This window comes from Cajanus cajan, chromosome 11, assembly GCF_000230855.2.
Source record: "Cajanus cajan strain Asha chromosome 11, NIPB_CcT2T_4, whole genome shotgun sequence".
Classification (NCBI taxonomy): domain Eukaryota; kingdom Viridiplantae; phylum Streptophyta; class Magnoliopsida; order Fabales; family Fabaceae; genus Cajanus; species Cajanus cajan.
This window is the reverse complement of record NC_138527.1, coordinates 38,113,423-38,174,370: the sequence shown is the minus strand read 5'-3', so window position 1 is coordinate 38,174,370 and position 60,948 is coordinate 38,113,423. Positions and strand designations below refer to the sequence as shown.

General features: G+C 31.6%; 8 protein-coding genes and 1 non-coding gene across 10 annotated transcripts; 8 read left to right on the top strand and 1 right to left on the bottom strand.

Moving 5' to 3' along the window:
• The first annotated feature begins 1,832 nt into the window (after nt 1-1,832).
• LOC109800497 (uncharacterized) lies at nt 1,833-6,354 on the top strand. The gene is made up of 11 exons (XM_083067087.1): nt 1,833-3,075; nt 3,569-3,679; nt 3,753-3,785; nt 3,915-4,092; nt 4,186-4,367; nt 4,601-4,737; nt 4,822-4,917; nt 5,143-5,212; nt 5,291-5,365; nt 5,705-5,750; nt 6,030-6,354. The coding sequence occupies exons 1-11, from the start codon at nt 1,897-1,899 to the stop codon at nt 6,089-6,091; spliced, it is 2,169 nt and encodes a 722-aa protein (XP_082923213.1). The 5' UTR covers nt 1,833-1,896; the 3' UTR covers nt 6,092-6,354.
• Nucleotides 6,355-12,212: 5,858 nt separating this feature from the next.
• Nucleotides 12,213-15,290, top strand: LOC109800262 (soluble inorganic pyrophosphatase 1). 2 transcript variants are annotated; one of them, XM_020361036.3, is made up of 10 exons: nt 12,286-12,359; nt 12,555-12,598; nt 12,672-12,808; nt 13,054-13,082; nt 13,264-13,329; nt 13,515-13,622; nt 13,738-13,803; nt 14,353-14,473; nt 14,827-14,908; nt 15,017-15,290. In XM_020361036.3, the coding sequence occupies exons 3-10, from the start codon at nt 12,682-12,684 to the stop codon at nt 15,057-15,059; spliced, it is 642 nt and encodes a 213-aa protein (XP_020216625.1). In that variant the 5' UTR covers nt 12,286-12,359; nt 12,555-12,598; nt 12,672-12,681; the 3' UTR covers nt 15,060-15,290. The 2 variants fall into 2 exon arrangements, with proteins under 2 accessions (XP_020216624.1, XP_020216625.1); XM_020361035.3 differs by lacking the exon at nt 12,555-12,598 and having other exon boundaries at nt 12,213-12,359.
• A 1,574-nt stretch (nt 15,291-16,864) lies between these two features.
• LOC109800498 (protein FAR1-RELATED SEQUENCE 5) lies at nt 16,865-19,057 on the top strand. Its single transcript, XM_020361278.2, has 4 exons — nt 16,865-18,635; nt 18,701-18,732; nt 18,824-18,895; nt 18,983-19,057. The coding sequence occupies exons 1-4, from the start codon at nt 16,865-16,867 to the stop codon at nt 19,055-19,057; spliced, it is 1,950 nt and encodes a 649-aa protein (XP_020216867.2).
• Nucleotides 19,058-22,576: 3,519 nt separating this feature from the next.
• Nucleotides 22,577-25,711, top strand: LOC109801586 (gamma carbonic anhydrase 1, mitochondrial). Its single transcript, XM_020362697.3, has 5 exons — nt 22,577-22,838; nt 22,923-23,066; nt 24,487-24,612; nt 24,699-24,850; nt 25,114-25,711. Exons 1-5 carry the CDS (start codon nt 22,724-22,726, stop codon nt 25,384-25,386), a joined length of 810 nt encoding a protein of 269 aa, XP_020218286.1. The 5' UTR covers nt 22,577-22,723; the 3' UTR covers nt 25,387-25,711.
• An 899-nt stretch (nt 25,712-26,610) lies between these two features.
• Nucleotides 26,611-26,682, bottom strand: TRNAE-UUC (transfer RNA glutamic acid (anticodon UUC)). The gene has a single exon. It is a non-coding gene; the product is annotated as a tRNA-Glu (tRNA).
• Nucleotides 26,683-33,362: 6,680 nt separating this feature from the next.
• On the top strand, nt 33,363-39,753 carry LOC109800215 (uncharacterized). The gene is made up of 8 exons (XM_083066192.1): nt 33,363-33,878; nt 34,331-37,517; nt 37,593-37,665; nt 37,774-37,868; nt 37,949-38,014; nt 38,107-38,196; nt 38,514-38,690; nt 39,355-39,753. Exons 1-8 carry the CDS (start codon nt 33,376-33,378, stop codon nt 39,388-39,390), a joined length of 4,227 nt encoding a protein of 1,408 aa, XP_082922318.1. The 5' UTR covers nt 33,363-33,375; the 3' UTR covers nt 39,391-39,753.
• A 2,817-nt stretch (nt 39,754-42,570) lies between these two features.
• LOC109800499 (uncharacterized) lies at nt 42,571-42,912 on the top strand. The gene has a single exon (XM_020361279.1). It carries the CDS (start codon nt 42,571-42,573, stop codon nt 42,910-42,912), a length of 342 nt encoding a protein of 113 aa, XP_020216868.1.
• A 4,010-nt stretch (nt 42,913-46,922) lies between these two features.
• Nucleotides 46,923-51,347, top strand: LOC109801199 (uncharacterized). Its single transcript, XM_020362211.3, has 4 exons — nt 46,923-47,280; nt 47,793-48,494; nt 48,676-49,110; nt 50,437-51,347. Exons 2-4 carry the CDS (start codon nt 47,795-47,797, stop codon nt 50,613-50,615), a joined length of 1,314 nt encoding a protein of 437 aa, XP_020217800.1. The 5' UTR covers nt 46,923-47,280; nt 47,793-47,794; the 3' UTR covers nt 50,616-51,347.
• Nucleotides 51,348-55,685: 4,338 nt separating this feature from the next.
• Nucleotides 55,686-58,397, top strand: LOC109800867 (mannan endo-1,4-beta-mannosidase 7). The gene is made up of 5 exons (XM_020361777.3): nt 55,686-56,213; nt 56,299-56,493; nt 56,787-56,909; nt 57,376-57,578; nt 57,659-58,397. Exons 1-5 carry the CDS (start codon nt 55,887-55,889, stop codon nt 58,062-58,064), a joined length of 1,254 nt encoding a protein of 417 aa, XP_020217366.1. The 5' UTR covers nt 55,686-55,886; the 3' UTR covers nt 58,065-58,397.
• The last annotated feature ends 2,551 nt before the right edge of the window (nt 58,398-60,948 follow it).

The window sequence follows — 60,948 nt, the reverse complement described above, 5'->3', positions numbered from 1 at the left end:
GCAGATGACCAAAGAAACTTGAACAAATTTCCGTTACTGGAACCCCTGCCAATGTTTTGAGACTTAATTACTGTCACAGATTCAGCTTATATGTAACTTGAATCATTGTTATCTCAACTTTCCTAATGATGGTAAAAATTTTCATCCTTCCACTTCAACTTTGTTACATCATTTTAGTGAAATTAAGTATCTCTAATTTATAGATTGACTCTTCTTTGGGCTTGAAATACTCCACAATCAACTACTATTTGGATCAGTATCTGAAAGCTATGGAATGCTCGGTTATCAACAATTTAGAAACCATCAGCATCTCCACTCAAGTTAATAATAAAACAACCTCTGCCCTGTTGTCTGTAATTGGCTGAGACTTCGTTCTTCCTGTTAGCCACTTGCCTTCTGTTTTCCTCAAAGCAACCCCTCCCAAGTCCTAATCACCTTACTTACGTACTTGATAGCATGTAGTCCATGATGCTGTTTGCTAGGGTACATGTTGTGTTGGCCCTAAACAAAAATGAAATGTAAGAATAAATAAAAAAAATACAAAAAAAAACGAGAATATCCAACAAGAAATGTAAAATGCAGAATGCAACAGCACAAAAATAAATTAAGAGAAGAACACAACACATGGTTCAGCCAATATGACCTGTATCTAAGAAGAGAGCATATTCCAGTTCCACTATTGAAGAAACATGATCAAGTCTTTATAATAATGTAACATTTTGCTCTTCTCAAAAACTCATTAATCTTTTTAATTGGCTCCCATTTCCTCTTTGAGTGAAGATTTGTTGTTCACTTGAAAAAAATTAATTAACTGCAGACCCCAGGGCGGATAGACAGTCTATATAACGATATTTTGCTGTGCTTTATGAAAAAACATGTTCAAATTAACACTTTCTTTGCTTAAACTGACAGTATTGAACGAAATAACCTAACCGATATGTTATAGATTAAAGTAAATAACTTGACGATGCTGTTCTGCGTCCTGGAAGCTTAATTTACGTACTTTATTTCTCATACAAACTTAGGAGTTTCCGGTACCATGCCAGTAAAATATTCCATGGAAGATGAGATATACTGTGTGAAAAGAGACATTCATGCATCAAACAAGGACGAAAACACCATTTTGTTAATTTTACCGTTATTTTAAATATTTATTGAAACATAAAACGACAGAATAGTTTCACAGCATCATTGTAATTACTGGTAAAAACTCGAAAAGAAAATTGTATTGTCAAACCATGCTGCACATCACTTTCCAATAATATATTATTCTCCGTCTCCATGAATAATGGGAAAATGTGATAGCCTCCCACTGCATGGTGGTAGGAAACAAAGTCGAAGGCATAATTGATTATAACATAAACAAAAATATAAAGTTAAATGAAAGCATATTTAATCTAATATATGCTGGCAGTGAAGTTAACTAAGCTCATTTCTAGAAGGCTTGATCAGGATAGAACAACGTTGATAACCAAGTTGGATAATTTCGTCACCAAATGCTGGCACCTGACAACTAGAAATTCCTTTGTAATCAACAACATTCCAAATCCAGAGGGCTAAAAAAAACACGACATATACTCCAGCAGAAACTTCAACGAGCTACAAGACACATTTTTTTCATCTACCCACGCACAAGCATGTTGTCATTATCGTCACCAATGCGTCTCATTTCGAAACCATCGCGCTTCTAAACCCAATTCTTCTTTTGTCGGAAGATACCCCTTTTTGTTGCATTTCACAAAATAATAAACTCCTTTATTTCTTTCTTATTATATCATCACCAGTTACGAGATTCCACCCCATTCTTTCAGTTATTCTAAACTGAGAGCTCAAACACAAGTTTCATTACTTGCTGTTTGAGTGCAACAAGGTTAATAAAACCAACCTTATGCATAGATGGATCATTCACCACTTTATAGTAACCGATTCCCTCAGACCTCAAACTCAACCAAGAAGGGACGTAGTGGTTATGAGCCATCAGACACGGAAACAGAATGGCAAGAGATTCCACGGCACGAACGAGAAAGAAGGAACTTCACTTTAGGACTAGAAGAAACAAAAGCACTGAAAAGTCCCATGGCATTACACAGGAGGCATCCTTCAAGGTTTGAACACGAAGTTTCATCAGCTTCAACAGCTTCAGTACCACGAAGAAGACATCACAGCAAATCACCCTATAAGCTGCGCATACCAGGAGATGATGCTGCTGCTGCTTCATCATCATCAACAGGTTTGAACACACGCAGAAGCATTAGTCCCTTGCCGAGACCTGACCTTGGAAGAACCGTGTCTCCCTTCAGCAGAATTCAGGAGCAAAGAACTGAGAAGCCACTTTACAAGAGATCAGTGACTGCTCCGAGGTTGAGGGTGCAAGAGAATAACCTCGGAGGGAGAAACAAAGACATGGTCATGAGACAAAGGGAAGCTTCTATTTTCAAAGCGCCTTCGGTTGGAGAAATCAACGAAAGGATAGCAGAGGTGAAGCTGGCTAAAGATCCCACTAGTGATTATTCATCGGTGCTTGAGAGCACTGATTCCATTAACCCGGGTGACCTTTTCTTTTCTCATGAATGCAATGCCTTCCATGGGAAGAATTCTTCGCTGCCAAAACTCATCCAACAAAATGAGTATTTCAGTCCAAGGCCAACGGTTAACACTGTGAGAACTCCATCTGAAAGCAAAGGAAATGGTAACCTTAAGCTTAATATGAATATGAATGTCTTGTCTCGACCAACCACAGGTTTAAGTTCTGCTGTTACGAACAGAAAGGGCAGTGACACTGGGAAGCCAAGTAGTGTGACAAGCGAAGGTAGTGGGAAGACAACTGCAAGCATGAGGAAGTTCATATCCAACAGAAAAAATAACCAGAAAGATACGTGGTTTGCTTGTATGAGAACAGGTAACTGTAGAACCACGAGAAAATCTCCTAAACGTAGACCGATTGATGAATCTTCTTTCATTGAGAGGGCAGTGGTAGTGCAAAAACTCCCACAATTTTGGGCAGATAAACACCAACCGGCGTCACTTGATGGCTTCATTTGCAACAAACAAGAAGCTCAACTTCTCAAGGAATTGGTATGTTTCCAAATACTCGCCTATATATATTAATATATATGGTTGGATATAACTTACAAGCTGTATAAATAGTGGTTGATGGTGTTGTGCTCCGATTATAATTGAAGTTTTAGCTGTATAGTATAAGTAATAGTAGTAGAAGACTTGGATCATATTTGAATATAAGTTTAGAAACTTTTTTGAGAAAACGCTTCTAACTTTCAAACATGCTTTAAGAGTTTTCTTTTAAGAGTTTTAGTGTTGGTGTCCTAGAGTTTTTCTTTTTTGACAAAAACTTATATGCAGTATCTTAGGTACTTTGGTGGAATTCTTTGATTAAGTTTTACTTTGGTAACTCATGCTGATATTTAATGCAATGCAGCTTTTTAATACGTAAATTAGTCAGGTAAAACTCTAGGACACCAACACTAAAATCACCTAAGAAATTGCAACTATATTTTGTCTTCTTTTCATATTGTTACTAGTATTTGTGTAAGAACCCTTGCTTTTTCAGGTGTCTCACGGTCCTTGTCCTCATATTTTGCTCAAAGGACCCTCTGGTTCCGGGAAAAGAGAACTAGCAATGGCTCTTCTTCGTGAAATATATGGTGATGCAATTTGTAATGTATGTTTCTTCCCTTTAACTTTGCTTCTAATGTATTCTATTTCTAAACTGACTTTATCAGACCCTTTTGCAGCTGTCTCATGATTTAAGACATTTCCCTATTCAGGTAGATTTATCACTTTCTTACCTATAGTTTTAATATATGATGAGTAAAAGGCCATTTTAGTTATTTTGTCAAAGAGTCGCATCTCCTATCTATTGCTGGGGCTCATAGTATGTACTATGTACTACACAGGACCAAAGGCTTAAGAAAGTATCTTTTCCAATAACATCGAGTTCTCATCACATGGAGCTCAATGTAAATTCAGAACCAAATGCTAAATATGCTTTAATGGGATTAATCAAAGAAATTAACAATATATATGCGATTGCCCCTGAAGTCAGCAACATTAATTTCAAGTTAGATTATAAAGGTTAGTAGCTTAAATGCTTGTTTATTTAACTTCCTAAGAGATTGATCCTTTAATGTGAGCCTAGCTAATGTGGCTGGGTTCTCTTCATTTCAGTAATAGTTCTTTATGACGTCCACAAAGCAGTAGATAACATCCTGCACATTATCAAATGGATCATAGACCGCTATTCTGATATATGCAAACTTGTACTCTGCTGTGAAGATGATGCAAGCATTATTGAACCAGTGAAAAACCGGTTCAAAGTCATTCAAGTTGATGCTCCTCAAACTCACGAAGTAAGAATAAAACTTTTTTAGAAAATGTAAAAGTAAACATCAATCTGCAATATATCTTACCATGGAATTTTCTTTCCAAATCTTTATGTAAATATTTTGTTGTCTTAAATGCCAATTTTGGAAAAGCTCAAATTTTCTTTCCATTAATATCAAACCATCTTATAACTTATAAGAAGTAATTACTGATTAACTTACTGTCTGTTATTAACACACATGACCTATCAACTATGCAGATTATTGAGGTTCTTATTCAGGTAGCAAAGAATGAGGAAATTGATCTATCCATGAATTTTGCTGTAAAAATTGCTGCAAAATCTAAGCAGAACCTCAGAAAAGCAATCATGGCTCTTGAAGCATGCAAAGCACACAAGTAAGAACTTGTGACCGGAAACATTTATTTTAACATTTATAGATAATTGTCTACAAAGACTAACTGGGACACTATGATGGGCAGCTATCCATTTTCAGAAGAACAACCAATTCCGGTTGGATGGGAGGAGACTGTAATAGAAGTTGCCGCAGAGATCCTAGCAGATCCATCGTTTTCACGGCAAGAAATTTCTCCTTCTATCTTATGCTCTATAGGAGAAAATTAGCAGATTATGACATCTTATTATACGGGTTCTGAATTAAACTATGTTTTACTTGTATGCTTTTTTAAGACTGGCTTATTTGGAGGCAGAATCAATAAGTACAGCATCATGTAACTTGAAAATTTTCATTCAACTTGATTATCGCTCATGTTTTATTTTTAATTTTGTTATGGTTGTATCAGCTTACTCTCAATACGAGGGAAATTTCAAATACTTCTCTTGGATTTTGTCCACCCGAAATTGATTCTCCAGGTAATGAATAGGAGTCCATAAATAATTTTTTCACCTTACCAAATACTAATGCGTTAAGAATTCTGTTCAAACATGCAGAAACTGGTGGAACAGCTCCTAAAGAGAATTGAGTCCAGCTTAAAAAGGGAGCTTTACTACTGGCATGCTTATTATGTGAGTTTTTCCCTCCATAATTTGTGCTGAGGTGATGGTAAATTATAAAAGAGAACTTCATTTTCAACATACCAGATATGTGTTCCTTCCCCCCTTTTCACTATAATTCTAGGCAACCTCCTCCACCCCATATTTTATGGTGAAATGATATATGTACAATAATTTATACAATATTATTTATTGTGTCTATTTTTCTCTATCATTCATAAATGTAATAAATAATGTAATGGAGAGATAGGTAAAAAAAAATATTGTTGTATAAACTTTTGCAAATGTGTCATTACACTATTTTATGTTTTTTTTTCTGATAAATTATTTACAAAAGGCTATAATGAACAGGATAGAAGACTCCCACCAGGAATAACAGCTCTACTAAAGCTAGAAGGTAAGGCATAACAACCCTTCTAATCACATTTAAGCTAGCCATATAGATTACCTAGCAAACATATCACACAGTCCGTTTAGATACAGTTTAGAAAAACTTTTAAGAGTTTCTCTGCTGAAAATAATAAGTATTTTCTAGCAGAGAAACTCTTAGAAGCCCTATGTTCTTAAGAATTAAGGCATAATATATATGCATGACTTCCCTACGTAACCTGATGTGCTGAGACTCGCTGTCTGGGGTATAACAATGAGTCAATGACTGATGTGTTCTTTTCTGCAGAATTTGTGGCCAAGTTCATGAGCATGTGCAGAAAAAGCTCTGGCAGTCGGCAATATGTGTAGGTTAAAATGGATGTCACTGCAGGATGAACCCTCATTCAGACACAGTTAAGAATGTCAAATATCTTATGAGCAGAACTGATGAACGTTTTAGTAGAAGAACGTGATTCAGTATACCCTATTGAAAGAAAAATGTTTTAGTAGAGATGAGAACGGAAAGTAAACCAAATTCTGTTTCTTTTCTTCTACTGTGAAATGTGAACTAATTGTGTCCACATTTTTAACAACCACTTCATACAGGGATATTCATAACGTTGATCGATTAAGCTATTTGAGTTGGTAAAATGTTTAAGCAGAACATCTTCGTTTCTAAAAAAACAGAAAATCATCTAATTTTATTAATCATGTTATATTATTATTAGTGCGAATATAACTAATCTCACAAATAACTAATATCTGTTACAGGAATATGGCTGACTACAACCTCAGAATTTGTTTAAGAAAATCTAATATAATTTCACTTGAATCAATAATTGTTGTTATCTAAAATTAAATTTGGATTTGTTTAATATAACACATCATTTTTAAGTTATAAAATTAGACCATTTATAAATGCACTCCACAAATTGTTAAGCACATAGTTTTAAAAATCGGACCGGTCGAACCGGTTAAGGTACTGAGTCAGTGGATCAAAGGTTGAACCGGTGAGTCATTAGTTGAACTGCATGACTCGATTTTTATTTATTTTTATTAAAAAAATATTCATATTAAATATATTTTATATTTATAAATTTTAATAAATTCATCTTATTTTAAATTTTAAATTTTTTTATCTTATTTAAAATTATTTTTATTTTTATTTTGTAAAAATATATATAAAAAATTACATGTTAAACTGTATATTAATACAAATTAAAAATATAAATAATATGTACATATATAATATGTTTGCAATAGATATCAAAAAATAATATATGTAATATCTACATAGATATTATATTATTAAATATATAATTTAAAATTAATAATATACTATAAAAATTATTTAAGTTGTATATTATATAAACAAATACATTAGAACAAGTAGTTATTGTTATATTTAATAAAAATCTTTGTTCTTTCATTAAGAGATTCAATTTTCATTATTATTTTTGTGGTTTATGGTCCCTTAAAAAATTTTTAAAAAAAAATAAGAAAAGAAAGTGGTTGAACCGGTTTGACCCACCGGTTCACCAGTTGAACTGAAAAATTGACTGGTTCAATTCGGTTTGAAACGGATCGACTACATAACCGATCTAACTTAAGATTCGGACCGGCTGGACCACCGGTTCCCAATCCAACCGGTCCGACTAGCCGGTTCGATTCGGATTTTTAAACACCGGTTAAGCATACCCTTCTTATACATTTTTAATATATATTTTAAAAAATATTCCTTTCCAATAAATAATTTTCAAAATGCATTTTTAATGCGTCCAAATTCCAATTTTTTTAAAATGAGTTAAAATACAAACACCCGCAAATTAATTTCATAAAGTGAATCATGTTTATTATTCTAATTTGTGGTGTGAATGAGGGCCTTACTCATAAATTTGCTTCGAGGGACCAAGAAAATAAAACATAATTTAGTTTTAAAGATTAAGAGTTAATCAACTACATACTATTAGTGTAAAGTTTTTTTACACTGGTAACCAACCAATTATATCTTTTAATTGTGTCATGTCACCGTTAAAAGTAAAAGCGTTTATAGTGACATGACATAATTAAAAGATATAATTGATTGTCAGTGTAAAAAAACTTTACACTGACAATGTATACGTGATTAACTCAAAGATTAAACTTTTGCATACATATTATATATATATATATATAGTATTAGATATATGTTTATAAATTATAATTATATTAAGTATAAAATAATAGTACCTTTTTTGTGTGTTGAAAAAAATAAATAAATAAGACAAACGAAAAGAACTACATTAAAGAAAAAATATCCTCTTTCACCAAGCTATAGCTAAACATCGGAGGAATCCTCTATGCAATGTAAATAGCTGAATTTTTAGCCCCCAACTAACAACTTGTAAGAGTATGAGTTACTATATTGTTGATAATATCTCAATATTTGTGAAGAAAACCTTAATGATCCGATCCTTGAATCACCAACACCACCCCAACATAATCTAATTCTCAAATTATATATCGTTGATTTGAGTCTCAACACAACTCCAAATCTTCCACTTGTTGAGCTTGCAAAACCACTCTTCCAACATCTCATTGCATCCATCACAACACCTCCAAATCCCATAATTCTTTTGTTAACCAACTACCATCTATATTCAACTTTAACCACGAGTATTCAAAGGGGATCAACACACATTCTCTGCCATTTACACTCAATTTTTTTTATAAATTTTAAGGATCATAAATTATTTTTATAGTAATTTAAAGTCATTGTAAAAAAAAATGGAGGAGCAAAGAGCATGATTGACACTCAACATCATGTACATATCCTTTTTTTAATCAAAAAATTCTGATCATTTGATGGCATGTATGTATGGAATAATGTGTTTTCTAGTATATTCTATTTTTGTATGTGTTTGTGGAAGATTTCGTTCGTAGGTTCTTTTTATTCGAACTAACACGATTTTAATTTATGCGTGTTCGCGACATGATAGATTCGAAAACTTTTAGTGAAAAAATCGTACAAACAACAAATAGAATTAATTGATTAGGGTGTTGTTTTAGCATAACAGAAGATATATGCTTGTTGTTTTAGCATACCAGAAGATCTATGCTTGTTGTTTTAGCATAACAGAATACCTATGCTAATCATACAATCAATTTCATGCATATAAGTGTTAACGTGAATCGAACAAATGACATGTATATTGATTGCAGAAATCATATCCTTCATTAGATAATAACAGAATTACAATTCGTAAGGATAACGAAACAGATTCAGAAGACTACACTAGACTACGCTACTCTAAAAAGGAAAAAAGAAAGGTGGTCAAGAAACCGTACCCAACTGTTCTCGTATGCACGTGAGCCTTATGCGCAGGCGAGGAGTGCGTGTGAGGTGTTGTGGGTGTGTGATTTCTGACTCTTTTGCTACAAGCATGACTCGTCAATTTATAGAAATTTGGGAAAGATAACTGTATCTGACATGCTCCGCAAACGCATAACCGCTCTAAACTTCCACATCGTGGCTCATTTTCGGGCACGTCTTTTGATAACTCCTGGAATCGTTCATAACTTCCCCAAACCATTCTGAAGTCATTTATCCCATGATTTACTTCAACCGCTCTTAAATCGTGTCTCCTTTAAGTTCTTCATTCTGAGAGGTTGCGAAGTATGCTCGTGTATGTCCGGATCCTTGGGATTTTGAGTGACCAACGAAAAATATACTTGAATGTTTCCTGATTTTTCTTGTACTTTGAGAGGTTGCGAGGCTGTGAGCCTTTTTATGAGCAACATCTTTCCTGATTTAAGGATTTCGATAGTTTCACAAAAAATGTCTTCGCGTATCTCTTGATTTTTTTCAGAAACTTCTTTACCATTTTCCGATCACCTAAAATTTCGAGTACCCTGTATTTCGAGTATCACCAAATTCATTTCTTGATACTAAGAGTATGCCATGCAGTTTAAAACAGAATTATGTTTGTACCACTTCAACGCATGTTGTAGATCTATGATGTTGTTCGGTCTTAAAATAATTAATACAATACAAATAATGGACCTTTCATATGTGTTGCTTATCAAAGGAAAAAACCTTTCACGTGTGTGAATATGAGAAGGTGACCAATTTCATGCATCACCCTTAGCCAGAATCGCCAGCCACTCCAAATCATAATTTTACTAAGACTTTAGTGCTCCACAGCTTATCTGCATCAACGCCGTCGCCAAGTCTTTCGTTTGTTGTTGCAAAAGCGTCACCTAAAATCCATTCAAACTTTTCCGGCGGACATTAATTTTACCGTCACAATTTTAGAATTAATTGAATTTTAATATTTTAAACATTAATTTCAGAACTAATATTACAGTTCCAATTATTTTTTTTTTTCAAAATTTTTTTTTTCTAAAATTTGTACACATTATTTTTATTTTTTATAAAATATTTTGAACATTTGTAAAATGAGTAAATTTTAGTTTTGATCTTTATAAGATTTTTTTTTTTTAAATTACTATTTTTAGTTTTTAAAAATAATTTTAAGATATGTAAATAATTAAATGTGTCATAATTAAATATGTCATATACTAATATTGTATTGTTAATAATTGTCAATGACACTTAAAAGTTATCACTTAACCTTTTAATGAACAAAAAATGATTATATAATAATGGAACCTAAAAATAATAGATTTAAATTTTAGGTGGATGAATAATAAAAAAAAATTACATCAAGAGTTGTTCATTTTATAAGAATAAAAAATATATTTAAGTTTATAATTAATTATCTGTAGAAAAAAAAAGGCAATAAGTGTCTTCATAAAAAAAGAAAAAATAACAAATTTATCATGATAAGTTGTAGAATTATTAGAAGTTATATATAATTATTAAACGGAGCGTTGCGTAAAAAAACATGTTCTCTTTTCTTGGACAGGGAGTGAGTCACGTCACGTACATATATTCACAACAAAAAGCCAAAGAAAAGAAGTCCTTTTTCAATGGATCTATTATTTGATCATTGTCTGCCAATATATTTTTCATTCAATACTATATTATGACTTCTGCATAAATTATAAAGATGTTGAATTTCCTCACCATATTATGCATAATATACTATTATCCGATCATTTATTTAATTAAAAATGTCTTCAAACATGTATAATGGAAGTTCAAATTTATATATATATATATGCAGTTTTGTTATATTTAAGAAACAGTTAAAATTTATAGCAAAAAAATATTTTTAAATATATAAATTATATTATATTTAATATTCATAATATATAAATATTTTTAAAGATAAAATTATATTTTACATTTATAATAAGTAATTTATATTGTGATATAATATTATTTTAATTATTGATAAATTATTTTAAAAAATGTTAAATTTTAATTTAAAATGATAAAAAATTATTAAAAGATACACAAATTTAAAAAAAAAAATCTTTAAAATGCTATTGTTGAACATTCTCGTACAGTATTATAATTTATACTCCCTCCGATTCATTTTTATTAATGTTTAAAAAAAACCACATTGATTGGCGTTCTAAATTTTTAATGAAATATTAAACTTTTATTCGAACTTCTTCCCCTACTAAAAACTATTATCATAGAATATTTAATAATTTACTTTTTGTAAATATTATTATCTCAAAGTAATTATGTAATTATTTTTATTAATTTATATATAAAACTTTAAATATCAATTAGTAATTTAATTTATACTAATATATAAAAGAAATATTCTTTTTAATAACTATCTTAATTTTTACATTTTATTAATTATTATATCCTTTTATTTTAAAATTTTAAAAAATAATATTTTTTTAATCAAAATCATGACCTTAAAATTAATAAGTTAATCATAATACTAAATTAACATACATTTGTTATCTAATTTTTATTTTTATTTTATCCTTAATAAAAATATAAAGTGTTTCAATCTCACTGATATAAAATAAAATAAAGGGAATATCTAAAAAGAATGTTTGTAGATTATTTAAATCAATTTTGAGGCAGAAAAATGAATTCAATTCAATAATTAAAGTAAAAACCAATAGTTCGGTCCAAATTAATTTTCTAAAAGAATTTCTTTTTAAGTCTATGTTGCAAGTATCCTCTATTAGAAATATTTATGTTTGTATTGGATAATATTACTATGTGTAACAAATTTTTTACTAAACATTTAATGTAATTATATATATTTAAAGTCAAATTATTCATTTACGGTCCAAAAAGAATTCGATATAATCTAATATGATAATGTGTAGAAAAACCAATAGCAAAGGATAAAATTATTTGCCATCTATGTTATAGTACATGTTTGAACTCATATCTAAAATGAGGAGAGAAATTTGACATATAACAGACCATATATTTTAACAAATATTAATTTAAACGTGTATTTTAATTATATTTAACTGTTAAAAAATAAATAATTTTATTTGGCAGCCAGCAGTCAGCACAGAGTAACTTGGGAAATGGGATGTCCGAAATCCCAATATTCCGTTTACCCACTCGATCCATAGCCGTCTGATGCGAGGCCACTTTAATCAGACGGCACAGATGCACTCAACGACTTGCTGCTGAACTGAGCGATAAATTACCCGTTTCATTCTTCACTTGTTTCACTCACAACTTCTGAGTCTCTCTCATCTGAAAGTAAGTCCCTCAACTTTTTTTATTCTCTCTCGATTGTTATGCTCGTTTTTCTTTTCTTTTCTTTTGCTTCTCGATCTAATGCAACGTATCTGGACCTGAAACCAAAAAAGTAATCACCATTTTTCAAATATGCTATGTTTTAATTCACCAATTCTAACTGAATCATTTTTTGATGTCATTATATACCTCGTACAGACAGGTTCATAGGTCTTTTCGAATTAATCCTTTTAAGAACTGAGGTGGATTCTTCTGGCTGTTGTTTTAATTTCAACGAATCGTAATGATTTAGATTGATAGTGTCTTCTTTTGTAGGTAAGTCAATATGGCTCACCATGAAGACTCAAATGCTTGGAATTCGGGTTTACCTCACCCTAAGCTCAATGAAAGAATACTTTCTTCTCTGTCGCGGAGAACTGTTGCTGCTCACCCCTGGCACGACTTGGAGATCGGTACATTAATTTTTTGGGTTTTTAATTTTGACTACTTTTAATTATAATGAAACTATGTTTTTTTTTTTTTTTAAAGAAAAAACCTATTTAGTTTGTTTTATCTTCAATCATGGGGAATTTATTGTGCTTCAAGAGTTCCTCTTTAGTCTTTAGTTTCAATAAAGTAACTTTCCGCTGAAGTCTGTGACGATTAAACTGTAAGGATGTAGCAATATTTGACTGGAAACTTGTTTTTGTACATGCAGGGCCAGGAGCTCCATCTGTTTTCAACTGTGTAAGCTTTTACTATTTTGTAACTTATTCACAAACATTTAGAGAAAACCTTATCAGAAGGCTTCTTGCAACATCATGGCCATCTGAGTTTTTGGGGCTTATATTATTTCTTTCTTCTGGCAATCCTTCAAATATTTAATCTTTGTACTTGTAGTGAAATAAATTGTTGATTCCCCTGGCAGGTGGTTGAAATTGGCAAAGGCAGTAAGGTTAAGTATGAGCTGGACAAGACAAGTGGACTTATAAAGGTGAGGTTCCCATTTCCTTACATTCCCCCTTCCCCCATTCCACATGCTTTATGCATTTGCAAAATATGAAAGATTTTCTTTCAATGAAGTACTAGTATTTTCATGTACCATTTCCAAACTTATCATTGCTACTTGTCTGTTCTGAAGCATAACTAACTAACTAACGAATGAGCTGAACAACATAGGTTGATCGTATTCTTTACTCATCAGTTGTCTACCCACACAATTATGGTTTTATCCCTAGAACCATCTGTGAAGACAGTGATCCTATGGATGTGCTGGTTCTAATGCAGGTAACAATGCTTAAAATTTCTTGTTCTCGATAGTCGATACTGATACTATTCAGTGATGTCTGTTTCCATCAAAATTTTCAATTGTATTAATATTTGAAACTTTTGTTCTGTAAAGGAACCCGTGCTTCCTGGTTCCTTCCTTCGTGCTCGTGCTATTGGACTAATGCCCATGATTGACCAGGTAAAAGTTGCCTCCTCCTTTGCATTCCGCTTTTCATTTGGATTGAGGCAATTAAAAAGTTATAAGAATCTATCGAATCCTAGTTCTATTTTTGCTTGGAGAGTGTCATGATTTATTGGAAAAAATCCAAGTCCTATATTGACTAAAGATTAGACAATTAAATAGTATATAAGTAGAGAACAATCTTTAACTTACAAACCGATTTTGTAGGGTTGAGTTAAGCTTAAATCTACTAAAAATTAGGCAATTAAATAGTATATAAGTGAAGAATAATCCTCACCTTACAGGATTGAGTTAGACTCAAATTCACTATTCTAAAATGATTGAAATGGAGGTTCATTTCTTGGGAGCAACGAAATAAAGTAGAAGGTTGCTAGGAACATTGTTAAATGTATGTCAAGTTGTCAGCACCATAACAGGAATCTGACTGTAACTTCTGTTCACTTTATATTTCACTTTCCTTTCAACATCATAGGATTTGAATAATTTTTTCACCCACTGAAGTAGAATTTTGGAGAAAAATTATATTTATTATGAATTCTGGTACAGGGTGAGAGGGATGACAAGATCATAGCAGTTTGTGCTGATGACCCTGAGTTCCGTCACTACACGGACATCAAGGAGCTTCCTCCACATCGGCTAGCTGAAATCAGAAGATTCTTTGAGGACTGTATCCTGTTATTTGCACTTATACATAAAACACGTGCATTTCAGTGCGTAGTTATTGACAATTATACAAATTGATTATTAGTTTTTCGCTTGTCAATAGTTATGTGCATATTTGGTTTTCTGTTAAAATAGAGCCTAAAGAACATTTAGGGCAATATAAAAAGTAAAAACTTCTTACTTTCACATTTTCTACCCCGTAACTTGTGCAATGACTTTCTAATGGATTGGCAAACAAACGCCAAGTTTTTTTTTTCTCCAAGTCTTCCATCATTCCATAGGTTTTGATAAATAACTTTATTCTATCAATGCCACATCCCCTGGTTTTCTGCATGTATCCTTAGCTTGCCACACTAGACAAGAAGAATGAGAACAAAAAAGTTGCTGTTGAAGACTTTCTACCAGCTGAAGCTGCCATTGATGCCATCAAGTACTCCATGTGAGCTATTTTCCTTTACCGTGACTCATTTTGTTTCTATTTTTGGATTCTGGGCACAAATATTGAATGATTATTATATTTTTCTAACATTGATGTTTCCTTTTGCAGGGACTTATATGCTGCTTACATAGTTGAGAGCTTAAGGCACTGACATCTTTCGAAACTGAATAGCCAATTTCAGTGATCTCTAATCAATTATGTAAACGTGAATGAAACCCCATAACATTCTGATTTCCGTGCCGTTGTGTTGTGGCACTTGTGCTGCTTGGCTCTTGACACTAGACAAGGGTGTCTAAAACTTTTGCTTTGGAATGCGGTTGTACTGCCACCTAATAACGAGCTCATTTCTAGTAATACATGAATGAATTTTCAGTTAAGCAAATTCCTCCGGTATTAGTGCAAGTTTGGTTTTATGTGTAGAAGCTACAAATGAATAAATGATAGTTTCTGCAGTTTTTTTCTTCAAATATTTTACATGAAAAGATAGAGGCTTAAATTGAATACGTGCGTCCAAACGTATACTTACTAGTGGATCAAAATCCTGTTTCCAATTCCTTTCCCTTCAATCACAAAATGTCATCTCAACCACATTATTACTTTTAATTTTAATTTTAATTTTTAAAAGTGGAACCCAGCATCCGTTACAGAATTTATCAGTCCGTTATAGTTTTTTTGTATTCTCCTAACTTTTTCTTCACGTTTTTTTTTTTTACTTTTTCTATAACTGATTCGCTTATGTTTGTTTGTTTTTTTATTTTTTTTTTATTTTTGCTCCTATTCATAAAATCAATGTAGAAAAACCATGCACCTTCCCCGCTTGCATTTTCACTTCGTGCCGTTTGCAATTTTGGTAGCATTTGTGAATCCTCCTCTATCGCGGCCACCTTTCTTGTTTCAGTTTATTCAACATTGATAGACTGAAAAATATACCATACATAATAAAAATCTAAATTATCAAATTCATATATATTTAAGTTATAGTTATTTAATTTAATATATACTTAAGTTATAGTTATTTAATTTAACTCTAGTATTAAACAGATAAATTCAGGAAATTTAAAATTGTTTATCATAAAATATAAGAAATTTACAAAATTATAGAATTAAAAAGCATGTAATAGAGTAATGAAAAATTTAAATTTAGATGATAATAAGAACTGTTAAAAATTGATTTCACTAATTCTTTTCATATAAATTCTTTTTAATTTTTATTTAATATTAAAAATTATATATAGTTAATTCAATAGTTCCCAAATATATTTATACCTTAATTTCTTAATTTCAAGCTCTTTGACAGCACTTGTGCCTCTACTCATCACTCTTGTTGTTTTGTCTCTCTTTTGACGAACAGATCTGAAAATACGTTAAAGACTTTATTGACAGGGTCTCACGTAAGTCATTCTCATGTTTCTCATTACCTTTTGGTTTCTCCTACTCCTATTCTTTTTCTCGTTTCATATTACATAATTTGTGGTTTTCTTCTTGATTTAAGATTTATTTGATCTCTTTAAATATTTTGTTTGTTTCGTTTTGTTTGACTCTAATTTTGTTAGATTGTTACACAAGTTCGTTCTTTATTTCACACGTATCTGATTCTTTGTCACTTGTTTAGAGCATTGTGTTATGGTTGAAGAAGAACATCAAGAAATAGGCATTGATAATGTGGATGAAATTAAAGGAAAAAAAATTGATATGATACATGATACAATTCCTAGTCAATTTATACCAAAAGTTGGAATGGAGTTTGAGACTGAAGATGCAACATATAATTTTTACAATGATTATGCTTATAGAGTGGGTTTTAGTGTGAGGATTAGCAAATGACATAAAGATAAATATGGGAAGATAGTCAATAGAGTATTTTGTTGTTCATGCGAAGGATATCGTGGGAAAGATAAGTGAGAAGATAATGTCAAAAATCCTCGACCACAATCAAGATTTGGTTGTTTGGCAAAGATGAAAGTTAATAGTCGTTTAACGAGAAAGTATCGTGTAACTGAATTTATTGCCGAGCATGCACATGAGACTACAACTCCTAGTAAGAGTCATTTGCTTAGATCTCAAAGGAAAATGATTATTCCTCAAGTAGTCGAGGTTCATTTAGTTGATGATTCTGGAATTACTCCAAAAGCAAGTTGTGAGTTAATGGCTAGGCGAGCTGGTGGTCGTAAAAATCTTGGATTCATTCCTGAAGACTATAGAAATTATTTACGTTCCAAGAGAACAATGCAAATGAAGTCAGGAGATACAGGTGGTGTGCTAGACTACTTGCAAAAAATGCAATTAGAAGATTTTGATTTCTTTTATGCAATACAAGTCGATGAGGATGACTTAATTACTAATATCTTTTGGGCTGATGTGAAGATGATGATTGATTATTCATATTTTGGTGACGTTGTTTGTTTTGATACTACTTATAGAAAAAATAAAGAAGGTCGTCCATTTGCAATGTTTGTTGGAGTCAATCATCATAAACTTACCATTACTTTTGGACCAGCATTATTATATGATGAAACGACAGAAAGTTTTATTTGGTTGTTAAATACTTTTGCTAAAGCTATGTCAGAAAAGAAACCAAAGACTATTCTTACTGACCAAGATGCAGCAATGGCAAAAACATTAGCTTTGGTATGGCCAGAAACATGCCACCGCCTCTGTATTTGGCATTTGTATCAAAATGCATTAAAGAAACTGAGTATAGTGTTTGGGAAGTTTCAAGACTTCAGTAAGGATTTTAATAAATGCATATATGAATATGAAGAGGAAGAAGAGTTTATAATAGCTTGGAACAATATGCTTGAGAAATATGATCTTAAAGACAATATTTGGTTGAAACAGACTTTTGCTTTAAAGGAGAAATGGGCATTAGTTTATGGTCGAGAGAACTTTTGTGCAGACATGACTACCACACAACGAAATGAGAGTATGAATAATGTAATTAAAAAATATGTGAGTTATCAACATGATTTACTAAGATTTTTTCATCATTTTCAGAGAATGGTAGAGGATCGTCGATATGAGGAATCAAAGGCAGATTTTAAAGCAACCCAAAGAAGTTTAATTTTGTCATTTGATGTGGAAATTCTACGGCATGCGGAAACAATTTATACTCCTGCAATATTTAAGATGATCCAACACGAGGTATCAAGTGGTTATGATTGTAGTATGTATATTTCCTCTCAAAATGGGGAAGTTACTGAATATAAAGTTACCTCATATAAGAAGTTATTTCAACATATTGTCCATTATGACTCCTCTATTGGTTCAATGAAGTGTAGTTGTAAAAGGTATGAGTTTGCAGGAATTTTATGCTCACATGCTCTCAAAGTTCTCTCTTCAAGAAATGTTATGAAAATTCCTGCTATGTATGTATTAAAGAGATGGACAAAACATGCAAAAATGGGAAATGGTATACCAACTAACCATTCTATAATCCATGAGGACCCTAAAGCAAAAATAGGTATGCGTTATAAAGACATATGTAGGATGCAAGTTCAGTTAGCAACTAAAGGAGCGATAACTGAAGAAACATATAATATAGCTATTAGTTATTTGACCAAGGCCATGAATGATATAGATGTTTGTCTTGAAGGTAGAGACAAGGAAGCTAGTACTAGTGATGGTTCACTTATAAATATTGAAAAAGGTTGGTGTAGTGGGAATAAGGATAATGTGAAAGGAATAAAGACCAAAGAAAGATTTCGAGGATCATCTACTAGGCCAAAAGGTATTCTTGAAAGAAGAAAAAAAAGAAAACTATGCAACAAGATGAACCTTCCATGAATAACTTAGATAATGAATTGCCTTCATCTCAATTTAGTCAGGTATTCTCTAATTTATTTTACTTTTTGTTTTTCATGCTAATTTATAATCTATATGATAATTTGTAATTGTTATTAAAATTGTATTATTTAGTTTCCCACATATGTTGCCAACAATACATTCATGGAGTCAAGTAGTAACATGAGCATGACAGAGTTGTTACAGGTGATAAATTATAGTGCCTTCTATTTTTGTTAGTTTAATATTTCTTTTAAATTACGTTTGTAAAATGGGGTATATGTATATGTACAGGCACAACTATCTAGCATTGAACATGGAACAGATGATGTTACAAATTCTCAAAGCAAAGGACAAAATGATATGTGAAGCAATTTGGTCATATAGAGTTTTTATAAACATCAAGATGTTTCAATGATTTTACTTTAAAATTTTGGATTTATGTATTTTTCAAACTTTGCAAATACACTATTGCAATTTAGATATTTTTCTTAGCCTTGTATTGTAAAAATAAAATTTCTCACTTTATTAGATAATCTTATTATGATCAAACAAGAAATTCATTTGATGTTATTGTTAATGCAAAATAAAAGTTATAGCAATAAAATAACCTTTGATCTTTTTATTATTAATGAATTTATAATACATCAATACAATTTTACTAGCTCATATTTGACGTTTACAATTGAATAGTTCGCAATCTTTTCATATCAAAAGTCAAAATGTATTTTAGTCTTCAACAATCACATATAGTTGAAATTCAGAATCTAATGCATTCACTGATGCATCCTTGTGTGTTTGTAGTCTTGGTGAAGCTTTGTATTTGGTAGAAGAACCATTGGTGTGATCAATAAATTAAAAACCTGTTGGTTTTGGTATCACTAACCTCCACAATATTAGATCTTATAATCAGTGTGTAAGTTATTAGAATATCAATATAAAAAAGAATGCTAGGGAAAAAAATTATTATAAATAGGAAAATTATTTTTTATTTCTTGGAAATATGGCGATGAACAATATCTATTACATATTCTTTTAGGCCTTTTATTTTTATTTATTTTATTTTATTTATTTTGAATTTAAAAATATTTAAATATAATATTTTTGAAAAAAACTATATCTAAAAATAATTTTCCTATTTATAATATTTATGTAAATTGTATTCCTAAAATTACAAAATAAAAATAGACATTTTCTTAGAAATAAAATATATCTGAAAAAAATTATATAATTATTTAACAAAATAATAGTTTTTACCTGGTAGATACAATAAATTAGGAAAAAAAGTTAGGAGAATCAAAATATAAGAAAAAAACTTAATACAATCAGTTAAGTAAAAAAGTTAGGAGAATCAAAATATATAAAGAAAAAACAAACAAACAAACATAAGCGAATCGGTTATGGAAAAAGTTAAAAAAAAAAAATTTCATTACTCTATTACATGCTTTTTAATTCTATAATTTTGTAAATTTCTTATATTTTATGATAAACAATTTTAAATTTCCTGAATTTATCTGTTTAATACTAGAGTTAAATTAAATAACTATAACTTAAGTATATATTAAATTAAATAACTATAACTTAAGTATATATAAATTTGATAATTTAAATTTTTATTATATACGGTATATTTTTCAGTCTATCAATGTTGAATAAACTGAAACAAGAAAGGTGGCCACGACAGAGGAGAATTCACGAATGCTACCAAAATCACAAATGGCACGAAGTGAAAATGCAAGCGGGGAAGGTGCAGGGTTTTTCTACGTTGGTTTTATGAATAGGAGCAAAAACATATATAAAAAAAAACAAACAAACATAAGCGAATCAGTTATGAAAAAAGTTAAAAAAAAAAAACGTGAAGAAAAAGTTAGGAGAATAAAAAAAAAATTGTAACGGACTGATAGGTTCTGTAACGGATGATGGGTTCCACTTTTAAAAAATTAAAATTAGAGAAATTCTCCGGTACCCATATTATTTGGGAGGATACCGGTACAGTTATAATTATAATTTTATTTTATATTTTTAATAATTTATTTAAATAATATTTATGATATTTTATTTTTTTAAATTTTAAATTATTTAGTCATTTTATTTTTATTTTATATATTCTAATTTTATTTATAATAATATTATTATATATTTAAATAGTTTAATTTTAATAATTTTTTAAGTATATTTTTTGTCTTTTCACTTAAAACTTTTAAATTTCTATATTTTAATTTTAATAATTTTTTTAGTATATTTTTATCTTTTATCTCAAATTTTTTAATTTCTATATTGTAATTTTAATAATTTTTTATTTTTACTATTTATTAATTCTTTTCTTTTTTAATGTCTTATAACATTATTGAAATCTTATAAATTTAATCTCTATAATTTTATCTTACTTTTCATTTTATAAATATAATTCGGATTATTCATTTTATAATTAAATTAATTTTTTTTAATTTTTATAAGTTTACATAAAAGAATGTATTGAAACCTCTCGATCTTTGAGGGTACCGTAGCAACTCCCTTAAAATTAAAATTAAAAGTAATAATGTAGTTGAGATGACATTTTGTGATTAGAGGAATAGGAATTGGAGACAGAAAATTTTGATCCCTTACTAGTTTTAACTTAAAACTCAGTTTGGTTTAGATTTTGAGAAAACAAACTTCTAATGATTTAATTCATTTATTTTGGAAATATTATTTAAAGTAAAATTATTTTGAAATGTAACTATACTTACGTTTTTAGTGTGTAATGGAATTCATACGTAGAATTCCAAGTTTTTCATGATGGAAAAGTAATAAACTTTTACTTCCTTTCCAAATTAATGATATTTACCGCAATTAATTTTAAGAATCCAAGACTCCAATTATGTGACTCTATCATTTAAAAATAAAAAAATAATTATTTTACCAAATGAGATTACTTTGGAATACAGTTATTTTACCCGCAAAGGTTATTTGAGGCACTATGTGACTTTATTATTTAAAAATAAAAAATAAAATAATTATTTATAAATAAAATATAATATTGAAATAGGTGATTGGTTGAAAATTTACAAGTAGAATAATAGAATTTAAATAAAAAATAGTGAAAGAAAAATAATGAAATAATAATAATTTGAAAGTAGTTTTAAAGATAAAATTGTCCAAACATTTATGCACAAACATTATATTATTACATATAATAGTAACTTGAAATAACATGTCGGGGAATCGTTTTTTTTAACGAATTATTTTGAGAATTATTTCAGACAATCAATAAGGATAGACAAGCTTTTTTTTTTTTTTTTTTTAATAAGTTGAATTAAAAATATCAACCAATTAACAATGTTAATAAGTCAAGGATTTAATTATAAGAATTTTAAACTATAAGAGTCTTTTTTAAAGTGTTTATAATTATACAAATTTGGTTAAAAATTTGACAAAACTACATATACTATCATATTAATTTAACTTTAATTTTTATTAAATATAGAAACCTATTTAAAAGTACATATTAATATTAAGCATAAGGATTGATTTAATTGAACTATCTGTTAAATAGATCGTTATACACCACAACTTATGTTTTTTTTTAAGTTGTGAAATAGGTTCTATAATTTTTTTTTAAAAAAATAGTCTTGATTGAAATTAATTGGTAAGAAACTAAGAATCCGTTTTTTTTTAATATAAAAAGCCATTAAATACTTTAAAAATCAAATTTATGCAAATAATATATTTAAAATAAGCTAATTTAATGTATATTATCCGCACACAAGTTAATTCAACTAATGCATCTACAGTAAAAAAATGGTTAAAGGAAGTAAATATAATTTTTTAAATCTACGAAAATGAACTTTTCTGTTTTCTTGAATAATTACACACACTTTTATTTATGTAATTTAACGCAAAGCATAAAACGAATGTAGGAAATTGTAAAACATTTTCCCAAAATTCGCAGTGAGGTTGAAGAGGGAACACACGATTAGGTAGCGAGAGAGAAGAGAAGAGAGAAGATCGGTGTAAGAGCAAGGTAGCAGTAGCACTGTCACCACCATTAGCAGAATGGGAACCTTGGGCAGAGCATTCTACGCCGTCGGATTTTGGATCCGCGAGACCGGCCAAGCCATGGATCGCCTCGGTTCTCGCCTCCAAGGCAACTACCTCTTCCAAGAACAGCGTAAGTTACCTCCGCTTCTCCATTTCCGTCATATTAGGGTTTCGTTCATAACCGCTAATTGTTCTTCTGATTCGAATCTTTCAGTGTCCAGGCATCGACCTCTGATGAATCTCTTTGACAAAGGTCCCTCCGTCCATAGGGATGCATTTGTGGCCCCCAGTGCCTCCCTCCTCGGCGACGTTCACGTTGGCTCAGCCTCATCCATTTGGTATGGATGTGTTCTCAGAGGTAAATTCCGCTGACACCACCGCTACCTGTATTTCAAACTACCTAGGGTTTCGTTGGTTCGTCTGAGACTGGGATTATATTAGATTAGATTAGCCTCGCTGGAAATGTGAAGGTTTAGAAATTAATGTCTACTTTACACTTGTTTGGTACAATAGCGAAAAAATGTGGAACAATTTTTAGTGATTTTTGGCCTCTCCTTCCATTGCTTGAAAATTAGATGATTGCGTTTCCCAACAATTATACGTTTAGTAGTAAATCATAATGTTCCGAGACAAACTCTCACAGCCAACAAAAGTTGGTTCAGTTCGATTCTGCCGCCAATTTGAGGACCTTATTGGTGAACAATTTGAAAGTATCTTTATAAACGTCCATAAAGCCTTAATACATGCCCCAGCCCTGATGAGCTGCTAGGATCTAACTCACTTAAACTTGTTAATACCAAAAAAATAAAAACAGAGACAAAGTATCGTAGACACTATCTGTATTTGTATGTAATAAAAAAACAGAATAAGATTATGTTGTGATAAACTTCTTAATATATACTTCATAGGCACTTCTAGGAGAAGATTTTATTTGGGTAAATTTCTTCATAAGCTTTTCTAGGAGAATAATTAGGAAGAGAAAATTAAATGAACTTCTCCATGAGCTAAGCTAAAATTAGTTTATACACAAACTAATTTGTACAAGTTCTCTCATATTACCTTCTCCAAAAACTTATTTTTTATTTATACATAAACTAGTTTTAGCTTATAGAAAAACTTAATTTATTTTTCTTTCTTCTTTTCCTCTCTTTAACGTAGTTATGAAAAATTTTATTCAAACAAGCCCTTACAACAGAAGGAAATTTGAGGGTACAATGAAATAAGTTTCTCACATAAGTTAAAATTAATTTATGTTTACAACTTTAGAGAAGTTAAATGAGAGGTATTCTATAAATTAGCTTATGAATAAAGCTAATTTTAAATTATGAGAGAAACTTAGGGCATGTTTGTTTGATCATCAAGTTTCGTTGAACCAAAAAAACACACATTCCAAAGCACCAAGTCAAGAAGTATCATTTTTTATCTTTTCTGTTGAACGTGATTTTGTGAGTTTCCTATGAGAAACCAAAAACACACTTAATTTATTGTAGCTTCTTAATTTCTTCAGTTATAAATGCTTATGAAGTTTATTCAAATAGGACCACACCTTGTTACTTCCTTTACTTGCCAATTGCCATTGCTTCAACTTGCATTGAAATGGAACGATAAGGACCACTGTTTTACCTCTCGTATTGCTATGGATGCACTTATAATTATTTTATATGGATATTGCACACACAATATTACTGATATTTCATATTTCTCACCCTCCTTCTTCTGATATTTGTGCTTCTCTTGCTGTTTTCTACCTTTAACTAAACAATACTATTTGTATGAAGGTGATGCTAACAGCATTGTTATTGGATCTGGAACTAATATACAAGACAATTCTCTTGTTCATGTTGCCAAGTCTAACTTGAGTGGAAAAGTATTACCAACTATCATTGGAGATAATGTCACTGTAGGTGAGTGAAAGTGATGAATGATCATCTTGTCAGTGGCTGACACATTGTTATAGTATGAACTCTAAGGTTTTATACTGCAATTTTAGGTCATAGTGCTGTGTTACAAGGATGTACTGTTGAGGATGAGGCATTTATTGGCATGGGTGCAACCTTGCTTGATGGTGTATATGTTGAGAAACATGCCATGGTTGCTGCTGGAGCTCTTGTCAGGCAGAATACAAGGGTCCCCTATGGAGAGGTTTGTATGAACCTTTTGTTTTCCTTGGAAGAGAATGGGAATGTGCTTTGTCCTACTCTCTCTCTCTCTCTCCTCTTGAAAGTTGAAAATTAAATTAAGTTTCACATGTTATGATTTATTAGAGTTATCGATGGAAGTTGTTATAGCAATCAGGCCTAAATTAAAATGAATGGTTTAAGAGGGGTTCATCTTATTTATTTACATCAGGCATGGTATCATCATTGTATCTTTGACTTAAACTGAATTATTACTTTTAATTGCAGGTTTGGGGAGGTAATCCAGCAAGATTCTTGAGGAAGCTCACAGAAGATGAAATGACCTTCTTCTCACAATCTGCCTTAAATTATTCCAATTTGGCTCAAGCTCATGCTGCGGAAAATGCAAAAAAACTTGATGAGACTGAATTCGTGAAAGTTCTTAAGAAGAAATCTGCTCGTCATGGTGAGGAATATGCAGTGCTAGGTAGTGTTAAAGAAACACCTGCAGAGCTTAACCTTCCAGATAATGTTTTGCTAGACAAAGCTCCCAAGGCTTAGTTTTATTTTTCTTTTCTAGTATTTGTTTATGTGCGATTTTCTGGAGAATGACTGCCTTTGTTTCCTGTAAGTTTGGAGAGCTCAAACTGTTGTCTCAAATATCAACACATGTTGAACTTCTCGGCATGTGGATGTGGCTTTGCTCATCCCTGTGCTAAATAAGAAGCCCTAATTTTTGTTTCTTCATAATGACTACAATGGAACAGTTTGGTAATAGTTCAGGCTTCCAGAGACATATCTACAGTTTTCGGCACTGTAGTTGGGCATGTATTTCAAAATAAGAATATCAATTCATATGCGCCGGTTGAACCTGCATTTTCATGAATTAAGATTTTTTTTTTCTCTTCGTCACATGTCATAAATACCTCTGCTGTCTTGTGTGTTAATCACCGTTGTTTATCCCACTGTTACGTAGAGTGCATGATCTTGAAATGAATTGTGACGTTGCCCTGTGACTATTTCCTCACAACATAAAATAGTCTATACTTCCCAAGCCTGATGACCTCTTTTGAATAGTGTTGATCTTATTTTATAGTAAGAGTTTCAATCTCAATAAAATATTTTCATGGTTTTGATAATATTAGCTGTTAATTAAGGATGATTTTAAGCCATCAAAAGTAGATATTTTTTAATGGGAAAATGTTCATTATACTTTGATATTTTGTGTAATAAATATATTATTAACAAAAATTTTCAACCTTCAACAATTTAAAACTAGTATTGATTATTAATTAATGTTAAAAAAAAACTGATAATTTTTTATACATGATTTGATTACAAATAAAAATTATAATGCATGGTTTACTTGTAACATTTATTAAAAGTAAGAGAAAATACTAAACTACTGGAAAATAATCCAAGACTATCGTTAGAGAAACTAGAAGATAACAAGCACTGAAATATTTCGTTGATAGATTCACAGGCTAGGAAAAAGTATAACTTTATAACCTAATTAAACCCAACAAATATAATCATCTTAATTTAAAAATTAAAATAAAAACTAAATAACATTGTAATATTTTAAGCCTTTCCCGTCGTTGCATAATCAAGATTGCAGCATAATGCATCATAAACTATTTGGGCCTGTCTATCAAAAAGCCGTTTATGTCATTACATAATAGAAGAATTGCATCATAAACTATTTTGGCCTTTCATGTCATTACATAATAGAAGACTGCATCTTAACAAAATAATTTTTAACATAGGCTTAATTAGGAAAAAATGTTCCGTTGCCGGGAATCGAACCCGGGTCTCCTGGGTGAAAGCCAGATATCCTAACCGCTGGACGACAACGGAGATTTTGATAATGTTGATATTTAATTGTAGTAGTTCTTTCTATAATGAATTCAATGCCTTGATGATAATATTTAGTATGCTCAAGTATATGCCATAATATTGCGCAAAATAATATCAAAAATCATCTAATTCTAATTATTAGAAATAATTAGAAAATATTACTCATCAAAATATAAATAATATTTTTTTGGTTAGCTTAAAACACCAAAATTAGAATAATTTTATTGGAAAATAAAATATTTACTATATATTTGTATTTCAGATTTAATAAATAATTTATCAATAAAATATTTCCCCTTTTAGCTATTAAAAAATATTATATTTACTATAGTCACATGTATTTTTTATGAGACGAACTTATTGAAACTAAGGGGGTGTATTGGATTAGGATTTTAAAGGACTTTTGTAGTTAAAAAAAATCCTGCGGATTTTAAAAGACTTTGCAGGACTTTCATGATTTTTAAGATTTTGCAGGATTTTACAAGACTTAAAATCAAGATTTTAATGGATTTTGGAAAACTTTTAAATCAGGATTTTAATGGATTTTGTGGGATTTTGTAGAATTTTCGTGGATTTTTGACATTTGATAAGATTTCAAAAAAAAAATTCATACATTCAAATTTAAAAAGAGTCAAAGACAAAAATAATAAAAATTAATAATGTCTAGATAAATAATATTAATAATAATTCTCCATAATATCTTATCTTCTTAAATAGCATTCACCCACATATCCATAGCTATACTAGTCCTCCAAGCACTAACGTCTTTTCGCTCTTGTTCCTGGGTTTGAATAATAGGTTCAAAGTTATGATCTTCATTAACTGGTAACGTTGAAATGAAGGTTCATCCACCGCTTCAATTAAAAATTCATCAGAACGACATTCTTTACGTAGAAAGTTATGTAGTGTTGAACATACTAACACAAGTTCTACTTGTGTCTTAAATAAAAATGGAGGTGTTGACTTAAAAATTGTGAACATTGATTTAAAAATACCAAATATTTTCTCGATCACATTCCTTAAAGACGCATGACGAAGATTGAACAATTCTTTCTCATTTTCAGGGTCATTACCTTGACCTGCAAAATCTTGTAGATGATATCTTACACCTCAAAATGGAGCTAAAAATTGGCGTTAATTAGGAAATCCACAATCCACCAAAAAAATAATTACCTAATTACATATGCAATATACATAATATTAGTATAATAATAATAATTATTATATATAATTATTATTATTATTTAAAGAATAAGCATTTAGATACATAGAATATATATATATATATATATATATATATATATATATATATTATTTTAGTTATATATTATATGATAATTTTTAACGATATTATAAATGTAAATTATTCTAACAAATATTTTAACAATATTTACTCTTTTAAAAAATAAGCTAATGAGGACATAAATCCTAAATCTTAAAAAATTAGATACTGCAATGTCTTATGTTAATTTTCTTTTTTTAAGATATAAAAAAATCCTAATTTCACAATATAAAAATAAAAAGAAAAATTCATAGTAAAAAAAATAAAATAATTGTTGAGTCGTAAAAGGAGGGGGATAAGTGTAACAAACTTAAGGGAAGGAGAAAAATCGCAGTTTTTATGCTGAGAGGGTTCTTCCCCCAACTAAGATCCATTTTTATCTTATTCTACTCATAGAAATCCTATCAAATTCATCTTATATATATATATATATTGTAGAGATTATTATATCAATTTCATCTTTCACCTTTTTCTTTTCTTGACGTATAAAAAAATTATCAATTAAAAGCTGAAATTTCAAGCATTTTTTTGTGTTATATAAAGGAACAAATTCAACTACATAGAATAAAATAAAGCAAGTCAATTAAAGAGAACGAACAAAAAAACTAGAGTCAATCAATGACACTATCATTTACATATCGGAGTTTCACAAAATAGGGAAATGAGATGAGAACAATATTACAATATTATATATGAGCAATGAACAATAGTGCAGTATTATTAGTAGAGAAAAAATGGAGAAGACACGAACATAGAAAAAAAAAGATGAAAAACTCACTTGAAAATTCTTGAAAAGTCACTTCAAACATTCCTTCAAAATCCGATGGGTTTGGATGAGATTGTTTTATGAATTTGGTATTTATAGATAACACTAGAAAGTCCTTCAAAATCTCTCTCACACAACAATCCTTTAAAATCCTTATATTTTTGAATACCAATGAATTATTTTTAAGTTGTAAAAAATCTCAAATGAATACCAATGGATTTTAATGGACTCTTTAAAAAATTTTGAAATTCCATATTGAATACCACTAGATTGTTTCTAAGTGACATAAAATCCTGATTGAATACCAATAGATTTTTTTACTAAAAAAAAGTCTTTTAAAATCTTACGAAATCCTAAACCAATACACCCCCCTAAGTATACTTTTAGGAGAACTAAGATATATCTCGACTAGAAATCAGATATATTTTAAAATAAATTAAAATACCCCAAAATTAAAAATAATATGCTTTGAGGAATATAAAGCACGGATCTGGCATCAATTAAGTATGGCAGTGGTATTTTAGTTTACGGATCTAGGAAATAAAACATGTGATTTAACAGAAAACAATGCACGTTGTGTGTAGCATACATAATAATGCATCATGAAACAAAGAAATTGTGAATTGAAGAGTAAGGGCAAGGAACACGAGGATGGCCATGAGCTTTTATGGACGTGACTCAATAAGTGAATATAAAGTGGCCAACACAAGGGTCCCATTTCCACTTTTTTTTCTTTTTTTTTCTTTTTGGCTTGTACAAGGGTCTATATTTGTTTCATTGATTTCAAATCTTCTCAATAGAACTAGCAGCAAAGTTAGTCACTGTGGCTCAAAATTACGTAATCACCCATGGAGGAAAAAAAATTCTCATTCGAGTGAATTGGTTCACCAATGAAAACCAATTAAACACTCTGAATCTCACTTTTTTCTTTTTTCTTTTTTCTTTTTTCACTCTGATCGTATGCTTGGTAGTTGGTAGCGCCTATTTTGCAAATAAATAGGTAAAAGGGAGATGACATCTTAGTAAATAAATAAATAATAATTTAAGAGAGAAGGAATTTTAGTTTTAGCTTGCTTATAAATGTATTGATGTTAATCGAATAACATTGATAGTAGCTTATGTTTTTAATTCTTGTTTAGAGTTCAAATATTGATTTAAGTATGCAATAGTAGGTATGATTATAGGTCGATTTCAGATTTAAATCGTTCAAACCAGTTGAACTTGACCACCAAAAATATTAATCCATTTTCGATCATAAGTGGATTTCGGGTCACTCGGATTCGGGTAAGTTGGATTTCGATTTTGCACGGTTGAGTTGTATTCTTGTATGTCTAAAAATTCTATATCGCTTAGGAGTCGAGGTTAAGGATAGTTTATAAATATCCTCTCTCATTAATCTATCAAGGTATTTTTTAAAAGATAAAACTATAAAATCCAATAAATATCAAAACAGACAGTATCTCGAATGCGGTAACCTTAACGATGACAGCAGACTTATAGTAGAAACAAATTCATTTGAGTTGAGTCATATTGGACCTAACTTTTTTTAAGCAATTTTTCAAAAAAAAATTCAAGTTCGTGCTCAGTTATTCAGCAATTTTTTTTTACCAACAAGAGGTAATGATCACGATGATCATGAAAGGCAAATGAAATCAACGGTCCTTAAATAGGGCACATAGCAAAATGTCATAAACAATAAAAAAAATATAGGAAAAAAAAAGGAACAAGGAAAATGAGTGGAAAACCAGAAATAATGAACACACCAAGAGAAAATAAAATAAAATAAACCAGTGAACCTTCTTGAGTTTGGCAGAAGAATTGCTCGATGCTTTTGTGCTACTTTGTCTTAAATAAGATAGTCTTTGATGAATGACACACCAGATCAAATTATTTCACTATAAATTATATTACTTATTACATAATTAATAACTTTATATAAAATTTGTTTTTATTGATTTAACCATTTAATTATAACTACATATTATGTTTAACTTTTATCAAAACTGAAAATTATAAATATATAATCAAAGAATTATTATTTTTATATACTTTGAGAAAATATATTATGTTAATTTTAATATATATAAATCGAATATTAAATATTTTAAACTAACACAAGTTTTTATAAATATAATCTATATGACGATTTCAATTTAATATTAAATTTTGAAATAAAATTATCTCATAAAAACTATATAAAAAAAATTATTGATATAACTTATAATATTTTAATTTGCTCCTCCCCATTAAACATTTTTCAACTAATATGATTACATACTTTCAATTTTTATCCTATTTTATACCATAATAATGTTAAGTTTTTCGTACAAATTTATATTCAACATGATGAATCCAAATTTATCATAGATCAATGATATTTGGGAATTGAAGTTGATTGATACTTAAGCCATTGTTGTTTAAGGAAAAAAAAAATAATAATAAAAAAGGTTGATTGAGACATGTACCGTCACACGTCGTACAAAGACCAATCAAACAAATCGAAGTCCAATTATTTAACATAGTACAGTACCGGAATGAACCTCTTTTGTTTTGTTTGCATGTTTTCTTTAATATAAATAAATGGGCATGGGTCTCGCTTCATTTCGTTTGTACCAAACGTAGGTCTCTCAAGATTCCAACCTACGTCTAGATAATTCTTTTAAAAATTATTTTTTTTTGTCAAACTTTTTTTTTTTTAAATAATTTATTTTATTAATATTTTTTTATCGATTTATACTTTTAAATTAAAAAAAAATTCTACCGTTAATATTTTATATTTGACGTTGAAATTTATTGTTTATAAATTTTTTTATAAATTAAATTTAAATAAAATTTGTTCAACAAGACAAAAAGTAATTGACAAAAATTCAAAAATAAAAAACATACTTAATTTTTTTTAAAAAAAATTGTAAGAATAAATTTGATACAGTGTAAAAATATTTGCACGTTTTATTCCTCGACTATCACATCTCTCTGTTAAAAAAAATCCAGTTTTCATTATTATTTACCACCGAAAATATGAACAGGAAATTTTTATGTTTTATTTCATGAAAATGTATAATAAAATTAATAAATGAATAGCGGTATTTGACACAATATTTGACACCAAAAGATGGTAATTTCTTACGTTTAATGAGTTTAGAGAAATAATAAAATTAAGGAAAAAAATTTCATTTAAAAAGTTGTTTTTATTATGCAAAATGTTAAAAAAAAACATAATAGTAAATTGCATAAATACTATTATGTAGTTATTTATACAAATTGTAATACTATTAATTTAATTTGAGGTGTTGATTTAATTATATGATGATATGATTAGTATTTATTAGTCAAGAAATTATGAGAGTTAAATTATCTTTGAGGTAATTGAGTCAAAGTTAAGTGATATAATTTAAAGAAGTGTACATAATGATTTTCGTAAGACATGAGTCTCATAAATTAATGTTTTAAGTAAAACTAAAGTAAAGTTAAAAATAAGTTTTTTGAACTAAAATCCTTTTTCTCCACCTTTTTTTTTACCGAAAATCTTTCATTATTCTCATCTTGTAAAAGAATCACTTGACTAGGAGGAGATTTAAAGCCTTCAAGGCCAAGGATCTCATGTTGGAGGTTGAGCAAAATTTTGTTATTCTCCTCTCTTTGGTTGGATCAACTAGAGGTAATAATAAAGACTTTGTGATTTTTTGTTGTATTGAATGTTTATTGTTATCGTTGAAATTCGTCACTTGGATGACTGAAGTGGTGAAGATTGTGAATTTATGTTTAGTTCAAAGGTGCTCTTGAAAATGAAATTTCTTGAGTAGATTGGTCAATTTGGTTGATGGTTGTATGTTGTATCTTGAGTTGGTTTGGTGTTGTTTATGGTGTATATATGTTGTATGTTACGTTACATGTTGTTTTAAATGGTTGATTTCATGTTTTGAGTCATTTGGTGGTTATGCATAATCCTAAAGGTGTGATGTCGATCATGATCTAGTTAATGGATCTCTACCTAAATGACATCAGACACATGTTAAGTGACATCAATCACAAGTTAGGTAAAAATAATTTGCTTGAGTAAGGTTGAGATTGGATTTTCCACGCCAAATGCAAGAGACAAATGTTTTTGACTTCATTAATGTCAAGTATATGTAAATTGATGTCAAACGTGGACGAGATACAAAATTTCTTTATCTTGATAATAAAAGACGCACAAAAAGTAACATTAGGTATGATATTCATTCTTAAGAAATATATGATTTAGAAGTTCAAATACATACATTAGTTACATTATATATTAGTTGTATTTTGAAAGTAGTGTGTGAAATATGTATTTAAAGGAGAAAAGGGAACTAATGAGATATAACCTATTTAATTGAGCATGCGGTAAACCTCTTTTACCAAATTTGATTATAATAAAAAATAGAAAACATAAGAAATATCTTATTTAGTGAGTAAATTAAATTCTGATTTACAAGAAATTAATTTTATAAAGGTCAACGCAGAGATTTTATTAAGTCAAACAATTAAAATTAACCCCCGAAACGATTTTTGGAATAGTTAAAGCCTTAATTACGGTGGTAAAAAACATTTATTGTTTTCTTAACAAATAATAAAATACAGTCCAATGTGAAAGCCCGTTATCGTCATTTCACTCTTTATCTTTATGTTTTTCATTTTGGAGTTTGCACTTTGTTTTTCTTCCTCCCCCTCTGTTCCCGAAACAGTCTCTGCACACTGCACTCACTCTGCACTCACTCACACAGAACCACAAGCACAACCAAGAAGAAGAAAGGAAATGGCGCATTCTCGCCAACCTAACAAGTCCGGCGTCACGCTTTCCGGCAAGATCAACAGCAATGGGAGCTTCTCCGGTACCAAGAGCCTATACGACGACGTTTACGGAGGTCCACCGAGCTTCGGCGTTTCCAACCTCTCCCCTCGTTTCGAAGACTACGCCGAGATTTTCGGAAGCTTCCACACCGCACGCGCCTCTTCCATTCCCCTCCTCGATCTTCCCGCCGTCCACGACGCCGAGGCCTTCTTCGATCCCCGAACCCACGCTTTCAACTACACCGAGGTTTTCGGCGCCTTCGATTTTGCGCTTCCGTACGACGACGTGTTCCACCGCCACAGTGCTCTCGACGGCGTCTCCTCCGAAGAAGTCTGGTAAGAATAATGCCAATGTTACCACTGTTGAACCTGTTTCGTGCGTTTAGCTCGTGATCCCTTCGCGTGTTCGCTTTTCTTTTCCGTGAGGCGTAGTGTAGAGGAGTAGAGCCTCTGTTGCTTGCTTTTTGACAAAATTAGAGTGAATTAGTGACTTTGATTGATGGAAATCGTGACGTTTGGTTTAGGATGGGTCCGATAGGAGCATTGTTGTCAATTGTGATTCAATTTATCGAACTGTTGCGCTCAGAAAATTATGCTTTGTTTTTTTAGGATTATGATCTTTACTCGTTTTCGTTTTTCCATAAAATAGGATTGGGATTTGGGAGTGTAGAGTGTTGTAGATTAACTGGTGAACTATTTGGAGTTTGATTTGCATGATCTTTCAATATATTTTTATTTAGATGTAAGCATAATTCTGCAATGTAATCACTATCTTTCATCATCTACAGGACTCCAGCAGAAACTGACTCATTCTCTGGAGAGTCAGACCGTTCTGCAAATAATCAAAGTATGTTGAATGGAGATCTTTTCCATTCCGTTGACACTGATAGGGGGTTCAACAATTTATATCATAATAAGGTCAATGGTATAAGCAACGAGCATAAGCCAAAGGGGAAAACTCGCATGACTCAGCTGCATGGTGTTCCTGGTTTCAGTCGAGTAAATGATGCAACCACACAATTGCATCAGACTGATTCATCCTTTCAGATTGCTGATGATATTGATTCTGATATAGAGCTTGGCCCAGACAAAGTGAAGGGAAACCACCAGAGGAAAACAGTGGCACATCCGCATAATTTTACCTCTGGGGAACAGACTTCTGCTAGTGATCTAAATGTTCAAAATGGAAGCAGCAGAAATGATTCTCATTCCAGTGAGATGTTCATAACTGTATCTGACATTAGCCTCAGAAGTAAGCCCTCTCAGGTGCCACCCCCTTCTCGTCCACCTCCTTTATTGGATGCAAAAAAGGGAGACATCTGTGGATTTCATTCAAACAGCAGGCCGGTTGCTTCTGAAGAGACACCGGGTGCTGGTTCACCACCTTTCTTTGATGTGGATGATCATATGAATTCATCTGCTACAGCTTCTGCTGATTCTATGAGAGAAGCAATGCTTAGAACGGAAGCAAAATTTAGGAGTGCCAAAGAATTAAAAGAGAGGCAGAAAGGGGATTGTGAAAGCCATTTAAAATCAAGTTATGATGTAAAAACTGAAGAAGCAAAGATGTGTAAGGATATCACTAGATTAAGTAGTATAAATGATGAGACAATGCAGGGAAGTTATGATAGGAGACATTCCAAAACGAAATTCTCTGTCATTGATGACAGGCAGAAACTTAATAAGGCTTCTGCAGAAACTCTGGACAATTTAGAAGGGAAAAGAGTTTTAAACATGTTTGAGGAAAAGGACAAGATGGAATCCAGGTCATCTCAAGAGTCCGATAGCAGTATGGGAGTTGGGACATGGAAAGATGAATCTGAATTTTTTGAATTGGTGGGAATGGAAGAATCTGGAATGGTAATTCAACCCACAAAGCAGAGTAAGAATTTGGTGCAAGGTACTGGAACCCATAAACATGGGCAGCAAGAAAGAGAAGCGTCTAATGTGCAAGAAAAACATAAACAAGTAAAACCAGCTGAAGATAATTATCAGGGGGAGGAGTATGAGGAAAAATATATAGCAGCAAAAGAGGCTTGTGAACATGATGAAAACATTATGAAATCTGAAGCATCTAATGGGGAATGGAGGCAAAAAGAGCAGATGAAAAAAGTAAAAATGGTCAAAGTATTTGAGGTGGAAGAGAATGAGAAGAGTATAAAAATAGCCCACCACCATGGAATAACTGAAAAGAAAGAAACTGAAGCTGACCAATCTGGAATCATAGAAGATGCGTGTGAAAGAAGACATGGAGATAATAAACACGTGGAAACCCAGAAACCCAAAGAGGTTGATAGAAAAACACCAAATGAAGTTGATCTAGTCATGGGGCTTAGGGAAAATGAGAAGATACTAAAAGAGGTTGAAAAGCAACAGCAGAGTGTGAAAAGGCACAAGCAATCTGAGAAAATCGAAGAAAATGGAAAAACACAAAGAGAAGCTTTTGGTCTAGGACAAACCGAGCATGATGAAAAACTGGAAGGTTCTGTGGAGCAGGAAAATATTGATGAAAGATCAAATGCAGCTTTTGAACCAAATTACATAGAGAAAAAAGAGGCCTGCAAAAGGGAAAATGAAACAAGATTAAAACTAGGTAAACAGATTCAGATCAACGAGGAACTAAAAGAAGCTCACGAAAGAGTAGAAGTTGAGAAAAGCCTCAAAAGCCTTTATGAAAATGAAGAAAATGATGAGGGCCTAATACCTGCTTTCGGGTGGGATGAGGATGGAAAGCAACTTAAAGAAGACTTTGAACTGGAAGTAAATGAAATAAGACTGAAAGAGGCTTTTGAGCAAAGAGAAAATGAGGCATATGAAAGAGATCAAGAAGCAGGTGTCAACAAAGGGATTCAAAATGTCATTGGGAGCACTTCAAATGAAACACTTGCCATGGGAGGAAGTGGAACTGTATCAAATGGGAATAGTCACATGGAGCAATATGAGAATATGGACAAAGATGTAGGTGGAAGGGATAAAGATACGGGACTGAAAAAAGCTTTGGATGACATGGGGAGAAATGAAGGAGGAAACATGACGAATGTTAAAGCAACTGATGAGATAGAGAGTGATGAAGATCTAGCAACTCAATCAGCCTCCATTCATGAAGAAATTATTGGAAAACTGAAGGTATATAAAGAAACTGTTGCTGACCAAGATATTGGAAAGTTGAGAACCGAATGCAAAGTTGGAGAAAAGGAATTGAAAGAGACAGGGATGGAAAATCAACTGGATAATGAAAAAATCAGGGCACCTGAAATGACTGCAGGAGATGCAGCGCGTTCGGGAACCCAGTCAGAAAAGGTGGGTGACAGAGTGACAAAGGCTGATTACAGAAGCACAGAAGCAGCTGAACGTGCTACAGTACAGGAGACCGTAAATGTCCAGAAGACTGCTCAGTGGTTTAATGTTGGTCAAGTCACAGAAAGCAAAGCAAAGACTATTAATGAAACTCCTGCTATACTGAAAGATGCTAAAAGGATGAGAAAAGAAAGAGAGTCAGAAAAGGATCATCTTAGAAAGATAGAAGAGGAAAGGGATAGAGAGAAAGAACAAGAAAGGGACAGAAAATATGTTGAGAAAGTAATGCTGGAGGCTGAGAGAGAAAGGGAAAGAGAAAAGGATAGGATGGCTGTTGATAGAGCAACCTTTGAGGCTCGCAATAGGGCATATGCTGAAGCTTGTGAAAGGGATGCATTTGAAAGAGCAACTGTGGAAGCACGGTACAAAGCACTGGCCGAGGCCAGGGAAAGACTTGAGAAGGCATGTGCTGAGGCCAGGGATAAGTCACACATAGATAAAGAAACTACAGAGGCAAGACTGAAAGCAGAACGTGCTGCTGTAGAAAGAGCAACTGCAGAGGCTCAAGACCGAGCCATGGAAAAATTAAAGATTGAGAGGACCGTGTTTGAGTCCAGAGAACGGTTAGAGAGATCTGTATCTGACAATTTTTGCGGAAGACAAGACTCTTCATCCCCCGTGAGTATCTGTTTAAATCTGATATTGATAAATTGTGACATGGTCCAATAAATTTCTAATGAATTTAAATGACAGGATATGCTGGATCAACAGTTTCAGAACTTTGGCTCTTCCACTGGTTCCAGACATCCATATTCACTTTATGGTGGTATGTAAAATTCAACACCCCTGCAATGCTTTAGTATGTGCTCTCGTTCAACATTTTACTACATTCTGCTTTATATAATCTTAACCATTTCTTGTACTTTGCTTGAAGCTGCCTCTTTTTCTGAGAGATCAGAAAGAGAAGGTGAATCAGTTCAGAGGTGTAGAGCTAGACTGGAGCGGCATCGCCGAACTGCTGAGCGTGCAGTAAGATCTTCAATCTTTTGATAGTTACATATAAGGCCCATAGACAATAACATAATGATGAAATTTTCTGGAAATTTCAGGCAAAAGCTTTGGCAGAAAAGAACATGCGTGACCTTCTAGCTCAGAAGGAGCAAGCTGAGAGAAATGTAAGTACACATCCATATAATTTTTCTCTAAGGTGTATAAATTGTTGTTTTTGTTCCATTGATTACCTACTAGTGTCTGGTGATGTTTGCAGAGACTATCAGAGACCCTGGATGCCGAAGTAAAGAGGTGGTCTGGTGGAAAAGAAGGAAACTTGCGTGCCTTACTTTCTACCTTGCAGTATGTAAGTGAAAATATTGTGAACTAGGCATACACAGCTTCTATCTCCTTCGACTCCCAACTTCTCTCACACATATTAGTAATACATACAGACACAGTAGGGTGTGACGTGTGAAGTTTAAGGAGACGAGTCTCAAATAAATTATAAATGTATCTATTGGCATGCTTGATCACAATGATTTTAGTTTTAACTTCCTGCTATATGAGAACTTTTGAGTTAAGATGTGCAATCATCCAGACTAATCTAGATTTTGATTGTTTTGGAGATGCAGAGCTTATGCTGTTTATATTGTTCCATTTTTAACTTTTCTACCCTATCAGATCCTTGGGCCTGATTCTGGGTGGCAACCAATCCCATTGACAGAGGTCATTACTGCTGCTGCTGTGAAAAAAGCTTACAGGAAGGCCACCCTGTGTGTTCATCCTGACAAATTACAGCAACGTGGAGCAAGTATTCAACACAAATACATATGTGAAAAGGTTTTTGATCTTTTGAAGGTATGTAATGCATTCTATTTTTCACTTTGTTGGTTTTATTCATTATTTTGTTTCAAAACATGTTCTATACCTAGTATGGATAAGGAGAATCATAGAAAGGTGTTCTTGGTTGACTAAGTGGATACTGAATTGCTGGAAGGTAAAATGAAAAGGGGAAAAATGAAATCTGCTTGATTTCACTTTTGGAGTTTTGGTTGACAATGATTTGCAACCCTGATTCTCTTTTTTTCACCTACTCCACCAAGCACACCCTAGATGAGGGCATTATCAATCCATAGGAGTAGGGGATCAAGCGCTTTCCCCCAAGTTAGGTGCCAGTAGACTATTAAGGGTATTGGTAGTTGGTCCGTTTAGTTGGAGCATGTCAGTAATTATCATTTTTCCAGCTTCTTAGTTCTCCATTTTTGTGCCAGGAAAGTTGGCGTTTTCCATTAGAAATGTAATAAAAATATCTATGAGCATTTATGTAACCATGTAGGCTTTCCTGATAACTATTCATTGACATATACAAACTCCACATCTTTTGACGAGTTCACCTTGCAGTGTAAGTTTTTGCCTTTTGGTATAGTTGGTCATTGTCATGTACAATCTCACGTCATTTAAAGCTTTATAGTTCGATAAAGTTTCATATACTTCATCAATTATTATACTTTATCTACTTCAGGAAGCTTGGAACAAATTCAACTCAGAGGAGCGGTAACATGGCTGGCAGCCAAGCTCTGTGTTTTTATCCCTCCTTGTCTCTTGCAACAAGTTACAAGTGTGTATAGAAGCTTCACATTGGCCGGGTAATTCCTTTCCCAAGGCACGCACAGTCCCAACTTCCGAAACCACAGTAATTATTTTGTCAGTCTATTTTCTGTTGTAATAGTCTCATAAGTATTTGTATGTATGAAGGAAATTTCTTCCCATACTCTAGCAAGAAATTAAGAAATTCAAAAGTAAATAGATGTATAAAGCATGTGAGGCTAAGACCGGCTTTCTATGAGCAAAATTGTGAATTTTTGTTATAATAACTTTTTAATCAATTTTAAGAATAGAAGGGTCAAGGAAATGAACAAAATTGTCGGAATGCTGTCGAACCCAATGTGTAGCCAGACATTAGATCATAAAATTACCAACTGGAGCATTGTTTAGTGGTGCAACATTCACTGCTGTTCGTGTATATAAACATTGCTAATTGCTAAAAGTTGCAGTCACATTAACTAGTTCCATGGTCCATCCGGGTTTAATTGGTTCTATTTGGAGTTGTTAATGATCTAATATTAATTTAAAATAGAAATGTTATTTATCATTTAGGCGTGCTCTTTCGCGTACGTGGACAATTATTTTAATCTTCATTCCAATTCCAAGATATATTGAGTAAGTTGAACAAGGTACTCTATAATGCTTGCAGTCAGGATGTGAAAAGAGGCGAATTTGTCTGTGCTATTGGTTTTGATACGGTAGTGGTAAAGGAATCCGTTTTTCTCAAGAACTTTTTGGTTCTTGTTAAAGCTGAATTTGAGTTTATTTAGGATATCAAACGTGCTGTGGCTCTAATCTCTAGCAGTTGGAACATGACGCGTCACAAAACAAAAGGATTGAAGTAGGAATCTGACCATTTTTGTAAGACTGTCTTCGGGCTTTATTTCACATGTTGTAATCTGCTTGTTTATTCGACGGGCAGGAAAGTGCTGGAAGCTTCACTGTTACTGTGGCGCTTGATTCTTTGGGCTAGATTTGCTTGTCAAGTTCAAATTCAAAATGGCACATACGAAAGCCAACCTCGGAATTGTTTGCACATACGTCGACGTGTGTCATCCTTTTAAATAGTTGGTCAGTGGAATCAAAATGCTAAGGAGTTTCTAGAAGACTGCATAAGATTTTGCTCGTTAAATTTATTTTACTATTACATAATAATTCTATTTTTGAAATTGAGTTAAATAGTTTTGAATAGTTGGATTAGGAATTTTTACTAAATAGTAATTTCGCCTCAATTTCTTGAAACTTCTGGAGATGCTTAATCGATAATTTTTTCTTGAACCAGATTTTCGGAATAGTTTTTCTTGAATTAGATTTTCGGAACTGTTTTTTCAATGAAAACATCAGAATAAGAATTCCTCGAATCACTAAATTGTTTATTAAATTGATTTTTTAATCATGCAATTAATATAAATAAATTATTTATTAATTTCAATAATATTTAATTTTTGTCGTCGTTCTTTTCAACCACGTCTTTCTTTTTCCATCCAACTACCTTTATTTTTCTTCTGCTTTCTCCACTTACAACCTCTCCCTGTTTTGTTATGATGAAGCAGAAAACAAATGGAATGCGTCCTACCATTTTCATTTCGAATTATTTGACCATCGATTTCGTGACTCTACAGGGACATGCATAGAATCACAAAATTGAAGTGACACTATACAGTCAGAAAATAAATATAAGATAAAAAAGAATAAAAAAACTAATACTCCAGTCCCATCCCCACAGGTCCACACAAAAATAAGAACATTTTTATATGTTATAAAAGGCTTTAATTGAATTAATGTTAACTTTTCCGCTTTAAAATTAATAAAAAAGTTTACACATGAATAATATAATACAAGAATAAATTAATTTTTTCATACATGATTACACAATAAGCATAAATTATTAAAAGGAATACGTAAATATATATATATTTTTGTGGAAAATTACCACAAATTTTAAAAAATTAACGTCAATTTCAAATATTAAAATACCCTTTGCTATATTTTTCTTCCTATAGTTATTTTGCTTTTGGGACCGAATTGACCCGTATTAAATTTAATAAAAATGTGAATTTGATGGAGTATTTTTATAATGGCAAGTGATAAAAACAAATGTAACAAGCAGCATATTTAAAAAAATTTAGAAGTCATCAACATAAAATGTCCACCAATAATTTTTCAACAAATTACGCAAGTGCAGGTGCTTGCGTGTGTGGGTGTGTCATGTGTGATTTCAATGTTTCACCCAACCCGGTCGTAAATGTATAACAAACGAAAATTGCAGTCAAGAATACTCAAAGTGATTGGAAAATTGTGATTCCTTTACCCTAAATTCTATGAATTAATTTATTTTTCATTTATTTCAGTGTTAAGCTCTCTTCGTACAATATTTTATGGTTTGAGAAAACAGGCAAATTAAACAGTATCTTTGAAGTAGACTGATATTAATTATTTAGAATTCACACAAGGATGTCTTGGTCATGAACATTTATTTTAACAGAAGTGCTATTTGCACGCAAATAACGAACTGGTAAATCGACTAATGACATCATAGAGTGGTGCAAGCATGGCCAATTAATTGACCATACAATACAAGGATGGTTGAAAGTGTATTAGTGCGTTCTATATATGAAACTGTCTTTGTAACTTTCGTTTCATACAATGAGTATTTCTCTTATTTTACTTTTCCAATCATATCATTATTGTCCTCCTTTCCCCACTATTCATTTGAATGTTTCAAATTTCAATGTTTCATGTGCAAGTAATTAATATTTAATCAGGACATGCAATTAGAGAGCACTTTGACTGAGGAAACAAAGCTTGGAATACCAAGAAAAACTAAAGTGTCATAGTCGCAATTTCCTTTTTTAAAATTTCTCTTGGTCATGGATAGTTCATGACTTTCATTTAATTGTGGATGGAATTTTGTTGGGACGGCACAAAAAGTCAACAAAATCGCATCACTACTCTTGTTTTGTATATTGAACAAGCATTACATGAAAGAACACAAATGAAGAAAATAGCAAACCAAATCTGATAATATATAAGGCCCTCTATCAAGGCACAAGCTATCTCTCATTCACAACTCTCACCAACCATTTTCCTTTCTTATCAATCAAACTTATTGTCTTTCACTCAACGTTCCATCATGTTCATTAGATCCAACAGCGGTCGGAAAGGCCATGCCAAGTATGAGAAATTAGATAAAGAACATGTTGCAACAAATGGAAATTCAAATGAGGAGTTTAAGAGGAGCACAAGTTTGCCTTCATCTAGTTCAACTTTTGGGGACATGAATCTACAGAGAAACCCCACAAAAAAGGCCAATAATAATCCAAAGGAAAAGAGTCACCCTCTATTCAGCTTCTTTGATCTTCGCCGGAAGAAGAAAACAACAGCTAGGCCTGAATTTGCAAGGTATCTTGAGTATGTGAAGGAAGGAGGCATGTGGGATTTGAATTCCAGTAAACCTGTCATCTATTACAAATGAAATGATGTTGCAAACTCAAGTGTTAGTACTATTTGTTGTAAGAATTAGAGTTTGACTCTCGTATCAAATTATCATGAGAATATGTAGAGCAACATGTAAGTGTTTTTGTTCTTCATCGTTAACACATGAATGATGAATCAATTGCAAACATCATGTTCATCTTCCTATTGCTTCCGGTTGGATTTGATGACATACATTTATGCTTTAACATTATAAATTATTTTTTTTTGTTTAATTAAAAAATATAACTTCTTTCAATTAAGTGAGGTCTTCTTAATATAAAATTGTGTCTTTGGTTGTGATTTCATATTTAAGTTAAAGATCGAATCATAGTTCTTAATTAAAGATCATAGATGTTAAACTGTTTGAGTTAATGAATTTTGATAAATAAATTGAATTTATTGAACTCACATAAAATGATACTGCACATATATACAAATACAACATTATTCCTATTGATTAGATATGGTTCATGTGTTATATCTCTTAAATTAAAGTTTCAGAGTAATTTGGTGCTTCATAAATTTCATCTAAGAAAGTGATTCATAGGAAATAGCAGGATTGCGAAAATTTTTCATAGATGAGAGTATGAGACAAACATATTTATAATTTTATACGCAAAATTCATGTAAAATATGAACCCAAGAAAAATGAGACCGTGCAACCAGCGTGATGAATTAATTGTGCGTGGAGAAGAGCCGCAAACCATGACCATCACCATGATGCGATCAAGTGAGAACAAGATCCTTTGACCCTTAATTACCAAGTTTTATTTATTTATTGAATCCTGATTTCATATCAAATTTAATGTTTTTCTTAGTTTCTTTCATGTAAAAAATTAACCCATCTTTAATGATATAAACAAATCATTAAAGACGGGATATATCCAATGAATTATTTTTACGCATATCAATTTTGAATCAAATTTAAAATACTTGAACTCCTTTGACTTGAACCATCGTACATGAGTAAATATAATTTGCAACTAATAGAATACTTGATAACTCATAAAAGGAGGTGTTGATTTAGATCCTCCTAACTCTCTCTTCAGTGTTATCTATTATTCATCACCAGGGAAAGTAGAATACTAGAATCCCCAATAGAACTTCTGGATGATTCTCATGCACTCTACTCTCTACTCGAATGCAATGCTAATATCACTAATCACTTTACGTTATTTTATATTCCCTAGTTGACACTTGCGATAATTCCATATCATGGTGCAACGTTAGATTCCCAACCTGTGTTGACACATGGACAACAATAAAATTAGATTCCCTAACTCGGTGTGTTGTTATCAAAGTTATATTAGTCATAAATTACTATTTGTATGAATTCTTTTTAATACGGCTAATATAAAAGTTAATAAACTTTTGTTTATATAAATTATGATTAAATGATATCTAAAATTATCTAAAACTATCATGTTTGTTTTAATTATTATTAGTATCATAATTATTATTTTTATTATTATCACAACTACATCATTACAGTCATTATATTATCATAATCTCTACCATCATAATATCATTGAGATGATGACAACAACGATGATAATACGACGAAGATATCATTATCATTGTCACTATTATTAAGGTAGTAACAACAATATTAATGATGACAATGATAATGTAATGACAATGAATATGTAGTGGTGACATTAATTGCAATAGTAGTTGATGATAATGATTGAGCAGTGTTGGCCTTGGACCTTGTTTGTAAGTGCAACTACCCAAAGTTCATGATAAAAAGAGACCCATTACGTTGGAGGCACCTCAAAGAGTGGGATAGCTGGTCCCAAGATTTAACGCGGCTGTATACACAAGGCAGGATTCGAACCCCTGACCTTGCTTAAGCGTGGATCAATCCCTACCGCTGAACCACACGCTTGGGGTTTTTTAAAACTATATAATTGAGTTATAATTTTCATATTATTTTACATTATTTTTAAAAATGAATTAAATTTATCATCTTTTATATATTTCTTTTTATATCTAAATATAAAGTTATACAATTATAATGCCTTTTTATATTTATTGTTAGTTTTTTCGTATTATATTTATGAAAGGGTAAATATATTTGTGATCCTTTTAAAAAATTTCAAGTTTGGTCCTAGTCAATTTATTTTTATCTTACTTTTATCCTGCTAATTTGGAGATACATTATAAAGTTATTTATATTATACTTTATAATAAATAATAGTATTAAACTAAATTGAATGAAAAATATAGTATATCTATTTTAGATTTATTAACATTGTTATTTCTTTAATGTAATAAAACATGTTACTTTTTATTAAAGTTTTAATACATTGTTTGGTCTATAAATTTTTTTTGAAAATTTTTAATTAGGTCTCTAACCTAAAAAAATGTAATTGAGTCATTCAAATTTTTTTTTTTTTTTGTATTTTAGTCACTAGGATTATAAATCTATTTATATTTTGTGAAATATAATATTTTTTTTATTTATACTTGTATAGTCACCTCAAATTTTTATTTCATGTATCATCATACATGCCTAGTAGATTTTAATCTACCTAAAAAAAATTCATAATCTTCTTAATCATAAGAATTCTATAATAATAATAGAAAATTTTAATCAATGAAATTTAAAATCTAATACAATAATTTAATATAGTTGACGGAATAAAAAAATAAGAAATATTATATCAAATTAAATATCATATATTATAAACAAATAAATTAAATTTCTAAGTGGGCTGACTTTTCGCTTGCATTTTTATTTCACTAGTTTTAAGGGTTTTATTTATTTATTTTGGTGAATAAAGAAATTTGATTCCGTGATTTTTTTTATAAAAAAATTCAAAAGCCATATTAAATATATTTGAATGCATTAATTACTCTTAAATTTTATAATAAATTTTAAAATACTATATTGGTAAGTATTTTTAGAAAATAATTTCATATCATTTCCTCTTTAAAAAAATTTAAATTTCACATTAAATATACTCCCTTCATCCCATAATGACTATAGTATTAACATTTAAAAAATGTCTCAAAATATTCACACTCTTTAACATAATATTCAATAGCTTTTTTTTTAATATACTCTTATAAATTATTTTGATCATCATAATTCAAAATAATGTATTTATTGTGAGAGCAGATTATTTCAGTAAAATTGTAATGCTTTTATTAAGATTTTAGTAAAATTGTAAAAAAAATATATTTAATTTATTATTCTTTTTATTATGTGTGGACAAACCCCACAATCATTTTTGAAATGGAAGAAGTATTTTAATGCATTAATTACTTTTAATTTTATAATAAATGTTAGGTTATCATATTAATTAGTATTTTAATGTAATAAAAAACATATAATGAGATTTTAATTCACGTTCGTAAAAAAAAAAACTTGTGTTAAATTTAATTGGTATTATTATAAACAATATTTAACTAAATTGTTAAGGTTTTTTTCTTGTCACTCTAAATTATCATAGGTAACAAAGTATGAAACTCTGTATAATAATAATAATAATAATAATAATAATAATAATTATTATTATTTATTATATGATTCATGTAATATTCATATTGATACATGAAGAGAGAATAAAAATGTATTAATCCTACTATATTCCGTAACAAAGTCATCTATCTTAAAGAGATGTTGATTTCTAGAAAATAAGTGCAGGAACTTAAGAATTTTGGCGGTCTGGAAAGTTGAAATGCAAGATTTGACGTATCTGACTTATTGGGCTCTTGTTCTGATATTCAAAATTTCAAATTCTAAGAGAAATAAAGAATAGACAACGACTTCTCGTTGGAACTTTCCCGTGTTCTCTGTCTATCCGGTTCCGTTCAACGGTAGATATTTATTTATGCATTATGCATTATGCATTATGCATTCATTAAACGGCGTCGTGCTTGGGTGAGGTTTTTGGTACTTAAATGGGCTGGGCCTCCACAGAAGAAGGAACCAAAAAAGAGAATAAAAATAGTAAGAATAGAGAGCGATGGAGAATAAAATTGCGTGAAATTCCAGAGAGAGAAACCTAACTCAAAAGGCGCTCATCATCTTTCCCTTCTTATTTTAAATTATTTACAAATACTATATTCTCTTCAAAATACAAAAAGGGCACAAAACACGCACACAACACAAGACACAACCATTTGATTTCTTGGTGAAGAGGTTAGGTTGGGTGTTAAATATATATCACTCAGCTCCACAAAATATAACCCCACATTACACAACACAACACAACACAACACTCACCAACGTTAAACGTTTCAAAACATCCGCAATATTTGCACCTTCTTCCCGCCGCTTCCTTGTTCATTCTCTTTCTCGATTAAGCTTTTCCTTCCTTTTCACCTTCTTCTCTCTCTTTCTTATTCTTTCTGCCAGGTATTTCTTATTTCTCTCGCTTCTTATTGATGATTTCCTTTAGGATTATGGCGACATAGTTTCTGTTTTATTCTTATTTCCTTAGTTTTCTGGAGAAATTAATATGTAGATGTTATTGTTTTATATGCTTTGTTATTAATATGTTGAGGGAAGAAGGGAAATGACATGAGATTTTTTTATATTAGGAATTTCTCTTTAGCGAGATAAAATGAATTGTATTTTTCTGCCTATTTCAAATATGCGTCAAATTAGATTAATTGGGAGATTTTGCTTTTTCTATTATTTTTTTGTTCATTTGAATGTAATTTTTCTGCATATGGCGGTGGTTTGGGGGAGAAATAAACATAAACTTACCTCAAAAATTCAGTTTCGTTGATTTAGATTAGGTTCAATGGTTTGATCGTGAATTAATGGTAGTTATTGAATTAGGGATGTGGATAGATTGCTAATTAGTGTACTTGAGTGGGAAACTTTGTTGAATTCACGTTCATATGGCTTTGTGGTTTTTACAGCAATGCCGACTTTTACTGCCATAGCGTTGGATAGGTTGATAGAGCCGGGAGCTTCTAAGGCAGTTGATAAATCTGCTCCAACTTCAATGCCTGTCCCAAACTCGCAGAACCTGGAGAGAACTACGAATGTGTCAGCCAAGAAAACTAAGGTTCCTCGTCCTCCATTGAAGCCGGCACTTTATACCACTCCTGAGGTGACGCCGCTTCCGGATGCGCCTTCTTCGTTCCCTCCTTCGCCATATATAATCAACCACAAGCGCCGTGGTCCACGCCTCCTCAAGAGTTCCTCTGAGGCCAGTGTGCTGTCCGAGGTGAATATTCATGGTGGTGAAGATGTTAGCGACAAGAGCTTTGATGATGTTGTTGCAAGTTCGGCTGGTGACCTTCATGTTAGTTCTAGGAGCCCTGAGCTCGTTAAAGAGGAGCAGGTGAATGGTGTCCCTGACGGCAAACTTGATGGCAGCAATGATGCTGACCTTGCAAATGGACACATAGAAACTGGAAGTAGTAACTTGACTGATGGTTTACTCAAGGAAAAGCCATTGACATTGAATTTGGACAGAGATAGAGTGGTTGAGGACTTTTTTGACCCACGAGATTCAATGAGTTTCACGAGTAATACAGATGGGGAAGAGAATGCAGGGACAGAACTGTCTATGAAATTCAGCTGTTCTGGTGGGGAGTTTTATGATGCATGGGAAGGTAATTTGGGCTAGCTTTACTGCTAATTATTTCTGTTACAACGGAGCATGTATCAATCTTATTGCGTATTCATTTACTTATCATATAGGGTAGGAAAGCTAGGATTATTACTTTCGTAATGAAGTTTCATAGATATATTTCATGTCATAAAGTAGCTTACTTGGCTCTTTTCTTCCTGTAGAATTATCTTCCGAAAGCATGACACAAAGTTCTACACACCATACTGAAGCTGAATTGCGTGAAATAAGATTAAGTCTGTTGATGGAAATTGAGAAGCGGAAGCAAGCTGAAGAATCCCTTGACAACATGAGAAGCCTGTGGGAAAGTATTAGGCAAGGGTTATATCAAGTAGGCATCATTTTGCCTGCAGATCTTACCGCTGTTGCTGAGGGTGAGCAGCATATTTCTGATCCCGTTGAAGATCTATGTCAACAAGTTTATATTGCTCAGTTCATATCAAATACCATTGGAAAAGGGACTGCGAGGGCTGAGGTAGAGACAGAGATGGAAGCTCAACTAGAGGCAAAGAACTTTGAGATTGCTCGACTCTTAGAACGTCTCCACTGTTATGAGACCATGAATAGGGAGATGTCTCAGAGGAACCAAGAAGCAGTAGGTGAGACTAATGTTATTTAATTGGTCTGTATTATGTAATTGTTTTGATCAAGGAAACACGTCAATTTTTTTTTCTTTCTGCATTTAACTATGTATATCCATTTAGCTGTGGTAATTTGATTTGCTAATTTATTTTTTCTCATTATGAGCCTGTTTGAATGCAAGCTTAAAAGAGCTTTTTCTCTATTGAAAAAAGCTCTTTATTTTTACAAGAGAAGTTCCCAAAAGTTTTTTTAAGCTTGTATCCAATCAGACTTTACATTTGTCGTCCTGCTGTGCATTTTTTTTAGATTGGCACAATTATACATGGTCTAGGCAAAATGGCAGATTTAGACATGAGTTTATCTTTGTATGTGTTAAGCAAGTATTGTATGTGGTCATTGACTGGGACTGTCTTGTGGTTGTCTTTATGACTGATCAAACTTGTCTGTCCATAGGGTTTTTTCTTGCTTGCTCCAATCTGGGGATTATTATGATTTTGTAAATAATGAATGGTGATTGGTGGTTTAAAATTATTTATGGCATTCCCTTGCCCCAACCCAACCCCATCAAAAAAATAACAATTAGCATCATTGGAATAGAAGGGAAGGGGGAACCTTTCATTATTTGGAGATGATGAAATATATTGAATGCTGAGATAGTATGAGCTCATGGCTCTAGGCTTGTATGGAGTGTTATTTCTATAATAGGCAAAATCTCGAACACATCTGCAGCCATTAATTCTTTTTAACTCATGTTACAATTTCAAAGTGCAGTTGGAATGTGCGGTTTGACTATTTACGCCCTTTATAGAAGTTCTTCATACTTTTGATGTTCCTTTAAAGCTATAACTTCGTATTTGGTTTGCTTGAATACCTTCTGAATATTAGATGCTTGGAATCTTTTATGAAAAAAATACTGGTGGGTGCATGGAGTAACACATTTGTTAGGGGTAATGGTTGTTTACTTGTTAGATTGGTACAAATTTAAAGCTGCCTTGATGTATTTCTTTTGGGAGGTATTACGTGTAATTGATGTTTTGTTGCAAAGAGAAAAAATCTCAGCAGTTATAGTGAGCACAGCCTGCATTTTTCAAACTATTATTCTAGCATTGTCCAAGTTAGTAGAATTTTCCTGATGTCTATATTTCGAATCACGATATCCACTGACCAGATAATTTTCTGTTTGTACAAGAAACAGAAGCAGAGTCTCCTATTTATATATACATAAGGGAAATGTCTGCTTTTTAGTTTACATGGATTCCTTGATCCTAGCCAATAATATGTTCCGTTTTATTTAGCTTGATTAATTTGTTAATCTCATTTATGTTTTTGGCTGTCTTGTCTAGAGATGGCACGGCGTGAGAGGCAAAGGAGCAGCAAGAGGCAGAGATGGATTTGGGGCTCCATTACAACTGTGATTGCTCTTAGTACTGCTGCAATAGCATGGTCTTATCTCCCAACAGGTAAAGGATCGTCCTTCACTGACCACGATCTAGTTCCTGAACAAGATGATGCAGCCAAGTGATTTATCACATCACCATCAACTGCAATGCCGTATTATATGGTAGGAGAGCACAATAAAAGTTTTACATGCCGCCATGTCAACTTTTCTCTTTATCAGTTGCAATTTTCTGGCATTCGACTGTGCATAGTTTAGATATATAGTGAACTTGTGCCTTCCCCTGGAAATCTTGGTATGTAGCTCAGTGAAGTGTTTTGATCCGTATTGTTGAGAAAATATTCCATGACTTAGTATGCGTTCGTGGGTGCTGGCAGTTTCACTTGGAAATTCAGAGGATACTATCCATTGGTACAATGCTTTCATAATAAATTCTCTAAGCCTGCTCCTATAAGCATTTTCATGCAGCAAGAGAGATTGGATTGACAAGGAAAATCTGGTTGAGCATTGAAAGAATGGACTAGTAGAATTCTGGCTTGTGTGAGCTGTCTCTATGTTGGTTGTTCGTTGGTGAAAGTAGCGTATTAGTAAAATACAAATTATAAGAATTCGTTGACAACACAGGTAGACGTAGGTCACAGATACATTACGTTAGAGATCGAGATAAAGCACTGCTGATAGTAATAATCCTATCCTACCAGCAATTTGTTATGTTAGTCAATTGTTCTCTTTGGATTTTCCAGAACCATGCACCGGGAAAGGCTGATTCATATTTTTATAGTAGGTTAGTGAGAAATTTGTGATTTGTTGAACACCCTTTAATTTTTGCTGTTTCCGATAACCAGGTATTTTCGTTAAGTGTGGATAGCCCGTTGATAATTTAAGAATATCTATTTTATTATTTAGTAATTATAGCTTTAACGGATTGTTAACTAGGTCATAGCTCAAAGATGTTGAAGCTGTGGCTTATATATAGATTCAAATGTTATTGACGAAGATTTACCAGAAAAAAATAAATGTATCGACAAAAGTCCCTATAAGCTGAACCTGGTTAATTTTGTTGTGGAATATTTAGCAGAACACAAATGTATGTGACAATAAGTTTAATTGTATTTTTTAGTTTAATACACATGTATTGCGAGTATAAAAATATATATTGTAATTGGATGACAAAATAATCAATTATGTTAATGCATGTATTATTGTTATTTTTGGAAGGTTGGTTGATTAGTTAGCAATTAGGCGAGTACATGAGATCAAAAAATTGTCGCTGAGGACCAGTTTTGTGTAGGCTCCAACAATTGGTGTTATCTAGGCGTTGCCTTTCCTCTCAATAGTTTAAGCTTCACTATAAATTCTTTGTTGACATGAAAGGGGCATCGGCTTTGAATCTCTTGATGAACGTGTGGTCCGTCGTGTGTTATTATCAACGTCTAAACGTCGACGTTATTTCCGAGTTGCCTGTCTCTCTAGCATCATAATTAGTAGCACCACCACTAATACTAGAATTAGCACTAGGAGATAAAATGTGAAAGCGAAATCAAAGCATCCTAAGAAAGTATATTTTTCTTTTAACTCATCACAACGACAAAAAAAAAAATAAAAAAAAAATCGTCCCATCACGCTAAAAAAGAAAAAGATTCCAAAGATACACGACAACAACAAAAATAATAAAGATAACAGCAGTGAACCTCTTGAAGAATTAAACTTGGTTAATGGTTTGAGTGGGACTGTGAATGAGAGAAAAAACATGAGACAGTAGAAGACTGGGAGCAGGAATCAGAACTGAGAAGAACTGAAGGTTTGAAGGAGAGAACGAGACACTGGATGTGTGTTCAACATAATAATTCAAAATTTTAATTTTTGAGATATAAAAAATACCATATATCTTTTAGGATATTATTTATAATTAAAAATATTATATTTATTTTAGGAAGTTGTTTCTTCTTGTAATGTTAAGAAGTAAAATCAATAAATAATAAATTCTTAAGATAAAAAATATTTGACTTATAGAGTTATATTTAATGAGAGAAAAAGTCATATAAGATGTTATAAACATATGCACAAGACTTAATAACGTAAGATATTTGAGATAATAAATATTTATTGAGATATGTTATGGATGTTGGCATGGAGAAATAAACTATGTTAAAAACATTTGTGTGACCTTTACATTCCTTTTACGGTATTTTCCTTTTGTGAGATATCGCATATCATTGGGCATAAACAAGAGTTTTATTTATAAAAAAAAAAAACTAATTGGAACCCTAATTTTGAGTGATTCTCTCATGGCTTATTTTTTCTTTTCCTCTCCCGATTTGTTTTGAATGTGATAACTAATAATAATAACAACTATTGTAATAAATAAATAGTAATCAGGTGGAGTTTTATCTCGAGATTCTACGTGTACTTGCTCTAAGTCTCTAACCCGAAGTTGAGTTTTAGATTTTTTTCTTTATGTCGCTTTTTTTTTATCCTTTGCGAGTTTTGGTCAGACTCAACCTAAAGCCTTCGGTCTAGAACAGTTTTCCGGGTCGGATCAGGTTCTATATACTCCCTAATAGGAGGGACATGTTGATAAAAAAATAATAATAAATAAGGAAAGGAAAAAAAAGAAGAGAAATGTGGAAGAGCAAGAAGAAAGGGGGGTATGTGTTGACAAAGAATCAGTTTTGATATAAGTTTAAAATAAATTTTGATAGTTTTTTTATTAAAGAATTTTTTGCGGTAGGAAAGTTCTTAAAAATACTTTAAACTTATATCTAAATACACTTGTACTAAAATAAAATGATTATATAGAGAGTAAAATATGTAATTTCTAATTGTAAAGACCGAAATATAAAATTTGACAAGTATAGACCAAAAGGTAAATATAATGCAAATATAGAGAACAAAAGAAAAAGATAGTATATATAAATATAACGACTAAAATGTAAAACATAACAATTTATGTAAATTTATACTAAGTTAGGATCATCATGTCTTTCACTTATGATGGCATTAATTTTTATTTAATGGTTGAGAACATAAGAAAAAAAAAAACTTAAAATACTTGGCTAGAGACTAAAATGGATGATTTTTAAGTGTAAGAATTAGGTTAAATATTTTTTTAATTTCTATAATTTCACTTATTTTATCTTTTAGTTTCTATAATTTAATTTTTTTAATATTTATATTTATCTTTCTTAATACTTTTTAATCTTTATAGTTTAATATAAATTTTTTTAGTTCTAATATTTGCAACTTTTTAATCCTCTTAATGTATGTGATTAATTTCTTTATAACGTTGTGTTTTTTATATTGGGATAATAAAGATGTTTAATTTTGTATTTCTAGTATGAAATTTATTTTATTGAATTACCTTAAATTATATTCATCGATACTTAATGTCTCTTTTTTACATTCATTTTGATGCTTATTATTAAAACATTTTTATCTTCATAAAATTGAATACACACCTCTATTATGTCGACATATACAGAACGATTTTATCAAACAAATTAATGATAAAAATTTAAAAATACAAGTATAAAAATTAAAGATATATACATATATATATATATATTAAATTATAGGAACTAAAAAGATCAATAAAGATAAATATAAGAAATAAATATTTATTTTAAACTATAAAAATTAAAAAGATAAAATAAGAAAAAAAACATATATTTTAACTTGAAAAATTATAAGCTAAAGATAGTAGCCGTATAGAGATCAAATGAGGAACTAAATCAGAAGAAAATATATATAAGAAAAAAAGTTCAGCTATTAAATTATGAATGTAGGTTGAAGCATGTGAAAGCTAACAGCAGAAAATCCAAGTCACTGTTAGAGAGTAATATATATTACTCTCTAGTCTCTATTAGTCACAGACAAAGCACGAGCATGGGATGGTGTCGTAAAGTGTGTTAGATTTGTTGATTTATTGCGCCAATCGTGGAGATATCCACACTCATGTCACGCGCATTGAGACGTGCCACCATGGACCCACGCTTAGCCTTCGCCTTATCCCCACCACACTTTCCATTCTATATTTTTCACAACACCCTTCCTATCTGCTTTTGCTAATGGTAACAAAATAAACGTATAAGAAAGGAAATTCGATTTGCTTTAACCAATCAGAGATGAATTAACATTTACCTCATTACTTCATCTACATAACGGAAATTAATATCCTTAATTTAGGTTACTGGTATAATGGTATCAAATTTTGTTTCATTACATTTTACATATGAATGAATAACTGGAACAAATATGAATAAGTACTAATAATGATTGAAATGTAGTTAATTGAGGAACTGAATTTTGGATATTATTATCCACAATCGACTCTGAGCTTAGGTCTAATTCGAAGTATATGGCAATGCAAATGGTTGGGGCGGGACACATGGGAGAGACATGTTATTATAAGTAGTGGTGGACCTCATGAAAAGGACACTGGTATATGAACAGATGCTGCTGCAAAGCATGGCTCCAATTCGAAGGTTAACCAAACTGTGACGCGTGGTGGATCAGATACAAGATAGAGATCACAAAACAAGAGAAGAGGAAGAAGGCATCAACAAGAAACCATATCAGCAACCCAATGTTAATTGAGGGCATGCAAAATTAAATAAGAGAAAATAATTTCGAATTTTCCTAATTCTAAACTTTTTTTTCCCTTATTTCCTATAACTCCATATATATTTCAGATCCATTGAGCACATGGGAGCTAGGGCTACTGTCGGTGCAGTTCAACCAATTAATTGCACTGCGAACTATTATTATTGGATAAGTGCATGGCTATAGCGATAACTTTGATAATGAAGAAATGGAATAATACTAAATTATGTCTTTCAATTTAATAATGTATTAAATAGTTGTTCTCAGATGAAAATAACATAAAGTGGACGTAAATATTTAGTTACCTCCATCGTTTAGTAAACATCCATAGCAAAAGTTGGTAACACTGTTCTGTTTCTTAATGCCGCATTAAAAAGTGCAGTAGTTGGTTTACCTGTTTCTCACATTATACCAATCCTGTGTCGGTAGTTATGAGAATCCTGCGTGGACTTTTCTGTCCTGCTATTTTTCTGAAACTCATTTAAACTTACAAAATTGCTTTATATTTTTAATTTATTTTAATAACATTCACAATCAAACTTCCAAATAAAATTTCAGCTAAGCTTACCCTAACTTGCAATATAACGTTGTATTGAATGTAAGAAGACAAACTTGCTTTTCACTTTTTGAAGGGCCTAGCAAGTAGCAACTGCCAAGTGCCAAGAGCTTTAGTTTCCCTTTCACTTTTGCTTTTTCTCTTTTATCCCCACACTACTAAGCATATAAACAGGAAGAGAAGCCTCCATTCTCCAAACACAGTGGATGTGTCAGTGCGTGTAAGATAGTTAAAGAGAGATGAAGCATTTTGCCTTGGTATTTCTCTTGGCCATTTTGGTCCCTCAGGAGTGTTTCAATATTGTCTTTGTGGAAGCAAGGGATGGTTTTGTCAGAACAAGAGGCATCCACTTCACGTTGAATGGATACCCTTACTATGCAAATGGCTTCAATGCCTACTGGTTGATGTACACAGCTTCGGACCCATCTCAGAGGTTCAAGGTTTCAAATGCCTTCCGAGAAGCAGCATCTCATGGCCTCACTGTTGCTAGAACTTGGGCCTTCAGTGATGCTGGCTATAGACCCCTACAATATTCCCCTGGCTTCTATAATGAGCAAATGTTCACAGTAAGAGTTTTGAAAATTTTACCTTTTTACATGTCATTTTGGTTTTTTCAATGTTTTTTTTTTCTCCCTGTTTGTTGGTGTGAAGGGGTTGGATTTCGTTGTGTCTGAGGCCAGAAAGTATGGGATTAAGCTCATACTGAGCTTGGTGAACAACTATGAAAACTTTGGAGGGAAGAAGCAGTACGTGAACTGGGCTAGAAGTCACGGGCAGTATCTGTCATCAGATGATGATTTCTTCAGAAACCGTGTTGTTAAGGGTTACTACATGAACCATGTCAGGGTTAGTTGTAGAATTTCTCTTGTCTTGCTTGGTAAAATTGTATGTGCACTGCAGATGAAAACATTGGACTATGACAAGTTCTTGTACCTTTTTTTGTCTCTTCTATTTTTTGTTCCTTTTACCATGACCCTATCTATTCCAAACACACAAGGCAATAATCTCTTATTTATAATTAATTTTGCATTTGTTCTAATTACAATGAAAGTGTTATATAATATGAGAAAAAGATAGAGTTCTTTTTTGTTTCTCTTGGGCAACATAATTTAAAGTTCTGATTTAGGTTCATTTTCCAGACTGTTCTTACCAGATTCAACAGGTTTACGGGTATTCATTACAAAGATGATCCAACAATCATGGCGTGGGAGCTTATGAATGAGCCTAGGTGCACATCCGATCCTTCAGGAAGGACCATTCAGGTCATCAAATATCTTTCCTTGTTTGCTCCCCTTCCTTCCCTTTTTCTTTTTCTTTTCTCTTTTGTCTTTTGACTTTGTCCTCTTTCCCCCCTCATAAAACAATACTTCCATTTAAATGAAATAAGAAAAGAATTTCCTCTTGTTCCCATAGTTGTAAAAATAGCACATTATTAAAAAATATAAAATTTTTATTTACAAACATAAAAAATACTCTATTAAAAAGAGACTTTAAAGTAAAGAATATTGTAACATTGTACCCAATGTAACTCATCAATAAGACCTATATATTATGAATAAATGTAGATTTGTTCTTATTGGTTGGTTTTAAAATATTGTGTGTAACAACATTGCCATTAAAAAGGAGGAATTTTTGTTTTTTTGGATGGCATGATTAGGACAAATTAAGCTATAGTGGCGTGATTTGCGTTACAATAATAAGGTAGTAATAGTTATTGTTTGATTATAGGCGTGGATCGCGGAAATGGCTTCGTTTGTGAAGTGGATAGACAGGAACCACTTATTGGAAGCTGGACTGGAAGGGTTTTATGGACATTCAACCCCTGAGAGGAAAAGAATGAACCCTGGCTTCGACATAGGGACAGATTTCATCGCAAATAATCGTATCCGGGGCATAGATTTTGCGACAGTTCACTGCTACCCCGACCAATGGTAAGTGGTAACTAACTAAAACAGATTCTGAAATGGATGTGTAATAAAACCCTAAAACGCTTTGATTGCATCATGAGCAGGTTATCGAGTTCAAACGAGCAGTATCAGCTTTGGTTCTTGAACAAGTGGTTGAGCGCGCACTTGAGAGACGCGCAATACGCCATAAGGAAACCGATTATGGTGGGGGAATTCGGGAAATCGTTGAAGGGTTTGGCATACGAGAGGGATCAAGTGTTCAATTCGGTGTATTCCATGATATATGCGTCGGTTAAAAGAGGAGGGGCTGCGGGGGGAGCATTGTTCTGGCAGCTTCTGACGGAGGGCATGGAGTCCTTCCAAGACGGTTACGGAATCGTGCTTGGGCAGAGTTCCTCTACGGCCAATCTCATCGCTCGCCACTCTCGCAAGCTGTATCTCATTCGTAAGATCTTTGGCAGGGTGGGCAAGAGGAACAGAGGATTTTCTGGTGGAAACGGTGGTAACTAACTAACTAACTCATGCCCCAATTGGAAGTACACAGTTAAGGCTTGTTTGTGTTGGGGAAACGTCTTTTCTATACCACTGTTTCCGAGGCTCACCCTCACCAACGGAACATCACTCATGCTTATCTTCACATGTCTTTTTTTTTTTTTTTTTTTTAATACTACATAGCAGAAGCAGCTCTTAAGTTTTTCGATGGCGTCTACTCTTATTTAACTTTGAGAAGCACGTCGTTCGTGTTTTGTAGAAAAGGGATGGCAAAAGAACCAATGATGTTATCTCGAGTTAAATGATACTCACTTAAATATAAAAAAAATAAAATTATTAGATTTAAATATATTTTCATTCTTCAAATATAAAATTATTTATTCTAATTATATAATTTTCAAAAATCTTGACTTATTCTCTCATATCATTAATCGATTGAGATAATTATTTAATATAAACGATATAATGTTTTTAATAATAAAAATACCGATTATAATAGATCATATCATTAATCGATTGAGATAATTATTTAATATAAACGATATAATGTTTTTAATAATAAAAATACCGATTATAATAGATCATTTTAAGTTATTATTATAAATTTTTTTTATTTCTTATCATTTAACAAAAATAGAGACAACTATATAGATGATTTGAACGTAAGATCAAATCATTTATATAATATTTAAATTCGATCTTTGCCATTAATAATATTTAACCAAATTTTACTTACTTGACAGCAAGGCGGGTCAGATACGGGTTTCATGAAACTTGTTCCCGTCCTCGCGACTCACACTCATCCTCGTACTCATACCCGCACTCGTCCGGTATATGATTTTCATTTTCCATCCTCATTCCCGTCCCTGTCGGGTATCAGGTATACCCGTACTCGTACCCATACCCGTGAAAAATTATTTTTTTTTTCAAAAAAAAAATACACAATATTTTTAAATTATTTTTTATTATATTATAATTATAATTAAATTATTTTTCTATCACATATTTTAATCAAGAGATTTCTTAATAATTAAACAACTATAAATATTTTACATTATAATAAATAATTAAACATAATAAAATATTAAATTTTTTTATAGATATTTTAATCGGGTACGGGTACAGGTACGGGGCGAGTATGTATATACTTGTACCCAGTTTAATATATCGGGTTTTACTCATACTCGTACCCGGTCAAACCAGGTATTCTCCGTCAAAGTCGGGACGAGTTCGAGTATTACCTACGAGTATAAATTTATTTGCCTTCCCTAGTAAGCCAAAGTCTTAAGATAGTGATGTGAAAGGAAAAAAAATGAATATAATTTTTTATTCCCTCGTTGTTCTCATGACGGATCCCTTAAGTAGGATATATAGTTCCCAAACAATATCCACACAAGTTTGTGCTAATTAAATTTAAATAGAAGTATCAATACAATTTTAATTAAATAATTAAAAATAGAGGCCAAATACCACTGACAAATTTACGCAAGTCTTAAGAAATGATGAGCTGATCTACAAGATGTTGAGAAATTATCTTATAATTAAAATTTAAATTAGATATTTCATTTAATCACTTTCCGTTTTAATATTTGTTTTTCTCAACGTTTCAAAGAGTTGATCCGTAATGAATTTTACTGTGACCGAGTCTCTATTTTTACAATACATTAACGTTGACTACGTCTATATTTTATTATCTTTTATTAAAACGTGAAGCACGTTAACTCTATCGCAAGTAAAAGTTTCTGGCACTGAGCCACTATATATATATATATATATATATATATATATATATATATATATATATTTTGGTGCAGGGACGGAGCCAGGATTTCAATACTGGGGGCCGAGAATAAATAATATATAATTTATAATAAATGAAAATTAAAGTATCAAAAGCATATTATCTGACAAAACTAGATAATAATTAACATAATTTAATAAAAATTATTTCTCATATTTACATTTGATAAATATATCGAACATATTGCAAGATCAAGTTATTCAAGTATGTACCTTTATTTCTTAAGTTGTGCCCGTCGTTGTTTCATGAAGTAAAAATCATCAATTATCATATCAGTTGTAAATCTTCGTGCAATCTCCTTCTCAATATAAACAATCATGTAGTCAGTAAGAAAACTATCTTCCATCTTGTTGCGCAAACTTGTTTTTATAATCTTCATAGCTGAAAAAGCACGTTCTGTAGTTGCTGTTGACACGGGCAGAGTAAGAACAAGTCGTATCTCTCTCTTTTCTTTTGAAAAATGATTCAATAGTTGTCTTCCTCATCTTCATTGAACCTAAAAGAATTTAAAACTATAAAAATCATACGAAATAGGCAACAACACTAACACAGTAACACTCTTAACAAATTCTAATTAAATTGAGGGGAAAAGGGTTTTCAGCATAATAGCAAAGGGGAAAATATTAAAACAATTAAAAGAAAACATTCATTAAAATATTAGTAACAAAAAAGAAGTGTTAATTTACCTTTTGAAGAACTAAAATAAAAAGAGAGATTGAAGACGCAAGGAGCCAAGGAGAGATTGAAGAACCAATGATGCGGTGCAGGTGTTGTTATGAAATAAGAATCAATGACGAATTGATGATTATTGATTGACGTGGTGCAAGCTGTGAATTGTGATGCTAACTAGTCAATAGTCACTACCCAATCCTATTCCTATTGCCAGTGTTACTTGAGAATTGAGAAGGCAAGAATTGGAATGATCAAATGAGGCGCTACATTTTTTTAAAAAAAAAAAATTCCAAAGTGATACCACATAGCAGGCCGTACCAGAAGTCCAAAAGTTGAATAAAAAAATAAATTTGGGTTATTCATTTAATTATACATATGAGTTTATATTAAAAATAGGGGGTGCCATATAGTAATATATATGTATATAAA

Bases quoted from the DNA above. Each gene is read 5' to 3' on its own strand.
- LOC109800497 (XM_083067087.1), top strand. From the start codon at position 1,897: ATGGATCATTCACCACTTTATAGTAACCGATTCCCTCAGACCTCAAAC. The intron at 3,680-3,752 runs GTATGTTTCTTC...ACCCTTTTGCAG, and splicing joins ATGGTGATGCAATTTGTAAT to CTGTCTCATGATTTAAGACA. The intron at 4,738-4,821 runs GTAAGAACTTGT...TATGATGGGCAG, and splicing joins GAAGCATGCAAAGCACACAA to CTATCCATTTTCAGAAGAAC.
- LOC109800262 (XM_020361035.3), top strand. From the start codon at position 12,682: ATGGCTCACCATGAAGACTCAAATGCTTGGAATTCGGGTTTACCTCAC. The intron at 13,804-14,352 runs GTAAAAGTTGCC...ATTCTGGTACAG, and splicing joins TAATGCCCATGATTGACCAG to GGTGAGAGGGATGACAAGAT. The intron at 14,909-15,016 runs GTGAGCTATTTT...TTCCTTTTGCAG, and splicing joins GATGCCATCAAGTACTCCAT to GGACTTATATGCTGCTTACA.
- LOC109800498 (XM_020361278.2), top strand. From the start codon at position 16,865: ATGAAAGTTAATAGTCGTTTAACGAGAAAGTATCGTGTAACTGAATTT. The intron at 18,636-18,700 runs GTATTCTTGAAA...TGAATAACTTAG, and splicing joins ATCATCTACTAGGCCAAAAG to ATAATGAATTGCCTTCATCT. The intron at 18,896-18,982 runs GTGATAAATTAT...GTATATGTACAG, and splicing joins GCATGACAGAGTTGTTACAG to GCACAACTATCTAGCATTGA.
- LOC109801586 (XM_020362697.3), top strand. From the start codon at position 22,724: ATGGGAACCTTGGGCAGAGCATTCTACGCCGTCGGATTTTGGATCCGC. The intron at 24,613-24,698 runs GTGAGTGAAAGT...CTGCAATTTTAG, and splicing joins TGGAGATAATGTCACTGTAG to GTCATAGTGCTGTGTTACAA. The intron at 24,851-25,113 runs GTTTGTATGAAC...TTTTAATTGCAG, and splicing joins CAAGGGTCCCCTATGGAGAG to GTTTGGGGAGGTAATCCAGC.
- LOC109800215 (XM_083066192.1), top strand. From the start codon at position 33,376: ATGTTTTTCATTTTGGAGTTTGCACTTTGTTTTTCTTCCTCCCCCTCT. The intron at 37,666-37,773 runs GTATGTAAAATT...CTTTGCTTGAAG, and splicing joins TCCATATTCACTTTATGGTG to CTGCCTCTTTTTCTGAGAGA. The intron at 38,015-38,106 runs GTAAGTACACAT...TGATGTTTGCAG, and splicing joins AGGAGCAAGCTGAGAGAAAT to AGACTATCAGAGACCCTGGA.
- LOC109800499 (XM_020361279.1), top strand. From the start codon at position 42,571: ATGTTCATTAGATCCAACAGCGGTCGGAAAGGCCATGCCAAGTATGAG.
- LOC109801199 (XM_020362211.3), top strand. From the start codon at position 47,795: ATGCCGACTTTTACTGCCATAGCGTTGGATAGGTTGATAGAGCCGGGA. The intron at 48,495-48,675 runs GTAATTTGGGCT...TTCTTCCTGTAG, and splicing joins GTTTTATGATGCATGGGAAG to AATTATCTTCCGAAAGCATG. The intron at 49,111-50,436 runs GTGAGACTAATG...TGTCTTGTCTAG, and splicing joins GAGGAACCAAGAAGCAGTAG to AGATGGCACGGCGTGAGAGG.
- LOC109800867 (XM_020361777.3), top strand. From the start codon at position 55,887: ATGAAGCATTTTGCCTTGGTATTTCTCTTGGCCATTTTGGTCCCTCAG. The intron at 56,214-56,298 runs GTAAGAGTTTTG...GTTGGTGTGAAG, and splicing joins ATAATGAGCAAATGTTCACA to GGGTTGGATTTCGTTGTGTC. The intron at 57,579-57,658 runs GTAAGTGGTAAC...CATCATGAGCAG, and splicing joins CACTGCTACCCCGACCAATG to GTTATCGAGTTCAAACGAGC.